Source organism: Perognathus longimembris, chromosome 16 (assembly GCF_023159225.1).
Source record: "Perognathus longimembris pacificus isolate PPM17 chromosome 16, ASM2315922v1, whole genome shotgun sequence".
NCBI classification, from domain to species: Eukaryota; Metazoa; Chordata; class Mammalia; order Rodentia; family Heteromyidae; genus Perognathus; species Perognathus longimembris.
Window position 1 is genome coordinate 3,651,759 of NC_063176.1, and position 72,089 is coordinate 3,723,847.

General features: G+C 37.7%; 2 protein-coding genes and 1 non-coding gene across 3 annotated transcripts in view; 1 reads left to right on the plus strand and 2 right to left on the minus strand.

Moving 5' to 3' along the window:
• Nucleotides 1-2,934: 2,934 nt before the first annotated feature.
• On the minus strand, nt 2,935-23,089 carry Amtn (amelotin). Its single transcript, XM_048364860.1, is given in 9 exon segments — nt 2,935-3,082; nt 5,146-5,191; nt 10,413-10,686; nt 13,060-13,086; nt 14,403-14,438; nt 17,525-17,614; nt 18,512-18,577; nt 19,530-19,613; nt 23,036-23,089. Coding segments are annotated over 9 exon segments (825 nt in total).
• A 6,469-nt stretch (nt 23,090-29,558) lies between these two features.
• Nucleotides 29,559-29,661, plus strand: LOC125365067. The gene has a single exon (XR_007213624.1). It is a non-coding gene; the product is annotated as a U6 spliceosomal RNA (small nuclear RNA).
• Nucleotides 29,662-65,475: 35,814 nt separating this feature from the next.
• LOC125365006 (extensin-like) overlaps nt 65,476-72,089 on the minus strand; it is a 6,757-nt gene continuing 143 nt past the window's right edge. The window contains exon 2 of the mRNA XM_048364861.1: nt 65,476-66,069. Coding sequence (XP_048220818.1) covers nt 65,476-66,069 — 594 coding nt within the window. The remainder of the gene's footprint in view (nt 66,070-72,089) is intronic.

Sequence of the window (72,089 nt, forward strand, 5' to 3'; positions counted from 1 at the left end):
AATCTGGTATCTGGCAGCTTCTTGGAGAAAAATATGAGGATTTTTATGAGAATTTCATTTCTTTTGCCTTTTCAGCACTTTTAAAATGGTCTAGTGTATAATAATCATTTGGTAACTATGCTTTGGATAAATAAAGGGACAAATAAATGTGTAGATAGGATGGATAGCTGCTGTGCTTTGTTTAGCCTGGCTTTCCCCCTCCTCTGCTTGTGCTTTGGCCAGCAGAGGGCGTCCAAGATCCACCTTAAAAACCAAAGCCTGGCTAGGGATAAAGGGCACATTTCTAACTACAGAACTGGAAGAGGAAACAGATAATCTTGAACTGGGAAGAGCGATTAATTTAGGTCTTTCATTAACTTTAGAGTAATAAGGAACCTCGATACCATGTGATATCTTAAAGAAGATTGTTTTTATTTGTGAAACAGAACTACTGACTAGTTTAAAGGAGAAACTGACTTTGGTTTGTACGTGTGTGTGTGTGTGTGTGTGTGTGTGTGTGTGTATGCTGGTCTTGGGGTTTGAACTCAATGCCTAAGCACTCTCTCTGAGCTTTTGTGTTCAAGGCTAGTGATCTACCACATAGCTCCATTTCTGGCTTTTGAGGGTTAACTGGAGATAAGATTCTCATAGAATTTCCTTGTCTGGCTGGCTTCAAACCATGTCTTCAGACTTCAGCTTTCCGAGATACTAGTATTACACATGTCAGCCATTGCTACCTGGCCTTACTTAACATTTGTATCTAGATATACAACAGGTAGAGCGTAAGCTCTTCAAGGAGTAGAATTTTTGTATTACTTACTGAATTATTTCAGGTGCCTATTAGAATAACGTCTAGCACATGTTAGCACGAAATAATTATACTGTTGAATTAAGATTATACTGAATAATTTGAATGGTTATTTTGAAATTAGCATTGTATTGTATTTTTCTGTTATGGTTTTAAAGTCTAGATATTTCATTAATTTTATAGTCCACTTGATTCAATAAAATATTCATTATTTTTTATTGAAAATACTTTTTAGTCTGGAATGGAATTGGGAATAAATGTTTTATAAAATTATCTAGGAAATTTTATTTTATTTTTGTTGGTTGTGTGGCTTGAAGTCTGGTTCTGGGCGCTGTCCTTGAGCTCTTCAGTTTAAGGCAAGTGCTCTACCACTTGAGCCACAGTGCCACTTGTGGCTCTCTGGTGGTTAGTTGGAGATAAAAGTCTCATGGGCTTTCCTGCCATGGCTGGCTTTGAACCAGGGTCCTCAGATTCAGCCTCCCGAGTAGCTAGGATTAAAGGGGTGAGCCACTGGCACCTGGCCTAGGAAATCTTAGAGATAGGGTCTTAGACTGATTTCAAATTATAGTCTTCTGAGTCTTTGTCTCCTGAGAAGGTAGGACTACAGGCCTAAGCTGCTGGCTAAGGCCTTTTATTATGTAGAAGCACTGCTCTGAACTGCATAGACAAACTACTTTTCCAAAAGGTTGTACTCACTTACAGCAGAATAACACACACACACAACACATAGCTATTTTCACCAGTACTCTTCATCATGGTTGCAAGTGGCCTGAGGTGAGGATTCAAAATGTGATTTCTAAGTTTAGTAGCAATGGCATAACTTGGTACTCATGAAAAGTGAGAATCTCTGCTTCTTTTGCTGCTTCACTGAATTTGGATTTAAGTTTTAGCAAGATCCTCTGGTGATTTGCACATATGTTGAAGTTTGGGAAACAGTGGTGCATTTTGTTTTCCTTTGAATTTGTGTAAGTTCAACTTTTTTTTTTTTTTTGCCAGTCCTGGGGCTTGAGCCCAAGGCCTGAGCACTGTCCCTGGCTTCTTTTCAGTGAAGACTAGCACTCTACCACTTGGACCACAGCGCCACTTCCAGCCTTTTCTGTATATGTGGGGCTGAGGCTCGACCCAGGGCTGCATGCATGCTAGGCAAGCACTCTACCACTAGGCCACATTTGCCAGCCCCAAAAGTTCAACTTTTAAGGCAAAATGTTATCTCCATATATTTATTATTTCCTAGTTCTTTTAAATTGTCCATTCCCATCTTTTGGCATATTTTCAAATAAGGATCATTTTTCCCAGATGTTCAAAGACATGAAAAAAATGGAATGAATTTTAAAATGGTAATCTAATGACATAAAATTTAAATCTACCTAGAAATAAATACAAAAATAACACAAAAAGCAGGTAAGGGAAAAGTTCCAAAGAAAGAGCATTTAGGATGATCTTTCGTTATTTAGAATTGTTAGAATTTATATTTTTCTTCTAAGATTTAATGAGATATCCAGTTATTCATTCACTCACTGCATTTTTTTGGTTTGTTTCTATATATTGGACTGTCTTACTTCTTTTTTTTGGCCAGTCCTGGGGTTTGGACTCAGGGCCTGAGCACTGTCCCTGGCTTCTTTTTGCTCAAGGCTAGCACTCTGCCACTTGAGCCACAGCGCCACTTCCAGCTTTTTCTGTTTGTGTGGTGCTGGAGAATCGAACCCAGGGTTTCATGAACGCTAGGCAAGCACTCCACCGCTAAGCCACCTTCCCAGCCCTCTACTGTCCTACTTCTATGAGACTACATGGCCTTTAAGAAGATAATTTTCCTTACAAGACAATATGTTGTAAGCCAACTGTATAACTTGGGAAGGGGGATTGGGGAGGCGAGAGGGTGGGAGAAACAATGAGGGAGGAGGTAACAAGTTTGACAAGACATGTACTTCCTACCTTACGTATATAACTGTAACCTCTCTGTACATCGCCTTGAAAATAAAGTTTAAAAAAAAAGAAAGGGGGAAAGGAAGGAGAGAATGAAGAAAGGAAGGAGAGAGGCAGGGAGAAAGGGAAGCGGTGTGTCGTTTGGCGACACCAGGGAGTACAGAGAGCTCAGTATGAGAGTGGGGCAGCCTGATTCCATGACTGACTGTGCAGGTGCGGGGGGCTCATTCTGCTTCCCAGCTCACGATAAACAGAGCTTGTGCTTCACGACTCTCTGCAGCTTTATACAGCTGTATTTTCAAACAGCAGTGGAAAGGAAGTACCACGTAAGTCACAGATGCGATCTTCAAATGCACTTTCGTGTTCTCGCAGCTACATCAAAAAATGGTAAAAACGTAACTGAATTCATTTCATTTCAACATACTACGTTTGACCTGAATGGTACTCACGCCTATTTCAATATGAAATTTTTATTAAACAGTGTAATGAGAAAAAAGAAGGTAATTTTCTCATCTTAAGAGTTTATTTGAATAATTAGGCTTTTTTGTATTCTAACAGTATTCTAGAGTGCTAATATTACTAGAGTCCCAAATATTGTCTAAAGCAGACATGGAGAAGATTTGAATCCGACTGTATTTGATGGGAGGAAGAGGGCAGCAAAAAGGATGGTTCTGAGCTTAGTTGACATAAAATGTGTTGGAATCCTTAACAAACAGAGAAATTATAGAAAGAATATGAAGGAAGATGATTTCGTTTTGAATGTGTCCTGTGCGTACTATGAACTGCACAGGTATGGGCGTGCTGACTTCTTTAAAACACTTAAAATAATTTGTCACTACTTAGAAAGTTAAATGTGCTTACTGTTGTCCTCAAGACAGACTTGATCAGGTGCCAGACTACAAGATTATACATTTCCGCGGACTCATCTAGTAGTGACTTGCTTGGAAGGGCTAGGTGCTTCCTAAGCATGTTCCTGAAGTTGCATTGGCATAGGTAGCTTCAGTTAGCTTGACGAGACATTCTTTTACAAGACAAATGAGACCATAATTCCAGGTTGCAGGCCAGACTGGGTATGGAGAGAATACATGATTGGTATTTAACCAAGTGAAGTTTGCTGACATGAAGTCTGACTTGAGTTGTGTGATAAAGAAACGTGTACTTTTACACATATTTACTTATATAGTATATAGATTTTTCTTATCTGGAACTATAATTTTGGAGTAGAAGAGGGTAAAAAAGAACGACACATTATTAAGCAATTTTATATCAGCTGATCAAGCACACACAGTTTTTGTGCAATGTTCAAAAAAGTTCCTCAAGACAGATCCCGTTTTGCAACCTGAAGATAGCTCCCCCTAAGTAGTAGTCAAGTGCTCATCTTTGTTGGTTATTAAAAATAAGAATTCTTCCAAAAAAGAGTTCTTGCATTGTTTTGGAAAATTTATGTTTATCGTCAAGGTGGTGATGAGATTACAGTTAATGAGGACATTTCTTCTTGAACAGTGTCACCTCTTCTCTCCTCTCCTCCCAGTTTTTCCCTCCCAGTCGTACAGTTCATCTTCAACATCGTGTCTGGTGAGTACCACAGCCGCCTCTGTCCACCATGTCTGTGCTTTCTTCCCTTTCCCCAGCTAGGTCAACTTACATACAAGACAAAAGGTACAGAAGTCAAAAACTGTGAAAAGGAGAAAACACACACCCCAAAACATCAAGCAAAATACCTTGTTTCCATTTCTTGGAGTTCATTTCAATAAACATCACTTTATATATCTTTAATGGAAATGATGTTTTGCGCTTCACAGTAGGAAAACAGTGTCTTTGGGTTTAAATCTTTCTCACGGCTGCTAGATTGGATTAGAGCCTCATATTCTTTTTGTCACAGAATTCTAAAGAAACTTGTCATTGCTGTGGTTGATTGAAGAGCTCTTGTCCTGTGCATGGAGAGTCTGTGAGACGCTTTGCCAGGTTTTCATACTGCTGAGGTGGACTGCTTCTTACCTCCTTTCCAAGCTCCGCTTTGTTACATTTATTTATTTATTCAATTCATTCATTCATTCATTTATTTTTGCCAGTCCTAGGGTTTGGACTCAGGGCCTGAGCACTGTCCCTGGCTTCTTTTGCTCAAGGCTAGCACTCTACTACTTGAGCCAAGTGGCTTTTGCTGTGTATGTGGTGCTGAGGAATGGAACCCAGGGCTTCACGCATGCTAGACAAGCACTCTCCTGCTAAGCCACATTCCCAGCCCTGTTGCATTTTTTGGTATCGATTTTTTTTTTACTGTGATTATAAAGGTGATGTCCAAAGGGTTCAGTTACATTAAGTCAGGTACACAGTACATTTCCCTGACGCTCTCTGTTCTTTCCTCTCATTCCCACCCACAAGTTATACAGTTCATTTTCAACAGAGTGTCTAAGTACAGCTCTGCATTTGCTCACCCTTTGTCCGTCCATGTCTGTGATGCTCCTACCCTCTCAAAGACAGCTGAATGAACAAACAAGACAAAAAGAAAACAATAATAGCAATAAAAAACCTCTTGTTTTTATTTTCTGAAGTTCATTTCCAGAAGTATTATTTTATATCATCATATGCACTTCGTTACTTTTTTATTTTTAATTTAATTTTATTATCAAGGTGATGTACAGAGGGGTTACAGTCACATACATAAGGGAGTATATTTCTTGTCAAATTGTTACCCCCTTACTCATTTTTCCCATGTCCCCTCCCCGCTTCATTATTTTTGGTATCTACTAATCTCCAGGATGAGGAGGGAAAAAGAAAATTACCAAATCGGGCTGGGAATGTGGCTTAGTGGTAGAGTATTTGCCTAGCATGCATGAAACCTGGGTTCGATTCCTCAGTACCACATAAACAAGAAAAGCTGGAAGTGGCGCTGTGGCTGAAGTGGTAGAGTGCTAGCCCTGAGCAAAAAAAGCCAAGGGACAGGGGCTGTTGGTTCTTTGATGATCTGTTTTGGAGGAATTTAATTTTTTGAGTACTACATATATTTAAGATATGAGGCCTTGTCTGTTGTATGACTGGTAAAGGTCTTCTCCCAGACTGTGAGCTTTCTGTTTTTCTTGCAAGCTATGTCCTTTGCCATGCAGAAGCTCTGAAGTTTGATGCAATCCAATTTGTCCAACCTTTCTTTGATTTGTTGCATTTCTGGGCCTTTATTGAGGAAGTTTCGTCCTGTGCCAAGGAGCCCAAGTATTTCTCCTATTCTTTCTTGTAGTGTTTTCAGGGTATCTGATTTGCTTCAAGGTCTTTGATCCATTTGGAATTGATTTTGCTATTTGGATATAAGGATCTAGTTTTAGTTTGTTACAGGTGTTGAACCAATTTTGCCAGCACCATTTGTTGAAGATGGTGTCTTTCTTCCATCTTAATTTTGTAGATCCTTTATCAAAGATTGAGTAGCCAAGATCCAGAATATAATAAGGAACTATTTTGCAAATCTATATGCAAACAAATTTGAGAATCTGGAAGAAATGGACAAATTCCTAGCAAAAATTGATATGCCCAAACTTAACCAGGAAGATTTAAACTTACTAAATAGACCCATATCCAGCAACGAAATAGAAACTGCAATAACTGATCTCCCATCCAAGAAAAGCCCAGGTCCAGGTGGATTCTCAGCGGAATTCTTTTTTTTTCAAATTTTTATTATCAAACTGATGTACAGAGAGGTTACAGTTTCATACGTTAGGCATTGGATACATTTCTTGTACTGTTTGTTACCTCGTTCCTCATTCCCCCCTCCCTCCTCCCCCTTTCCCTTTCCCCCCATGAGGTGTTCAGTTCACTTAGACAAAACAGTTTTGCAAGTATTGCTTTTGTAGTTCTTTTTCTTTTTTTACCCTGAGTCTCTCAATTTTGGTATTCCCTTTCAATTTCCTAGTTCTAATACCAGTATACATGGTTTCCAATATACTCAGATAAGATTACAGAGATAGGGTAGGTACAACCATAGGAAGGTGATACAAGAACATTATCAATAATAGGAGCTACAGATACAGATGGGACGTTGAAAGTAGTTACAACTGTGATATAACAATCGTTTCCATAACATGGAGTTCATTTCACTTAGCATCATCTTATGTGTTCATAGGGTATAGTTATTGGGCTCTTGTGATCCACTGCTTCACAGCGGAATTCTATGAAGCCTTTAAAACAGAACTCACACCAACACTCCTCAAAGTCTTCAACAAAATTGAGAGTAAAAGTTCACTACAAAACAAATTCTTTGGTGCTAGTATAATCCTATCCCCAAACCAGACAGGGACTCATCAGGGAAAGAGAACTATAGACCCATTTGCTTGATAAACATCCATGCAAATCTCAACAAAATTCTGGCCAATTGACTTCAACAAGTCATCAAAAATATTATACACTATGATCAAACTGGATTCATTCCAGGGATGCAAAGCTCGTTCAATATATGCAAGTCAATTAACATAATCCACCGCATCAACAGGAGCAAGGTCAGGAATCACATGCTTATTTCTCTATAGTATAAAAGCTTCATATGGGCCCAGAAACAGGCCTGAGGACCAATGGAACAGAACGGAAGACTGAGAATGCATTTTTAATGGCCTTTCATGCTGACTCTTTTTTTTTTTTTTTTTGTCCAATCCTGGCGCTTGAACTCAGGGCCTGAGCCCTGTCCCTGGGCACTTCTTTTGCTCAAGGCTAGCACTCTGCCACTTGAGCCATGGCGCCACTTCTGGAATTTTCTGTTTATGTGGTGCTATTCCTCTCAGCCTCTCAAGTAGCTAGGATTATAGGTGGGAGCTGTAGGCACCTAGCTCTTATGTAGTTTTAATTTTATCATCAAAATTATTTGTAGTGATTAGTCACCTGACACTATCACCATGTTTTTATTCAATTTTATTGAAAACTAAGAACTACAAGCCACCCCAGCTGCAAAAGATCATTCTCATTATAAGGAAGGCATCAGTATTTCCAATTCCTCATTTGTCGCATGTTCTGAAGTTTTCTATCACAGAGCAATACCTACAAGAAGATCAACGACAAATGACACACAGGTCTTTCATGAGATGGGAAAAGAGTGTCTGTGAGGGAAGAGGATGCAAAGGAGAACATACTTTAAGGCAGGCATGTTTTAGCTAAGTAGGAATGTAGGAGTTGAATGTAGAAACTGAGCTCTTAAAACCATTCACCTATCTATAGCCCATGGAAAGTTTCCAGGTTATTCCAGCAGTAGCATATCACCTATGGAGCACAATTGATTTAAGTTGGTTAAGTGGTAATTACACACCAAAACAAATAAAGTGCAGCACGTTACTACTGTTGTGAAGATATGTATATTGGAATTTAGGGAGGAGAGAGTGAGTCTGGGCCAGCTGGTTTGAAGGGGATTAAGAAGAAAATTAATGTTTGTAGTGATTTGGCGTTGACTAGTCATTATGTATTTACGTTGACTTTGATAGGGATTACCTTTTAATAGGTAAGAGGATTAACCCTACGATAGGCTATTCCTCCATTTTACAGATAAGAAAAACGAGGACCTGAAGAAAAAATGTAATAGAATGCTACTTAGAAAATTTGTTCATGACTCTTTAGTCATTAGTGGAAATTTCTGGAAGATTGAATCTAATTTACTGGAAAACTTGCCTATCTGTCTGTCTATTTCATTTTGATTCTGCAAATCTGAAACAAGAGATGATAATCTTTAACCATCAGTAAATCTTTAATCATGTGAAAAAGTTGATGTGCAATATACTTCATTGTGTATTTAAATGTGCTCCATACTGATGGGGACAAATTCATATGATGAGAAATATTTTTCCTTTTTGAGAAATCTACAGTAATTTATATTTATGTTTTTCATTCTGGGTATACTGCAGTGGTCTGAGTTATATATTTTGATCAGAAAAAAGTTTTTTCCTTTTAAGTAGATGCAGCAAGAATATTTGTTTTGGTGATTACTTTTTTTTTTAAATCAATGCCTATGACTGTCAAATATACAAAAACTAAACAGTAAATGCCATAATCACTAAGGATTTTAAAGCAACTTAAGAACAAGCAACTTAAGAATATTGTGTTATAGATGGTCAAAATAATTTGGTAATGGAAAATAAAAATTGTGGGGGCTGGGGATATGACCTAGTGGCAAGAGCGCTTGCCTCGTATACTTGAAGCCCTGGGTTCGATTCCCCAGCACCACATATACAGAAAATGGCCAGAAGTGGTGCTGTGGCTCAAGTGGCAGAGTGCTAGCCTTGAGCAAAAAGAAGCCAGGGACAGTGCTCAGGCCCTGAGTTCAAGGCTCAGGACTGGCAAAAAAATATTAATAAATAAAATAAAAATTGTGACTCTTATGGAAGAGTGGGTCTTGAAGTAGTTGTAAGGAGACTGACATTTGTCATTTTGTGGACTGTCCTCTCCTGGATCTAGTGTGGCATGGAACTTTCTCAAGGAAACACATTTTCCAAGTCATCCATTTTTCGTCTATTTCCAAGAAAGAAAAGAATCAGTTTTCAAAATATGTTTTAATGCACGTGGTTTCCATACTGTAAGCATATCATAGCGTTTCAAAGACAAATACATTGAATTACTATTCTTCAGAAGTTAGTATTTTCTACATTTAATTTTTTTCTCCTGAAATTGCAATCAAGTTTTCAGATAATTTAAGAATTTATTCGGAGACTGTTCTGTGTGTCTCAATCTATCCCATCGTAGGAGTTCTTAAAAAGATGCTCGTATATCAGCAAATCGAAAGTTGTCTAGGTGAAGACATTTCAGATACTTTGCTTAGTTCCTGGAAGAAAACAAAAATATCTCTTAAATGTAGATGAAGGCATGTTGAGTTTAAACGTTTGAAAACTTCTTGAAAAAATCTTGGGATCAAGTTTTATTTTCAGAAATATGAATATATCGAACCATCTTGTTTTTAATCTAAACCTATGTGGCTCACGTACCTCCTGTAAGGTCTTCCTCCAGTAGGGCTCTATGCAGATGCCCCTGCCGGTTTAAATGCTGTTACCTAGGTAGCTGGCACCCTGGGGGCAGTTACCTCCCCCTTCTTTGAGGTTACATCCTATCCCACCTGGACACACCTCTCCAGATAAGGCAGCCACCGAGTGGCTTGCTCTCTGGCCTGTGGCATGGACCTGGGTTTAGCAGCAAGCAGGCCAGCAGTTCCACGGAATGAAGTTCTCTCTTCTACCTGAATACTCTTACACTTGTTTGTTAAAAACACTTGTTTTGCTACTTGGTATTTGAGAAGCTTATTTTTGCTATATTTCTTTGTCTCTCTGTGGGGAATGCAGATGCGTCTTTCTGACGCTTCTAATTGTAGCCCATGATGACCTTTGCTAGTAGCTGCGTCTACGATTATTTTAGGAAGTTCTATGGCTCATTCCAACCTAAGTAGTTAATAAATGTTGACCTTATACTACATGACACTATTGTTTAATTTCCTGTCACTCGTAGGAGTAAACACTTTGCATTGCAAGTTGCGGTGCAAGAAATTGCATTCCAAGAATGCAATTTCATGTTGCTCTTTATTCTTAGTAGGTTAGAATAAAATTGTCTATAAAGACTTTCCTTCACAACTGTGAAGAGAGTCAACTGTGAGTGAGTAAACACTGCTCCATGATGTCACTAGGCTTTGTTTTTGTCAAGGCAAGGCAGCTCTCTTTCATGGCAGAGGGGCCGTTTCCAGGATGGGAGGACTTACTATTTGATCAGTCTGCAGTGGTTTCTTCCACAGTGGTGTGCGTGCCCCTCCGGACGCCTGCGGGGGTTGTTCCTCCCAAGTCATCATCTGTGACACTGGGAGTTGAGACGTGGCCCTCTGTGGTTCCTTGCATGGCAGGTTTCGCTCCTGCTTGGCCTGCAGGAAAGACTCCATCCTGGGCACCTGGAGTAGCCCCAGTTTGGCTGGTGGGCAAGATGTTTCCAGGGAGCAAGGGATGGACGAGGAGCCCCGTGAAGATTTGTGAGGCCAGCGGCTAGAAAGAGGGAAGGAAATGGAAAGTAAAATAAAAATGAACACATTTCAAGGCCAGTTGACCAGTCTAGCAAGGTGGAGTAGGAATGTCAGGATGGAGGAGATACTTCCCGAGAGGACTGACCTCCCTTGCTAGAGCAAAGCCTGGTGCTGGTTTCTTTATCGGGATTGTCTGATGGGCTCCATTTTCTTCAGAAAGAGAAAACAAGTCTTGGAAAAAGAAATGATGTCTAATTTGTTATTATCTGAAGGCGATACCTAGGCAGAAAATCCACACAGTGATGATAAAACTCTATCTCCGATGTTGATCAAAAATGTAACTTTTTTTTTGCCCATAAAAGTTTAAAAAAAGAATTTAAGGGACTAACAGTTGTTGAAACTTACTTTTTGAAACTCAAGTCAATTAACCAATCATGATTCACATGATGCAGGTTCTTTAGAGTTTATTTCCATGTATTTTTCAAAGGCATTGGAATATCAAGGCAGAAATATTTCTCTTGGCCCTTCAGCCATTTTTGTGCTCTGGAGCTTGCCGAAGGAACTCTCTTTTGGAGTTTTGCATTGTTAGAGAGATACTGATTGTGTAGGTCTGAATTTTAGTTCTTAAAGTCATCCCGAGTTGGTGGGCCAAGACTGGAGTTTGGGGAACATTGTTTTAGACTGAAGAAATGCTGAAACCAGCACGAGACTTAGGCTGGATGAGACAGAAGTCGAGTGTAGTATAGGAACTTTGAAACTGAGAATTATGACACTCATATTTTGCCAGAAAAGTGAGTGAGACGTGTATTGGAACTAGGGAAGGGAAGGAGAACATCAAAATCGAGAGACAAAGGATAAAAAACAAAGCAATGCAACAGCAATACTTATGAAACTATATGCTGTAAACCAACTGTATCACTCATGAGGGGGAGAGAAGTGGAGAGGGGGAAAAGCGAGGGGGGGCGAGGGAGGAGGGGGAAAATGAGGGAGGAGGTAACAAGTTGGATAAGAAATGTACGCACTGCCTTACACTATGAAACTGTAAGCCCTCTCTACATCACTTTGACAATAAAGAAATAAATAAATTAAAAAAAGTAAACAGAGGAAACTATAATAGAGTGCAGTCCATAAAGTAAGAGTAAGTATTGTTTCATAAGGTTGTGTGTGTGTGTACACATGTATATTTTCAAGCTGCATCCAAAATGTAATTGTTGCTGTGTGCTAAACAACAACAAATCAGTTTGAAAATCATTGATGTAGTTTATACCTGTTTGGATAATAATCTAGTCTTTCTATTCCTACTCTATTACTGTTGACAAAAGAGATACTACACCTATAACTTGATTATTTTGTACGGGCAACATAGCAAATATATACCTTTTCATAATAAAAATATCTCTATATTTTGCATGAGTTTCTTGTTTGTATTGTCATGTTTAAATATCATGTTAATTCAAGCAATTTGCTCTATCTAAACATGCTTATGAATTATGGTGCAGAAGTGCCTACTAATGGTAATAGGAAATTTATTTAAATTCTTCTTTCAAGCTACTCAAGTCTACTAAGGAGTTCATTCATAACTCTCAGATGCTAGACACATATTTTCTTTATAACAATAAGCATCGATATTATACTAGCCTGTGTATGCACATACTTCAGAAGTATATGATTCTAAGTTTTAATAAGTATAAAGTTAGAAAATGTTAAATCTGGGGGCTGGGGATGTGGCCTAGTGGCAAGAGTGCTTGCCTCATATACATGAAGCCCTGGGTTCGATTCCCCAACACCACATATACAGAAAACAGCCAGAAGTGGCGCTGTGGCTCAAGTGGCAAAGTGCTAGCCTTGAGCGGGAAGAAGCCAGGGACAGTGCTGAGTCCAAGGCACAGGACTGGCCAAAAAAAAAAAAAAAAAAAAAAGTTAAATCTGGCTGGGAATGTGCCTTGGTGGTAGAGTGCTTGCCTAGCATGCATGAAGCCCTAGGCCCAATTCCTCGGTACCACATATACAGAAAAAGCTGGAAGTGGCGCTGTAGCTCAAGTAGTAGAGTGCTAACTTTAAGCACAGAGAGGCTCAAGGGCAGAGCCCAGGCCCTGAGTTCAAGTCCCAGGACATGCAAAAAGAAAAGAAAAAAAGAAGTTAAATCTCTGAACATTTGAATCTAATGGTAAGACATTAAAAAAAATCAATGCTAGGTCAAGTTAATGAAAGAGTGGCTGGAGAAAGATAAAGAACTTAGAGAAAGAATAATCTAATTCAAGGATGTATAAAAATATTTAGCTTATTGACATGTATATCAGAGTCAGGAATTGTTGTCAAGAGAGACTATGAGAGGACAGAACTCATTGTGGTGAAAATGAACAGAATTTAATGATAATGATAAAATTGTTTTTACCAGTTCTTCTGAGCTCAGGATAGCACCCTAAAAATAAAATGATAAACACAAGGTATTGCACAAATTTAATGTCATAAAGGCAAGATCTATATAACACAAATCAAAAACTTCAATATTAAAAAGAGATTTTTTTTTTGCATTTTTGTTATTAAGAGACAGAAGAACATTGGTGCAAACCTGGAGAATGCAGAGCAATAGAGAAAAAAGACAAAAATCCAACCATTTACGGCTTATGAACTTTTTCCATTTGTTTTTGGTATATTTCATATTTTATGTAATAGAAATTATTACTCATATGAGTTCTCGTCTTTTCTTTTAGTATTCGATAGTAATCACTTAACTGTATTATTGACAATTTAATGAACATAATTTTGTATAGTCATATAGTTTTTGCTCTTATTTTGTTGTTTATTGAACTATTTTCTTGTTCTTAAATTTAAGGTATATCGGAGTAGGGCGTATGTAGCTCAAAGCTGTAATCCTAACTACTTTGAGACAGGAAGATTAAAGTTCAAGGTTACGCTGATGGAAAACATTACTTAGATGCTATCTCAAGGAACCAGGAGGTAGTGGCTCAAGCCTGTAATCCCAGCCATTGAAGATCTTGAACCATCATCAGCTCAAGCAAAAAGCTGGAGAATCTATACAAAAGATAACTAAAGCTAAAGGGCTGGGGACTTGGTTCAAGTGGTTGAGCCAATGCAAGGTCTGGAGTTCAAGCCCAAGTACTGCAGAAGACAATTATATCCTGCATTTTTCTCTACTATAAATATTATTTTGATGAACACACTGCTCATGAACCTTTGCTGTAGTTCAGATTGCTTCCTTGGGATATGGTCCAAAATGTGGAACTAGGAGTTTAAGGGAATTTTATATTTGATTGTGGTTCTAGGAGTGAAAGCTGTCACCCAATGTGAATATTGACCTTGATTGACCCTACGAATTACTTTCACAAAAGTAAGAAGGACATGAAGTATTTGAGCATTTTTAGAAAAGAGATGCATTGTTAAAAAATATTTGAGATTAAAAAGAAATCTCCTAAACCATTTACAAAAGCTGTGTCTAGAACTGAGTGGCTATAAATCTCTACTTACTTATCTTTATATTTGATATAAAATGATGTCTGCAAGAGATTTTTCAATGTTAAATGAAACAATATATGTAAAGTACTTAGAACTGCAATTGGCACATAGACAGTACTCAGGTATTATTAGCTTTTGTTATCATCAGGGGCCATAGAGTGCAAAACAAGTTAGAAACTTGTGACTAGGTGGTGACTTTGGCAAGGTTAATGTTCTATAACAAGGTAATTTACAATTAAAATATTATTGAAATAATCTTACCTGGGCTCCAAGTGATGCCACAATAATTGGCAACATCTGAATAGAAAGAGAGGAAAATTAACTACGAATATATTTAAAGAGGATTGTGGCGTGACATCGATGAACGCTGCATTGCACTCACAAACTGATGCTAAGTTGAAATCGCTCATACAGCCATGTAAAGATAATTAAAATGTATTATATAAACGAGTTCTAGAATGTGCTATAACGATGGCGCTCTTCCTCAAAGGAGGCAGCATTTGTTTAAGCCACAATTGTTACTAATGGATCATGAGGAATCATAGAGGTAGGTCCACAGAGCTCGGTGTGATTTGGGACTCATCCAGTGTGTAGAAAGACTACAGCTAAAGAGATTTCAGAACTCATCTGAAGCAGTACGTTTAGAAGGAAGCCATACATTTGGAAGCCACGTTAGATGATGCTGTGGTTTGGATGACTATCCTTGAAGAGTCTACATGTTAAATACTTGGTCCTCAGACTGTAGCACTATTAGGAGGTGGTAGAACCTTTAAGAGATGGGGCCTAGTGGGAGGTTGTTTAGTCCCTGGGGTGAACCCTTGGGAGGGTTACTGAAACTCAGAATTCTTATTTTGAAGAAAAAAAAATGAAAAAGTAAATATGCTCTCCATACTGAAAATTTGTTGAAGAAAGATAATAAAAAGCGAAAGATTCATTTTATATGGTGTCTCAGGAGACACATTAACATGTATGACATGTTTTGCCAGAGAAGAGGGTTCAAGAAACTGGGGAAGATGGATGGAGAGAGAAGGGTGGGAAAATACAGACGTGACATTCATTGTACACGTGTGAAAATGGAATCCCATAGCAAGGGGATGGGTGGAATTGGGACAGATTGGGGAGACTGGTGGGCGGGGTGACGTAGATCAAGATGCATGGTAGTCACAAACAGACATGTGGGCTTAAAACCGTCTTGTACAACTACTCAAAGGTAATAAAATGAATTTATTAAAATAATTTTTATTCATATTTTAAAATCTCATTCTCTTGATATCTCATTTTTGTGCACAATTAAGAGTTTAGGTTATTAATATAGCAAGACAAATATTATCATACACACATATATACGACTGTGCAAAAATCTCACTGTTAAAACAACATGAATCCTAAGGAAATATAAAATATTTATCATTTACAAAACTCAAGATGACCCCTTTTCTTATTTTGTATATCCTTCAAACTTTTTCTATGTAACTTCATACATTTATTTAAGAAACATTGGAACATGTTGTTAAAAACATGCAATTGATATTTGAAGCCATGTCTGTTTTTTTTTTTTTAGAGCATTTTGCACTTATTCTCCTAATAGTTGTCTAAATATTTTGCTTAAAGATAGAGCACTGGTAGAAAGCTATAGGAGATATTTCTCAGTAATTATTGGCATCACCAGAGCTTTTAGAACTAGGTGAGAAATAATTCTGTGGTCACTGATAACTAGGCAAATGTTAGGGATTTGTACATGAGAATGGGTGAAATATGAGCATGCTATGGTATTTCCTATTACTCTTAAAACAAACCTAGAAATCATTAAAAAAAACTAGGACCTTTAAGATTTATTTTCATTTTTTATTGAAAAGTCACCATGTCAGAAAAGTTATGAAGACGGGACTTTTAATTTAATACTTATTAACATAGAGGATATGAAAATCTTATGAAATAGACTCTTAACCTTCTTATTTCCCCAAACACTTGGTACAGAAGCAATCATTAGACCAACATACAAAAAACTCCATATACCTTTGTTAAAAGCTCATCTTCCAAGCAGGTTGAAAACAACAATCACGACATCTGACTAACTTTCAAGGTGGTGATGGGACACTGTCAGGGAAAGGATTCTTAGGAATGGAGAGAAAATAAAATTCAAATTTCTTCTTTAAGAGAAACTCAGTAGATGAATGGATCAAGAAAATGTGGTACATATTCACAATGGTATTCTATGCTTCCATCAGAAAGAATGGCATCGCCCCATTTGTAAGGAAACAGAGAAACTTGGAAATAATCATATGAAGTGAAGTGAGCCAGACCCAAAAAAACGTAGATTCCATGGTTTCTCTTGTCGGTAATAATTAGTGTGTGTCTAGGATAGTCCTAGCAGAGGATCTCAATAGCTCGATAGCTATGTGCATATGATCACATAAGATGATACAAAGCAAAATGAACTCCAAGATATGGAAACAAGAGGTTTTTCATTGTTGTTACTTTTAATGTACGTTGTGAAATTATTTCCTTTTTCTTTCCTATAGTTTATCCCCTGTTATCATTGTATTTGATTTTGCTACCCTGGGTATTGTATATACGTTTTAACTAAATTAGGGAGGGGAAGGGTAGTTAAGATTTTATTAACATTAATATTAAAGTGCAAATACTTCCAAAGAAGGGATATTATCTTAAATATGTTGTTTTTATCTCAGTATAAAAGGACTTTCCAAAAAGTAAGTAGAGGGGCTGGGAATATGGCCTAGTGGCAAGAGTGCCTGCCTCGTATACATGAGGCCCTGGGTTCGATTCCTCAGCACCACATATACAGAAAACGGCCAGAAGTGTCGCTGTGGCTCAGGTGGCAGAGTGCTAGCCTTGAGCAAAAAGAAGCCAGGGACAGTGCTCAGGCCCTGAGTTCAAGGCCTAGGACTGGCCAAAAAAAACAAAACAAAAAAGTAAGTAGAAATCTCTTGGAGTTCCTGTGTTGTGTTTTTTTTTGAAGAGGTATGTGAAAGAATACATTTGCTGAAGATGAACTTTAGTGTTAAATTATTTTGTAGGTATGACCTTGCTTGTGTTGTAGGTAGCATCAAAGAAGGTATGATGGGAGAAGTCGTCAGAAGCTTAGAAAAGAGGTGAGAGGGATTGAAGAAGTCAGTGCTTAAGAAATTCGTCAATTAGTTCACTAAGAAAACCTTTTAAGAATGTGTAGAATAGCATCTAACTCTCTCCTGAAAGTCTTGAATAGAAAGCAGACTATACTAGAATGCAATAAATCTTATTTCCTCTCATTCTGTGTGTGTGTGTGTGTGTGTGTGTGTGTGTGTGTGTGTTTTCAACCTTAAAAGCTTCACCTGTGAGCAGTGTTATCTAATGATAGCATGAAGTCCAGCAGTTCAACTTACTTGTGATTGTAGCTGCTGTTGCCCCTGCAAGGCGCCCAGGGTCAATGGGAGCGTGTGTGTTCCCGGTGCTATTCCGGCGGCATGATTGAGCTGCAAGGCAATGAAAAGATTTTCATTATGGTTTTTTGTGTGTGTATTTGAACATCCACAATACTACGATCCACGATACATGTTTAGTAAATTAAAAATATATTTAAAGAGAGGATTTTAAACGTAAATACACAAGATTCCAGTGTATACGTAATTAGACGCAGAGAAAAATCCACACATTTGTTTTATCTGGAAAAATGAACAGGTTTCATTACTACTTTACTTTCCATATCAAATTATTATATGGCAACTAGCTCAAGCTCTTTGAAAATTACATAGTTTTGTTCCCCTCTGTTTTGCCTTTCTGTCTAAAACATCAATGGCTCTGGGAATTTTCCTGGTACTTTTTTTTTTTTTGGTAGAAGTACATTTTTTCATAGGTATTTCCATGAAAATTGCAGGGTGAAGAATAAAGTATCTAATCTGGAACATGAGTAATAATGTATCTAAATCTGAGCACTGGAAAAATATACTTTAATCAGTAATGTATTCTCCATCCTTAAATAGATTAAACTCAATAGACACTTGATGCAAAGACCAAAGACATCTATCCTATCTTATAGTTTGTTTTTTGGGGGTGATATAGTGATTATAGTTTTTATGTGGATGTGGGGACTTAGGGGTATCAAATAAGGAAAGAGGGCAGGAACTTTGAGAGGGGGGAGGAGAACTTTGAGAACATGACAAGAAGATGACTGAAGAGGAAGACTTGAGAAATTAGATCAATTAATTTACTAAAATCTTTTTGAGGATGGATTGGCTCTTGCTTCCCTCTTTACCTTGAATAAGTGTATGTTTGCACATGTACATGGAAATTTCCAATTTCTTGCCTTCCTTCATCCTCAACATCAGATATTATGTTTCACAGGCATTAAAGTGATATAAAAGAGTACTTACCAGTTGCAGATCTGACCCCAGGGTGAACAAGTGTGTTAATGGTATTAGACTTAAAGAAGGGAAGACCTGCAGGACATTGAAATTGGTGTGTTATTAGGTAGGTGTACATTACTACTACTCTGTCAATAGTAGACATCCTCAAGTAATGTCTACTCTTGTCAGAGATGTGTTTACTGTTAGAGTAATGAAGATGAAGCTTCCACCTGTCATAACACTTGAATTGTTCTAGTAGGCTTTATTGTTGTTTTTTGTGGTTCTGGCAAGTGTTCTAGGAGTGGGTCAAGTTATGGTATTTATCAACAGAATTACTCTTTTAATTTTATTATAAAATATTCACATACAAATTTTGTCTTCTTTTTCCTAAAGAATCTCTCCAGATTGTCTAAGTTGCAGGTACCTGAAGGAAAGATATTGGCTCCTGACTTGAGTGACCATTAAACAAAAAGAGACTATTAGGCTATAGTATTATTTGGCTACAATATTTCATCAAGTGTTGATGTATATAAAGATTCTTTGTAGCAGAGAAAGGTTAGAAGGGAGGAGCATAGGAACTAAGAGATAATTTGATTCTCAAAACTAAGTATGTTTGAAGGAACAGATTTTGAAGCAGCATATACCTTATTAGAAACAATGGAATTTAAAACCAGTAGGAAACCTGCAGTTATTTTGATAGATTACCTCAGACTCTCTTCTATTCCTTGAAATATTACATAAAATATGTCATAGTATCTCATGAATATAGGTATTGAAAGTTTGTCAATAGATGTTGTTACTGCTTTTCAAAGTTTACTAGATTTAGTTGCTAAAATAAATTATTATTCATACAAAAGGAAAGAGAATAATGCTTTGCTTATTTTAGTAAAAAAAGGGGGAAATAGAAACGTATTTACATCTTTCATTCTTCCCAAAAGGAAGTCTCGCTCTCTTACTCAGTTATGACACTGTGTAAAACTTGATTTAAAAAAATCCATTCATCTTAAAAGCTGGATTAAAGTCTTGTTTACTCTTGGATGCTTACCTGATGTGATTGCTGTTGGTTCAGTAGCGTCACCTGCTCTGGAGTTGGTTTTGTTGGAGGATATCCCAAAGTGGGGTTAGGTTGCTTCTGTGAATACAAATATTTGATCAAAGAAAAATATGCTTGAAGTTTTATCCTTATTTATGTCTAGAAGGTAAAAGATTGCCTCAAATGTAAAAATGTCTTTAAGCTCCAGTTCGAATTCTTGAAATATGTTGTTCATTGTAGGAAGTGAAATTGTAAAATGGAAAAATGCTAGATCAAAAGGGGCTTTGTACAGGAAAGGTTGTATCAGGGCTCAAGGGATTTCTAGTGGTGATCTTTGGCTCCCATTTATTTCCTGTGACATCTTTGCTGGGGCATTTAGGATAAACTCTACATCCTGATTTCTTCTCACATTTGTTCTTTCTCAATGTTTGAGTTAAACTGACAAATTCATTTTTATGAAGGTTCCCACATTTGCCTTATGCTTGACATGTTAATTCAGTGTTAAAAATTCACTCACTTTTCTGTCCCGAGTATTTTCTTAGTACATTAAGAATCATTGACTTTAGGGGTAAAAATGTCTTTGCTTGCCATGTGATTTTTGACTAAATTTGTCTTATCGATGAGAGAGGCCAACTAATCTGCCCAAGGTGACATGGTAAGAACGCTAGGCTTCCTGTAGTGGGTATCGTCCCTGAAGAGGCTGATCTGCTTTTGTTCTTGCTTGCATCCAAGAAATAGGGAGGAGTGGCCCTGTCTGGTACTAGTCTAATCCTGGTGTGATCTTGACTGTCCTCTGGATTAGCTCTAACGCTTGATTCTCTTTGTATTTCCCCCCTCTTAACTGCAAGAGGAGTGTTTGCCTTGCCGATCCTTGGAAGTCTCTAGTTTCAGATTTAAGAAGAGGAGGGCACATAGCCCGTGAATAAATCTTTTTATTCACTACAATCTATTGTAAACACAGCAGCTAGTGTGAACCTTAGAAAACAGTCTTTTTTTTAGCCGAGGGCCACAAATGACCAGTTTCACCAAGGGTAAAAGCCAGAGTCACCCAATAGCGACAGCTGGAGCTCTGCGCCTCTAACACGCTCTGACTTCCTTTCCACTGCGTCCTCTCTCACTGTGGTCCGGCTCATCAGACTCTTGGCTGTTTCTGGGGGTAAATACAGCCCACGCTTGCCCAGGGTCTGTCTCACCCCCACTTGTCTCTGACTGGTACGTTTTTCTACGGGTCAGTTTACTCCCTTATCTGCTTTATGTTTGTCTTGAATTCACCTTCTTGGATCCATCTCCACTACTTGCCCCAATATGTAACCTGCCCCCTGTCCAGTATGTACTCTACAGGTCCACTCCCTCATCTAACACTATCGTGTGCCCCTTTTCTGTAGTGTCCATCACCTTTTAACATGTTTGTAATCTGCAGATTCAGAATTGTTATCACTTACCATTTCCTTCTTTCTAAATATAAACTTCACAAGGATAGAAATGCTGTTCTATTTACTGATACATCCCAAGTAGATCAGTGTCTAGAAAACAGTAGGCACTAAACAAATTGGTTGACAGAATTAATGCTAACCTAGCCAAGCAAATGACCCTGATTTCAAATGCTCAAGACCACCAGGAAAAAAAAGATATCCTAGCTTTTTAGGTCATCTATTTCCTGTGACTTTTGATTTATCGTATCTCCTTTCTTTGCACTTACAGAATTTGCCTTCTGTCGCTCATCCTCAAGCTTTTGATCTATTGACAATAATCACTAGGTTGTTGTGAGTTCTTCCCCCTCCTTATAATCCAAAAATTCATTTGCATAAAACACCTTGTTCATATCCCTTGATCTTTTATTTGATATACTTTTTTTTTTTTTTTACCGAACAGATAGTTCACTGTCTAACCCGCTGGCTAACCGTTGCTGCTAGCAATCCTCATTAGCCCATATCCTACTCATTAGTCTCCTTTTCATGAGAGCTAGGCTGCTGCAAAATTTTATTTACTTTGAGTTTAAAATGTGCTAGAGCTTTTTGGTAAATTTATTCAGTGAAATAAAATATCTGTTTTACAAAAAAAAAAATTTCTTATGGTGCTTTTAATTTTTTTCCCTGTGGCGATTTTGGGGGCTTGAACTCAGGGCCTGGGTGCTGCCCCTGAGCTTTTTCACTTAAGGCTAGCACTCTACCACTTGGAGCTATAACAACACTTCTGTTTATTGATAAGTGTCTCATGGAAGCCCAGCGCCGGTGGCTCACACCTGTAATCCTAGCTACTCAGGAGGCTGAGATCTGAGGATCGAGGTTCAAAGCCAGCCAGGGCAGGAAAGGCTGTGGGACTCTTATTTCCAATTAACCAACAGAAAAACCAGAAGTGGCACCATGGCTCAAGTGGTAGAGTGCTAGCCTTGAGCTAAAGAGCTCAAGGACAGCTCCAGGCCCAGAGTTCAAGCCTCATGGTTGGGGGGAAAAAAAAGTCTTATGGACTTTCCTGCTCCAGCTGGCTTCGAACCACGATCCTCATATCTCAGATTCTTGAGTAGCTACGATTATAGGTATGAGCCATCGGTGCCCTGCTCTGTGTTTTGTTTTAAAAACTAAGTTCTTATAAATAGTGTCTTTCCGTGAGGACATGCGTGTGTATAACGGAAGAAGGAGATTGGTCATTCATATTTAGTTCCGTCCTTCCATCAGCTCACCCTTTCTTTCCAGAGTTAATCACTGATACTCCTTTTACTTGATTAATACTTGAGATTTTTGTGAACATTATGAGGGATTATCTCTCACTTTCATGATTGGTTCCTCAGTCTCTAGTAAAATATTTGGCACAGAGCTTTCAGTAAATATTTGTTGATGGTAGTGATGGCTACAGAAGCTATCAAGTGAGTTGGAGGTTCAATAGTTTTTTTTTTTTTTTTTGCTATATCATAGCAAATCTCTTGTAATTTTCTAAGTCTGTACTCAAGCATTTTGAGCAAAGGGAAGTCCTCTCAGATTTCCAAACCACCTATTTCTGCTTGCAAAATAATGGAGGACAACAGAGATAATGGTGGAACATGAAACCTTTCAAAAGCCTATCGTGCATGAAGCATTGGCTCCTTTGTAATGTAGTTTTGGCCTCACAGAATTTGGTCGTCTCCTTAGAGTTCATGTAATCTACATGTTTGGTCTTTTCCATTAGAAAAATTAGTTTACCTCTTTAGCCATGAGACATATCTAGTGGCAATGAAAAACCTTAACTTCTTTTTAGACAAAAACCCCAATATATATATAGTTTTAAGTAAATATGATATGAGGTTCTTTTGTCTTTAATTCCTATACTTCTGCTTGGCCAAGATAAGAATGAATGCATTTTAAGAAATGCAAAATATTCAGATAAGAACACTTGATTAGTTTATCTTTGCCTTGAAAACTTGAATCAGAAACCTAAAAAACTAGAATACAGAGTAGAGTAAGTTCTGATGGGAATTTGAAAGAGAGAAAGTCTGAGAAATTGCTGAGGATATTTAGAACATAAAATAAACATATTATACTTACTGGCAGTGACTGAGTTGATCCTAGAAGACAAAGCAGCAGAATAGTAGTCTTCATATTTCAAGTTGCTACCTAGAAGAACAAAACAGTGTTATTCTTTTACTCTTTTGTTTTACATGAACATTCTACTTAAAAGACGGTCAATTATGTTACCTTTGTTTCACGAGGCAAAACGTACAAATGAAATGATATTCAAAATCCAGATGACTTCTCTAGTTTACTCTGGTTAAAAGAATTTGTCTTTTGATGATTTGAAAGGAATTTAAACTCAGCTCTGGGAGATCGGCCACATGAGAAACCAATCAGGACTTAGCTGTCGGTGAAATCATTTGGTTTCTTCCATTTCCCAACACTTCATTAGGTGGGTTATTAGCTGCAGACATAATATTACCCAATGTCTACCTGTTGCCTGGAAGGTATTTCAGTGTAGTTTAAAAAAGTGCAGACAATAAAAAATTAAAATACTTCTTTACCGCCATCTGTTTCCCCAAACTACTTGCTTTATCATATGAGAATAAACATGAAACTCAAAACACAAGCATACAGGCCAGTCTCTATATAAGAAATGTAAACCTCTTACATATATTCCTCTATAATTTGCCTTATTATTTTTTAACAAGAATGAACTTTATATGTAAATAAACAAAGATAAATTTCATTTATTCAACAGCCATTAAATTACCTTTTCCTTGTTATGGACACTTAATCCATTACTATTTTATTTTATAATTATGAAAGTATTACAGTGAACATCTTCATAAAATGTTTTTGCACATGTGAGAATGTTTCTGTAGGTGTTATTACTAGCAATCCTATATTAAAAGGTATGTATGTTTTAAATTTCAGTTAATGGTGCCAAAGTGCCTTTTGGACATGTTGAATAGCTTGCTCCCATTTCAAATAGCCAGAAGTGATGCTATAAAACATAAGCAAAATCATGGAATCCGCTGTTTCTTTCACACACAATAAAAACCCCAAACAACAACAATAAAGAACACCTGCCAAGGGCTATCTGTAGGGCTCCAGAGACCCAACGTTCAGGTGTGTGTGGAGTCTGTTTAACAACTGCTGCAACCAAATCCAGGATGAACTGTGTCAGGATTTGGCATGGAAGGTTATCTGTGATTTGATCTTCGGCTCTTCTTCATAGGATATTTTTTAAACATTATAGAGTGCCTGTCAATGAAAAATGGACTGAAATGTTGAAGCATTCATTAGCGCCTGCCTGATACTCTGATGGGAATGGGGAACAAATCGTCTAGGAAGGGAGACAAAGGCTAAGTGTAATACCGTGTGTGGTAAGTGGAATGATCGGATTCTTGCACCAGTTTGAAGGCTCCCATATGTTGGGGCAGAAGTCAGGGAAATGTAAAGGAAGAGTTAATCCCTGAACTGGCTTTTGAAGAGTACACACTAATTAAGAAGCAAGGAGAGTACCCAGACAGATCAAGGACTTGAATTTGGAGGGTATTACTACATCCTGTAACTGGAACAAAATGAAGTGAGGAAGACAGAGTTGGAAAGGAACCGACTTAGAACTCTGCTGTTTATGTTACATATTTTGGCACTTGATGAGATACTGTTCTGTATGCCTCCATTATTTTCTTGCTGTTCCTCTTGGATTAGATGGAGAAACTTGCTGTTTCTCTTGAAATGAGAACTTGTCTTAGATTTTTTATGCTTATACCTTTACAAAGCACAAGATGGTGACCGCATGTTGATGAATAAATGCGAGGGCTGTTTACTATGGGGTATTGAAGCAAAATTGAGTTGAGTTCAAAGAGATTGAGCTGAGATGGATTTGGGAGAGTAAATGTGGTGAATGAAATGGAGATTAGCCTGATTTCAGAAGCAATGGAACATAAATGTTAAAGGATGTGGAGGAAAGCAACTTTAGTTATGTTCTTGAGTTTTCTTTTTTATTGAAGCATTAATATCAAATGAAATAACTAACATTTTGGTAATTATAGCTCATGGGTTTTCATAAGCAAGTTCTTATTCAGTTAATCTGTTATTCGAACTCATTATTAAACATAGCCACTTTCTGTTTCAGTCCTTGGGAATAAAAATCTCTGCTTTAATGGCACTTACATTTTTTGTTATCATAAATTGTATTGATTTACTTACTTTTTATTTAAGATGTTTTCAAACAGTTGTATGGCAGGAGGAGTTTCAGTGTGATATTTCCATAAATGCATACAATGTATCTCATCGAACTGTCCCACTCTGTCGCTTGCTATTAATCCTCTTCCTCCTTTCTTAAAGTAATTTTTAACAGCTTTTTGTTCTGTTTATATATATGCTTAAAAAGGGCTTCAACCATATTCATCTTTATTCACTCTTCCTCACTCCTTCGGTCCCTGTGGTTCCATTTCCGGTATAGCCTTACATTTTTGTGGGGGAACATTAAATATTCAAGCAGATTTATTGGTGTGAGAGAGAGCGTGTCCATTATCCCGTGGATTCTACTTTCCCTTGGACTTATTTTAAGTGAAGGCCTTCCTTAATTTTTTTGTCTTTATTATTTGATGGTGAATTTTGTTTTTTAGTAGTGAATTTTATGCCATTATTGTGTCTGGGCTTAGATAGGACACCTGTGTTCTATTGCTAGTTTAGAGTACGGTCCTAGCAAACAGCATACGCAAATTGAATCATTGTTTGTGACTGTCTGGACATGAGGTGACTCAGGGACCTCACACTGGGTGTATTACTTATTACAGTCATGCATCCAACCTCAGAGTGAAATCGGACACGCCCTAGCCCAGAAACTAAGCCTTCAGTGGGATTAGCTCAAAATAAACAGCCACATTTAAGAAGACTGAGTAATTGCTTAAGTCTGAAAGCAGTAACTTGCCATAATGTAATTATGGAGTTGGATGTCAAGAGTATGTAGTATAAACAAGGGAAAATTCCCAGATCATTTCAAAACAAGGCAAATCAGCAGAAAACCATGAGATAATGTTGTTTTTAAAATGCCTTAGGATGTCAGAATTTATTAAATAGCATTATAAACCACGAGTTCCATCTCTTAACCACATCTGTTTAGGCATTTCAGGATCGTTGGTATTAGTTTGAAGTCTCTTTGGGTTATGGACCCTTTTACAACCTAATTGCATCTATGAAATATTTCCTTAGAAAATTGAACATATGTCTATGAACATAATCTTGTCAAACAACTGTAGATTTCATAGCTTTCTTGAGAGCACAAACACAAAGACCTGGGTTAAGAATCTCTGCTTTGGGGGGATAATCAGTTTTAAGGTCAGCCCAGGTTCATAGCAGGACCCTGTCTCCAAAAAAAAGATTGAAGTTAGTTAATTCCTACTACTCCTAAAAGGAAATCTTATACGAATTAAATGAAGCTGTAAAATGTCCAGCATTGCCAAGCTGAAATCTGGTTGACTTTGGTCAAGCTCTTAAGGTCTGGCGCTTAAATGGTACTATTAATTTGAATATGTTTTTGTTTCTAATATATAAATCTGGTTTAACACTGAAAAGAAAAGAATCTCTTCTTTGGAGTGATGAGGTATTTTGTATGCATGTGTGCAAATGTCACAGTGAACTGCTCATTTATAATGTATATATATACATATATACTAATGAAATATTAATGAAAAGTCTCTTGTTTAGAAAAATCTTGGTGAAATTTTCTAGTGATTTGTAATAATCTGCACATTTTCTAGAATTTCTCAATCTAGAATTGTCTTCATATCTGGTCATCAATCTTTTACTCATTACAAAATATCCTCCATTATTCGATCACCAATCATGAAGTATTTCTTGGAGTCTTCCTCTAAGAGGTATTGGAATTCTATAATTTTCTTAATTTTATTCAAGTTTGTGGATGCTATTTTTTTTGTGTTCTTGCTTTTAGATAATAGAACATTTTATGTTCTTGATCAATTTTTATAGTCACTGTAGTGCCCAATTCTTGCGTGAACTAGATAAATTAATATGAATTGACATGAATTTATGCTTATTGCCTTTTAAGTTTTATAAAGATATTTAAAATATCTTACTAGTTTGTAATACCTCAGAAGAAAGTATATACTTGGAAGTCTGAGGTAGGGATGCTATTCTATGAAGTACTTTGATTTAAATGTATCTGAAATTCTACCATTAATCAGTTTAAAATGGGACTTTCAAATTCCTAGTTTGGTATTTTATTTATTTAATTGATTAATTAATTATTTTTTTGCCAGTCCTAGGCCTTGGACTCGGGGCCTGAGCACTATCCTCCCTGGCTTTTTTTTGCTCAAGGCTAGCACTCTGCCACTTGAGCCACAGCGCCACTTCTGGCTTTTTCTATATATGTGGTGCTGGGGAATCGAACCCAGGGCTTCATGTATACTAGGCAAGCGCTCTTGCCACTAGGCCATATTCCCAGCCCTTAGTTTGGTATTTTAATCATTTCAATACCTTTGTATTTGGCTACTGAAGTCAGAAGAACCTGTACCTCGTATTTCTTGCTTCTACATTGTGATTTGCACATCAGAATTCAGGTGCTATCACCATTGTGGTGTTTACCATTTGCTTCTCTTTGTAGTGTATCTTTTATTTCCCACCCAAGTAGATGTGTCTTAGTTCTCTCCCATAGGTTCTCCTCAAATAGTTTCTCCCCATATTGCTTCCCCAGATGAGTGATAACTTACTCAGTGGAATAGGGAAGATTCTGACATTTGGAGTTATGGAAACAATTGTGATCTTGGAAAAAATTGTATTAAGTGAAGCAAGCTAGACCCAAAGAAGCATAGGCAATATGGTTTCCCTCATTCGTAATAATTTGGATATGTCTAGAAATGTCTTAACAGAGGATCACTATAGCTCAATAGCGATGTGCATTTGACCATATAAAATGAGGCTTATCGAAATGAACTCCAAGAAATGGAAGTGAGAGGGATTTTTTAGAGTACTGCTTGCAGTTACTTCTTTTTTTTCTTTCTTTCTCCCTTTGGTTTGTTCCCTGTTTTTGATTTCCGTGCCCTTTGGCTTGTATATGAGTTTATCTGATTTGGGGAAGGGAAGAGGAATCACAGAAATGGTGGGTCAAGGGTGAACCAGTGCAACAGTGATATTCACTAGACACTACCTTGGAAATAAACTTTACAGCTTGGAGGAGGGAGGAGAGTTGTGTGTGGGGGGAGGGGGATGGGAGAAAAATGAGGGAGAGGGTAATACTGTTCAAAAAGAAATGTAGCTTGGCGCCGGTGGCTCACGCCTAAAAGGCTAGCAACTCTACCACTTGAGCCACAGTACCACTTCTGGCTTTTTCTGTGTATGTGGTGCTGAGGAATCGAACCCAGGGCTTCATGCATGCTAGGCAAGCACTCTACCACTAAGCCACATTCCCAGCCCTGAATCTCTTTTTAAACGCCAGGTTTTTGGAGCTTTAAAGACCTATCTTTTAAAAAGACCCAGTCAGTTCTTAAACCATATAACCCGGCAAATGAACCCAAAGCAACCAAACGAAACCAACCCTTCAGCAGGCGTGCCAGCAGAGGGCGTCTCTGTTAAAGTCAAGCTGTTCAGACAAGTCACAACGTGACGGTGACTTGATTTTTCTATCACAATCATCTGTTTCCTTCTCATTGCTGACTAAATCCAACAATTCTGTACTTATTGAGCTCTGTGTGTCAGGCACGGGATATGCTTTGGTGAAGCAGAGAGAGTTTGGTTTGGCTATGTTCTTTCTAAACATGATACTCTCTTATCCTTCATCTTTAATCTTAGCAATGAGTATACTTTACCTTAAAAAATTGGAACCGTAGAATTTGCAACAAATGTTTACTAATGGGTTATTCAGTCCTATGTTAGCATTTCTGATCTGTTTAGAGGCTTTCAACTATACATTGCACTTTGCCTTGAAGAATTCCATGCTGCTAGAGCAGCCTGATTAATTTTACTCTGCACAGACTCAGGCTTGTGGGTAAATAGCTCCTGTGGCTATTATTGTATCAGTATATGGAAAGATATTAATGAATTTGCCAGTCCTAGGGCTTGGACTCAGTGCCTAAGCACTGTCCCTGGCTTCTTTTGGTTCAAGGCTAGCACTCTACCTCTTGAGCCACAGCGCCATTTCTGGCTTTTTCTGTGTATGTGGTGCTGAGGAGTCAAACCCAGGGCTTTGTGCATGCTAGGCAAGTACTCTACTGTTAAGTTACATTCCCAGCCCTATATATTTTTACTAATATTTTCCCAACCCCTCCCTTTCTCCAAACCCTAGTAATCACTTTATACATTCAGCTTCTATTAAACTTTCTGAAGATTCCATGAAGAGGTGGGATAAAATAGTATTTGTGCCTGTCTTATTTCACTTAACCTAATTTCTTCAAGTTCATTCATGTTGTCACCATTAACAATATTTCCTCTTTAGAAAAGACCAACTAGTATACTATTATGTGTGCATCCGTACCATATTTTTATCAAAGTATTAATTGATAGATTGAATCCATATTTTGGCTGTGGCAGATAATACTGTAATAAGCGCGAGATTGCAGTTACCGCTTCAAGATTTCATTTCTTATGCTTGCTTTGGCAGCACAGGTACTAAAATTGGAATGATACAGGGAAGGGAAGCATGGCCCCTACGCAAGGATGACATGCAAATTCATGAAGCATTCCATATTTTTACTGTATAACTGGGGGGGGGGGCGGAGGAAGGAAAGTGGGAGAAAAGTAAGGGAGGAGGTAACAAGTTTGAGGAGAAATGTAGTCACTACCTTATGTATGTAACTATAACCCATTTGTACATCACCTTGACAATCAAATAAATTAAAAAAAAATTCATAAATGTGCATACAATACCCAATGTACATTTATCGGAACTAGGGGAGGGAGACACCAAAATGGAGAGATGAAGGGTAAAAGCGGAACCGGATGCAACAGCAACTCAGGGGAAGGGGGAGGGAGCGGGGGAGGGGAACTTCTTGGGGAAAGGGGGTCGGGAGGGAAAATCTCGGAGAACATGAGGGAGGGTAGCATTATTCAGGGCCAGGTGCTATGGCTTCCTGCTCAAGGCTAGTGCTCCACCGCTTGAGCCACAGAGCCACTTCCAGCTTTTTCCTGTGTGGTTTATTGGAGGTAAGGGTCTCGTAGACTTCTGCCCAGGTTGGCTTTGAACCATCATCCTCAGATCTCAGACCCCTAAGTAGCTAAGATGATAGGCACGAGGCACTCAGGCCCGCCTTTTCCTGTTCTTCCATCGTGGGGCTTGGGCACTGTCCCTCAGGTCTTTTTTTGCTCAAGGCCAGTGCCCGGCCATTTTGAGCCAAAGCACACTTTTTCTTTTCTTTCTTTGTTTTACATGAATTTTATTTTTTTTTTGTTTGCGAACCCAGGGCCTTTTCCATGCTAGGCAAGCATCCTACCACTAAGCCACAGGGCTCCTCCTCCCCCACTTCTTTTTAAATATATATATATATAACTATAATACTATATAATATATATTACTATAAAGATGATGTACAGAGGGGTTACAGTTACGTAAGTTAGGCAATGAGTATATTTTCTTTTGAACAGTGTCACATCCTCATTCATTCTCTCCCAGTCCCCCCCTCCCACCCCCCACCCTCCCAAGTTGTAGGGTTCATTTCCAGCCTAGGGTCTAGTGAGTGTCTCTGCCGAGTTGGCTGGTGTCTGGCTCAGCACTGTGTGCTTCCATTCCCCTCTCCAAATCTGGGAACTTTAGAATCCTATGCTTTCCTGGAGTAGTTGGCCATTTATTTTCTTATCACATGTTAGTGTAAAGATAAACTTCTGGTTTAATAGGAGTGTATATTTTACTAGGTGGAGACAAACAAAATAAGAAAGAATATTTTATACCATTCTATGATTGCGGGGAAAAAAGGATTGAGGATTAATGGGGGTAAGATTTGTTTTTATTTAAAAATCTCACCAAAGCTCTTATAAATACAATTAATTTCAATTTATATGACTAGACTATAAAATGTAATCATTTAAATTATGAAAATGTGGGAGAAAAATGAGGGAGTGATACTGTTAAAAAATAAATGTACTCATTACCTGACTTATGTAACTGTAACCTCTCTATACATCACCTACCTATACAATAAGATTTAAATGAAAAAATAAGAAACTCATGATTGAAGAAGTTACATACTTTTTGACCTAGCTGTTATACGCATTACTTGTCTGGCAAAAGAGGGGCAAAGAGCCCCCTAAGATTTAATGTATGGTATGGGAGTATCCCTATAAGAGCTTCTTGTCAATGAGTATTGAACTATGTTCTAGACTAAATTTGCAAACAGCTTACATTACTTCACAAAAAGATAAGTGATTGAAACACTTTGTCACATATGAAATGCATAGGTAGCATGTGTTAGATCTTAATGAAAGACTCCAAACCAGCTACCTTAAGTTGTTACATTGCAATCACCTACAAAAATTTGTTACATAGTCTTTTAACACTGTTCTCTCTTTATTGGAGCACTGAGTATCATTATTCTTCCTTAAGTTATTTTTCCTAAGAGTTAGAACTTTTAAAATTTAGTTTGGACAAATAGATTCTTTAATGACAGCAAAGGGAGTTTTGATAGAGTTTAATATTTCTTTATTTAAAGGATTAGGAAGTGAAGGTTGGCTCAAGTGTTAGAGCACCAACCTTGAGCAAAATGTTAAGCAAGAGTATATGGCCCTGAGTTCAGGCTCCAATATCAACACACACATACATACACACATGAAGAAACCATTATTATACATTTCACTTATTTTGAATATACACATTTAAGTACACACATATGTACACACAGAATGAGATGTTCTTTTAAAGCATTTATTTGTTAGAGAAAGAAAACTAATATTTCCATAATTGTCAAAAGTGTTTAAAGAATGACACATATTCTTCAAAATATTTCTTCCCGATATCCAAAGAAAATTTCATTTATTCTGTGATGACATAAAATTTAAAATTAGCATTTGGATGATCAAGGATAGGTTGAAGTTAGGTGTGAATTTCCTGAATTGATGAAGATCTCATAGAAAACGTGAGTAAAGACAACTTTAATGATTAAAGCTATGTGTTTCTGAGAAGAAAATAAATGTCTATCATCGAACATTTTATCTTTAATGGATGAATTTAATAATTCACAAATGACTTTATGGCATTTACAAATATTCTCTGAAAATTTGCATATAATATTTTCAACGAGACCAGTATTAATAGATTTTTTTTTTGTTCAAAGTTGGTGCTGTGCCACTTGAACCACACCTCTAACTTTGGCCTTTTTTTGTTTTGCTGGTTAATTGGAATCAAGAGTCTCATGGATTTGTCTGCCCACGCTGGCTTTGAATCAAAATCCTCAGATCCCAGGCTCCTGAATAGCTAGAATTACAAGCGTTTTCCACTAGCACTTAGCTTCAATATCAATAGTTTTAGGAAATAAGATGATTAAATTTTTATTTGTGATTAGTTCAGTTTGGCCTATGAAGAGCATATACACTTGTTTTCACTAATTTCATCTATAATTGGGCTGTCAACACAATTCTAGATTTCTATGAAATTCTCTAAATTTTAGACTATTTTTTTATAATCTCAAAATTAACACTAACATTAACAGATCACTGTGTTTGGATCATTTATAACTAAATTTACATAAAAGTCAAAAGAAAACAATTCTTAAGAGAGAAGACAGACCTTTCTGAATATCCCAATTCTCCAATCCTGCTGAATTGGAAGGATTTTACCTACAGTTCTATGTGCTAACTCATAAGTGATTTTTAAAATTTTTGAATAAAATAGCCTTTCATCAAGGCCTTATCATATCTGGCTTTCTGAATGCTATCATTAACTTTTGATTCTAAGTGATATGGTTTGGAGTACAATATCAATAGCAGGTAAATATGGGCATGATCTATCTGAAGTGGTGGGTAAGTTTTCTTTTAGTAATTACGATAGAAATTTATTTGACGCGTATGATTGGACGTGCTAGTTAGTAGTCATAGAAATTATAGTTTTTTGTCGTAATAGGTCATTTCTATTAAAGGCTCCTGCGACACAGCATATTTAAGCTAGGAATTTGAGTAGCAACGCTTTAATTTGTGCAAGAAGGCAACGCTTTATATCATGGGCAGCTGTTTTGGAATCATGGGAGGAGCTTTTCTTTTTACAGTCAGCTTCTGAAAAAGTGATAACGGCGGGGCGAGTAGTCACAACTTCTGCAGTGTGGGTGATTATGTTTTGGAAGAGTGCATTGAAAGCTGGAGAAAATGTAATGGCGCTGTAGGTCTGTGGAGTTGGAGTTTCCAGTGAGGTCTGGGGGTTTGCGGAGGATGCTGAGGTCCCGGCGTCAGTGACTTTCGATCCTGCTGTGATCTCTACAGTGGACATCACTGGAGTTGTTTCAGGTTCAGCATCGGTGACCGGGCTGGTTTCTGTTTCTGAGGTGGATTTGCCACCAGAGGTAACTGTTGGGGGTTCACTGCTGATTGAAGGTGTTTGGGGTTCACTGGTGATGGAGACTGTTTGGAGTTCACTGGTGACAGATGTCTGGGGTTCACTTCTGGTTGTGGCCGTTTGAGGTTCACTGGTGATTGATGGTGTTTGGTGTTCACTGGTGGTTGAGGCTATTAGGTCTTCACTGAAGATTGAGGATGTTTGGGTTTCACTGGTGGTTGAAGGTGTTTGTGGTTCACTGAAGATTGAGGATGTTTGGGTTTCACTGGTGATTGATGGTGTTTGGGGTTCAGTGGTGATTGAGGATGTTTGGGATTCACTGGTGATTGAGGATGTTTGAGGTTCACTGGTGATTGATGGTGTTTGGTGTTCACTGGTGGTTGAGGCTATTAGGTCTTCACTGAAGATTGAGGATGTTTGGGATTCACTGGTGATTGAGGATGTTTGGGGTTCACTGGTGATTGATGGTGTTTGGTGTTCACTGGTGGTTGAGGCTATTAGGTCTTCACTGAAGATTGGGGATGTTTGGGTTTCACTGGTGATTGATGGTGTTTGGGGTTCAGTGGTGATTGAGGATGTTTGGGATTCACTGGTGATTGAGGATGTTTGAGGTTCACTGGTGATTGATGGTGTTTGGTGTTCACTGGTGGTTGAGGCTATTAGGTCTTCACTGAAGATTGAGGATGTTTGGGATTCACTGGTGATTGAGGATGTTTGGGTTTCACTGGTGGTTGAAGGTGTTTGGGGTTCACTGAAGATTGAGGATGTTTGGGTTTCACTGGTGATTGATGGTGTTTGGGGTTCAGTGGTGATTGAGGATGTTTGGGATTCACTGGTGATTGAGGATGTTTGAGGTTCACTGGTGATTGATGGTGTTTGGGGTTCACTGGTGGTTGAAGATGTTTTGGGTTCATTAGAGATTGAAGGTGTTTGAGGTTCACTGGTGATGGAGGATGCTTGAGGTTCACTGGTGATGGAGGATGCTTGGGGTTCACTAGTGATTGATGGTGTCTGGGGTTCACTGGTGATGGAGGATGCTTGAGGTTCACTGGTGATGGAGGATGCTTGGGGTTCACTAGTGATTGATGGTGTCTGGGGTTCACTGGAGATTGAAGGTGTTTGGGGTTCATTGGTGATTGAAGAAGCTTCTGCAGTAGTAGTGATTATAAATGGAGTGCTGATGGTTTGAGGTAGAAAGCTCGTTGTAGCTGTAGTGGGAAGGAAAGACTCCATATCTGGTTCTGAGATGACTTTTGAGGGGATTTTTGAGGGGATTTTTGAGGGGATTTTTGAAGGGATTCTTGAGGGGATTTTTGAGGGGATTCTTGAAGGGACTCTTGAGGGGATTCTTGAAGGGATTCTTAAAGGGATTCTTAAGGGTATTCTTAAGGGGATTCTTGAGGGGATTCTTAAGGGGATTCTTAAGGGTATTCTTAAGGGTATTCTTAAGGGGATTCTTGAGGGGATTCTTGAAGGGATTCTTGAGGGGATTCTTGAAGGGATTCTTGAGGGGATTCTCGAGGGGATTCTCAAGGGGATCCTCAAGGGGATTCTCAAGGGGATTCTTGAGGGGATTCTTGAAGGGATTCTTGAAGGGATTCTTAAGGGGATTCTTGAGGGGATTCTTGAGGGGATTCTTGAGGGGATTCTTGAGGGGATTCTTGAAGGGATTCTTAAGGGGATTCTTAAGGGGATTCTTGAGGGGATTCTTGAGGGGATTCTTGAGGGGATTCTTGAGGGGATTTCTGAGGGAATTTTTTGAGGGTATTTATGCATTATTTTAAATCCATTTAGAAAGGGATATCGAAGAGAACAAAACACACGTTTTGCAAGTGGAATCAAAGATGGGGTTTTACAAAAACTAGGCACATTATCTGTTTTCAGTCTATGAAATGAATGGTGTAGCTCATGAGAACCAGGGAATCTCACATGAATCCGATGTATTTTCTGTGGAAACGCGTGAAGGTGAGGACGATGGATTGTCTTATGAAAATGATGAGTTTTTGGGAAAGGGAAATAATTCGGTAGTTCAATTTTTTGTTGATGTATAACCATGTTTTCACTAGGCTGGTTTAAAAAAAAAGAAAGGATTATCATTCATGAATAATTACTGACATTTTGATAAATTCAATACCTAAATTTAGAAGCATCTTTATTTTATTACTTTACGTTTTGGCAAGTTACATAAAACATACATAAAACATAATATATGTTCAATGACTTAAGAAGGCAAATACCCATTAAGCTACCATACAGATATAAAACATTACTATCATACCAGAAGGCCAGTTTGGCTTATTCCTAACTTTTTTCTCTCCTACCTCCTCAGGGTAATCACCATACTAAGTTTTAGCACTTATATCAACTTAGTTTTAAATTTTATATAAATAACAATCACGTAGTATGTATTAGTTTGTGTTTAACTTCTTTTGCTTACTATGTGTTTGTGAGATCATCGCTATTGTTGAATTTCACTGTGATCTATTGTTTTTAAGCCATGTCGAGTAACTGGTCCCTTCTGTAAAGCCAGTACAAATTCACCAGTTCTCTATCTTGCGGACCATTAGGATGTTTAAAAAAAAATCTGTTATTAGAAATGATAATGTTAAATTGAGCATGATGATTTAAGCTGTAGTCTTAGCTACTTGGAAGGTAGAGATTGCAGATTAAGTCTAGCCTGTGTTTGGGCTGCATAAGGGCAGTACAATCATTGGACACAGCAGGACATACATACAGCAGGACATACATACATACAGCAGGACACTTGTAATCTCCAATGACATGGGAAACACAAGTAGGAGGATGGCAGCCAAGATATAAAGTGAGACCCTACCTCAAAAATTATCAATGAAAAAGGGGACTGGAGGCATGCCGGTCTGGCAAGATCCAGGCCTGAGTTAAGTCCCTAGTACCATTAAAGGAAAAAGAAAAATCAAGATGCTATTATGAACAGTGTATTTGTTGCTTATGTGTGTTTTATTGGGGAAACATCCTAATGTTGAATATATTCATATCAGATGTTTCAGTGTATTTATATCAAAATCTACATGTTAAATTGTGACATAGAAAGCCACATAGTTTAGCAAAGTGATTTCACTAGTTTGTGCTCTGTAATGAGGCATGAAAATACCAGTTTCTTCAGATCTTTACCAACACTTGCTGTTGTAACTCTCTTTTTTTTTTTTTTTTTGCCGGTACTCAGGTTTGAACTCAGAAAGGGTTCTGAGTTGCTTGGTTGATGCTTTACTACTTGAGCCATGCCTCCGGCATTATTATAACTCTTTAATTTTAGTCACTGTAATGAGAATATAGTGTCTTAGTTTCTTTCTATTTACATTTTCCAGATTATAAATAAGGTACATATGACTAAAGCCTTGAAGATATCCGTGTATATATAAATATATATTCTTTATACTTTCATAAATTATCTTATTTTGCGATTTATAATGTAGCTTTGTTGTGTTTGTTGTTTGGGAGGAAAGGAAGAGAAATGAGATGAATTTGAATTTCAATTTTTTTTCCAATTTGGATATCTTATTAACTGAATACTTATATTGTCCTTCAGTGGTATCTATCCTTTGCCAAACATATGCTTTGTAATTATTACAGCTTTATAACAAATCTAAACAATCAGAAGAGCATGTCTCCCAACCTTTTTTCTAACTTCCAAGTATACATGAGCTGTTTCTCTACTTAGGCTTTCAGTTATTCTCAAAGTATTTTACAGTTTTTAATTTAGAGATTAAAATATGTATTTCTCCTCCTTTTAGTTACTTATTTGTACTTCCATATCTTCTGGAAAAATGAGTAGAAAATATGTTACCTCAATGAAGGTTTGGATAACCTACCACATAAGTAATTGTCATCAAATGAAGTTCTGTTGAGTAGAAAAGGGATGTGGAATGGAATTCATATATTTTGTCTTTCAGTAGTTTGGCTTTTTCGACTTATCTTTTGTTTAATAAAGTAATTTGATTTCTTTTCTATGTATTCTTTACATGGTCAGGTCTAGACTTTTGTTTTTTTTTTAATAAGAAAGCACATTGTATTTTTCTCATTAATTAGATGCTATTTCTGGGCTAAGATGTCAGTACATTTTAATACCCATTTTTATCGTTTAATTACTGTAAAAACTTCTAAAATCCCTTCTTCTAACTTTTTGAAATGTAGTACATCTTTTATTTATAGTCACCCTACTGTGCCATAGTACAAGAGAACTTATCACACCTACCTAATTATAACCTCGTACCCACTGATCAAATTTTCCCCATACTGCCTACCTTCTACTTCCTACTCCTTTCCCCAGACCCTGGTCATCATCATTTCACTCTCAGGTGTTATGAGGTAAGCTCTCCCTCCCTCCCTCCCTCCCTCCCTCCCTCCCTCCCTCCCTCCCTCCCTCCCTCCCTCCCTCCCTCCCTCCCTCCCTCCCTCCCTTTCTTTTTTGCCACTTGTGGGGCTTGGACTCAGGACTTGGGTGCTGTCCCTGAGTGCTTTTGCTCATAGCCAGTGCTCTGCTGCTTTGAACCACAGCTCCAGTTCCAGTTTTTACAATTTGTTTTGTTTTTGTTGCTAGTCCTGGGGCTTGGACTCAGGGCCTGAGCACTGTCCCTGGCTTCTTTTTGCTCAAGGCTAGCACTCTGCCACTTGAGCCACAGAGCCACTTCCGGCTTTTTTCTATATATGTGGTGCTGAGGAATCGAACCCACAGCTTCATGTATACGAGGCAAGCACTCTTGCCACTAGGCCACATTCCCAGCTCCCACTTCCAGTTTTGAATGGTTAATTGGAGATAAGAGTCTCACAGGGATGTTTCTGCCTAGGCTGGCTTTGAACCCAATTCTCAGATCTCAGCTTCCTGAACGGCTAGCATTACAGATAATGAGCCACTGGTGCCTGACTGGTAAACTCTTTTTTCCATGATTAATTCTTTAAATGGAATATATTTTTTATATTATGAATGAGAGTCTAAAACATAATAACTTTCCTGCCATTATGGTATTAGTTTATCTACTTTAATTATTATTAATATAATAATATAGTGTTAATAAATTATAATCTTAAAATTTTCAATCTTCTTTCTTATTCTTCTTCCTATTTTCATGCAACTGTTCTCTTTCTATTGCTCCTATTTGTACTTTTTTATTCAATTTAGGTAGTTGTTTAAATAAATTCAATGTAGGGATTATTTTATCTTGAAGGAATCTTTGATTAATAACTTCATGGAATTCATAGAACCTGGGTTGTTCCATATTGTTAGATATTTTTCTGATATTCTCCTCATTGGCAGGCAAATTGGAGACTTTATCTGGTTAAGGTAATGAAGCCCACTTTTAGGTTCAATTTCTTCCTTTAGTTCTAAAAATGTTATTTTAAAAATAAAGATTAGTGTAATTTTATTGATATGAATTGGCTCATAGACATATCAGGCAAAATATGAGCTTGTTTCCCACTAAACTGGAAAAATAGTAATGTTTCACACAAATGCTTAACTGTTTCAAGGTAACTTGGTTGATTTATATCAACAGTAAGTGTATTGTTACTAGTGGATTGGATGTAAAAATGACCAGTGCAAACAGCATACATTTACAACCTATTCAGTATCATAAATAGTAGAAACCTTCTCAAGATTTAGAATATATCAACATCAATTATTTATGACTCTTCACAGAAAAGATTTATTTAGCTGGGAATATGGCCTAGTGCCCTAGTAAAGCCCTGGGTCCGATTCCTCAGCACCACATATATAGAAAACCTGAAAGTGGCGCTGTGGCTCAAGTGGCAGAGTGCTAGCCTTGAGCAAAAAGAAGCCAGGGACAGTGCCCAGGCCCTGAGTTCAAGCCCCAGGACTAGCAAAAAATAAAACAAAACAAATGATTTATTTAGAGGTGAAAGCCAAGCAAAAAAGCTTCTGTCCACATATTAATAATGTTTAATGTATATATAATATATAATGTATATATAATATATAATAATTAATAATGTAATAGTGTTTGGTTTAATATGAATCCTTGAGAACACTGTCCCTGTCTGAATAATGTGTCATTATTGTTGCTCAATATCATGTAGAACTGCATATGGTTTGATGTTAGTAAGAGAGAAGCGATGACAAAGTGTCCAACTGGCTCTCAAGGTAAGTGATTTGTTTTACTTGAAGGTCAATTTTTCTTTCTTTTTTCCTTCTTTCCTCCCTTCCTTCCTCCCTCCCTTTCTTCCTTCCTTCCTTCCTTCCTTCCTTCCTTCCTTCCTTCCTTCCTTCCTTCCTTCCTTCCTTCCTTCCTTCCTTCCCTCTCTCTCTCTCTCTCTCTCTCTCTCTCTCTCTCTCTCTCTCTCTCTTTCTCTCTTTTTTTTTTTTTTTTGCCAGTCCTGGGCCTTGAACTCAGGGCCTGAGCACTGTCCCTGGCTTCTTTTTGCTCAAGGTTAGCACTCTACCTCTTCAGCCACAGCACCACTTCAGGCTTTTCTGTTTATGTGGTGCTGAGGAATCAAACCCAAGGCTTCAAGCATGCTAGGCAAGCACTCTACCGCTAAGCCACACTCCCAGCCCACTATTTTTGTTTCCTGAAGAAAAAGAGTGCGTAGGGATATAAAAACCTTATTCAAACAGCAACACTGAACTACAGAATTAAACAAACACAACAGCTCAAACTATAGATACAATTCAATTCTGTTTCCACTTAGCAAGTTTGGAGATCAAAAAGAAGTTTAAAAATTATGATGATCTGAATAGAATAAGAAGAATAAAAGATTATGACCAACAGGACTTACCAAAAAGCCAGAAGTCAGAAACCAAAGTCCAAGAAACATAGAAGCTTTCATCTTTTGTTGTTTTACCCTGAGAATGGTCAGATGGTTATTCCTTTTGGCCAGGTTGATATACACATTGATTCGTTCAAGTTATTTAACCAAGAAAGTACAATATATATTATTATGTATAATATTCAAACATTCTACAAAATGATGGTGAGAAAGTAGTCATGAATTTTTTTTTTCCAGGCCTGGGGCTTAATCTTAGGGCCTGAGCACTGTCCCTGGCTTCTCTTTGCTCAAGGCTAGCACTCTACCACCTGAGCCACAGCGCCACTTCCGGCTTTTTTCTATATATGTGGTGCTGGGGAATCGAACCCAGGGCTTCATGTATACGAGGCGAGCACTCTTGCCACTGGGCCATATCCCCAGCCCCATGAATTTATATAGTAATGAAACGTCCCCCACCCCCATCCCATCCTGTAATCCTAGCTGCTTAAGAGGCAGAGATTTGAGGATTGCTGCAGTTCAGAGATAGTTTTGGAGACAAAATCTTGAATTTTTTCTCCAATGAAACAGCAAAAAGCTCAAACTGAAGGTCTGATAAAAGTGATAGAGCCTTCACCATGAGGGGAAAAAAAAAAAAGCCCAGTGTGACTACCAGGCCCCAAGTTCAAGCCCCAGTACCAGCACAACAAGTAAAGAAAAGCAATGAAGCTACCATATAACCATACCCTCAGACCTCCTTAGATGTGACTTTCTTATCTAGACCATGAGCCTCAGCTTGCTGACTCAGCATGGCTTCTAGAAAAGTTTGGTGCTGCCATTTTGTTCACACTCCAGTTACTCTTTTTCTTGAAGGACCAATAAATCCACTGTATATGTTAAAATCAACCATATTCCTATATCCCAAATTAAATATAATTTAAATAAACACGTACATCATAAACTTTAAATTAGTGATTTTGGTTTTTATGGCAAGTGTATTTTAAATTCTTTCAGACTTCCTACCTGTAGTAGTATTTTCTAGACATTTATCTATACATGAATACATGAAAGAAAATCATTTCCTTGTTTTCAGAGTGATGTTAGAACTTTCTAAAAATTGTTGTTTTCAATTTCTTGGCAAAGCTTTACTTATTATTATTTTTTTTTAATTTTTATTGTCAACGTGATGTGCAGAGAGGTTACAGTTTCATACGTTAGGCATTGGGTACATTTCTTGTAATGTTTGTTACTTCCTCCCTCATTCCCCCTCCCCCTTCCTTCCCCCCCCCCCATGAGTTGTAGAGTTGATTTACAGTAAACAGATTTGCAAGTATTGCTTTTGTAGTCGTTTGTCTTTTTACCCTGTGTCTCTCGATTTTGGTATTCCCTTTCAGTTTCCTAGTTCTAATACCAGTATACACGGTTGTTGTTTTCAATTTCTTGGGAAAGCTTTACTTATTGAACATGGGTTTTTACTAATTATGAATCTAAAAAACCATGTGTTGGTGGCTCACGCCTATAATCTTAGCTACTCAGAAGGCTGAGATCTGAGGATTGTGGTTTGAAGCCAGCCCAGTCAAGAAAGTCCATGACTCCTATCTTTAAATAACTACCCAAATCTACCCAAACTACAAGTGGAACTCTGGCTCAAGTGGTGGAGCACCGCCTTGAGCATAAAAGCAGAGAAGGGCAGTACCGAGGCTCTGATTTCGAGCCCCAGGATCTACATTTTTTTTTTTTTAATATCCCAACACAATTTACATTTTTTTTTTTAAAGAAGGACCTAAAAAATTTCATCTCAGTGTAGAAATGTTTTCATGTTCTCTGCCCTTTTCATTACTCAGGAGAGTAAACTCTTCATACCCTATTCCGTTTGTTTTCTTGGTTCTAGATAGTTTCTGTAAAATAATCATTTGTATAAGGAAGCAGAAAATGTATATTAGGACACAATCTTTTGAAAATTTGTAATTGTGATTTTGAGTTTTTTAGTTACATGTGATATTCAGAAGGAGTGTCTACTAAGTGTGATCACTAGCAACTGTATTTATGCAGTAAGACAGAAAGTATCACCAAAAAATTAGTACTCTGTACAAGACAGGTCATTCTAGGATCTTTGTTCAGGGTTTCAGAGAAAAAAGTGTATCCTAAGACAACATTTTAGGATAGAGATCTTGAGTTAATAGAGCAGATTCACCTGACAGCAAGGAAGAGCAATCTGTTTCTACATTCTACTCCTGAGTATGGGAGCAGGTAAGGGCCAAAAACGTTTACTTGGTTGTGGAAAAAATTGATACCATTCTTGTGGAGTTGGTGCAGAAAACAAGTGACCTAATGATGTGAAAACACTTTGAAAGTAGGACAGTGATTTCTATTTGTATGGATTGTATATGATGATGGTCATTTCAAGTATCAAATTGTCAAACCACCATTGTTTTAGATCATTTAATTTGAATGACTTTGTCATGCTATACGCAAGTTTGTGAGTCGAGCAGCTTTCTGTAATAAGAAAGCCACTGTCTAAGTGAGCGGTGCATGGAAGCATGTTTGTTTCGGTACAGTCTCAGAGCAGCTTCAAATGGGTTTTGTTCACTGAGATTTTTTTCCCCTTTCTTGCAGCTTTCTCAAATAACTAGCAACTGTTAGACAAATTTTGGATTTCTAAATATATTTTTCACTTCTGTTTTCTTTACGTAATTTGAAAATTAGGCTACTTTTCCAGATCTTTTCCCTCAGGATGCAATGCTCATATTTTCAACATAAAAAAGGAAAGAAATATGTCATACTTTCTATGAAAAATGATCTGGGTTTAAAATAATTCAAACGTCAAAGATTCAAAATCCCCAGTACCTACCTGTGAACAGGTTAAAATGTTGGTGAAGTTCAGTGGTGGCTGTCACTGTCCTATAGTTTTCTCAGGGTGGCAGTGGAATCAAATGAGAGCTTTTAAAGAGGCTTACTGCTTCTTATAGTCCTCAGCGTTTGTTGATGATAGGAGAAAATTGATTGGAAGGAAAGGTTATTTCTGGATTGATAATCTTTACTCATATACACAAATGGAAGTTACAGTGCTTGGCAGCGAATCTTTTCATATCTATTGTTCACTGAGGAGTACTCTTATTCTTTGAGCCACATTCTCCCAGTGAATTTCATTTCATGGATTAAACTATGTAAATTCTTTTTGGATCACTGGATTCTCACTGCCATCAATACTAAGATCCTCATTTATACCCATAAAACTTAATTTACTTTGCAGGGAGTCCTGTAAATATTTATTAAATCTTTCAAAAGGACACCAAATAGCTTTATGGCTGTGGAAAGTAAAGACAAGAGAGACCTTGGCTAAATGATCAACAAACCCATTTCTAGTTTCCGAGAACAGAGCTAAGCCGACTAATCCACCATCTTTGTATGCAAGGTCTTTGTGTCTACTTCTGGTCCAAGAAACATGAGCAAAAAAAATTATGCCACGTATTAAAGGTTGGTCATTATGAGATGCTTTATCCATCTCTTATAGTTTCACTATCTTGGAGCAAAATATAAAAGAAGTGGAGGGGTCAGCCAGGCAAGTATCTAAAGGGAGTTCTGTGCAGAAAAAGCTATCACGGATAAGCCTTGAGCACAGAGAGTGGCTAGTGTAAGAGAAAAAAGGACAGGGAAATGACAGGTGAAGTTTCCTTCATCACTGCTTAAATGATACCTTCTCAACGAGACTTATCCTTACACTCTAACATTGCAGCATATGCCTTTCAGCATGTACTACTTTCTTCTTGTAACTTTTTATTTTTAATTGCTTATTGTACAAAATATAACATGTCCATACTTGCCATAACGTACTTTATCTTATTCTCCTCATAGTCACATTCTCTCCTGTCGCCCCCTGTCCTTTCCCTGGCACTTTCTCTCAAATAGTCCTACATGTAGATTCATATTTTTGTTTTGTTTGTGCTGGTTTACTTGTAATTAAACAGGCAATATTTGACTTTTTGAATATGGCTTATTTAGCTAGATATCATTATCTTCAATTCCAGTTCCATCCATTTTTCTGAAAGTGACATCATTTCTTTTTACTTTCTTGTGCTACTCCTGGTCTTGAACTTGAGATCTGGGCATGATCCCTTACCTTTATCGCTCAGGGATCTACTTCTTGACCACAGCTCCACTTCTGGGTCTTTGGTGGTTAATTGGAGAGAAGAGTCTCACTGATTTCCTTCCTGGGCTGGCTTTGAACTTCAGTTGTCACATCTCAGCCTTCTGAATAGCCAGGATTACAGGCGCTGGCCTTGTTTTTAGTTTTTTGAGGCCCATTCATATTAACATCTCCAGGTTGCACTAATTTCTGTTTCCATTAACAGTATAAAAAGGTTGCTTTCCTCCCGGCCTTGCAGTCTTGCCAGAATTTATTTTCTACGTGATGATATTTATTCTGACTGGGGTGAGTAGGACTGTCATTATTGTCTTGATTTGCATCTTTTTTGTGTTAAAGGATGTGAAACATTTCTTAATGTGTTTGTGCTTCTTTTGAAAAATACTTAATTTGTCTGCCCACTCAGTAATTGAGTTATTTACTCTCTTGATGTTTAAATTTGTGAGATATCTATATATGGTATCTAGTTATCTTTTATTTTTAAAATTATATGTTTATTATCTTTACGAAGTTACACATTAGCTATCATGCAGCAAATCCGTTTATGAATATAATACTTCTTGATCAGTGTTACCTCTTTTTACCTTTCTCCACATCCTTCCAAGCCCATCTCCTCCCTTCAGTTTTCCTAGTTTCATGGGATGTGCAGCAAATATTATGACCTCATTCTCCCCCAGTTCTTTTATTCATTTTTCTACCCTCTTCTCATTGGTTTCCCCTCCCCCACCTTTCAAGTACCAGTACTAGTTCAACAAAAGTTGGATTATGAGTTAGTTTTTCTAAGGAATTGCATCATTTGAGTTCTCCCCTGCAAATACCATATTTTGGCTAATGCATTGGTGTATACTTGCATACCATGCTCCTGTGTGTTTATTTACACACTTATAAATTAGTTGTAGAGTCCATGTATAAGAGAGAACATACATCCTTTGTCTCTCTGAGCTTGAATTACTTCATTTAACACAACGTTTTCCAGACTTATCCATTTCTTTGCTGATGATGTATTATTATTATTATTCCGAGTGGATGAGTAAAATTCCATTCTGCGCTGCGTGTGCGCGTGCGCGCACGTGTGTGTGTGTGTGTGTGTGTGTGTGTGTGTGGCATATTTTCTTGATCCATTTGTCCACTGAGGGGCATCTGGACTGTTTTTAGACCTTAGTGAATAGTACAGTAATGGACATGGTTGTATAGATAGCTTTACTGTATTATGATTTGTAATTACTTGGATGAATGCCCAAGGGTGGTAGTATTGGATCACAGGGTAAGTCTATGTTTTGCTTTTTGAGAAATCTCGAAAGTGTTTTCCAGAGTGGTTGAATAAAGTTACATTCTCCCCAACAATGTATTGGAGCTCCTTTTCCACCAAATCCACGCCAGCATCTCTTGTGTGTAGTCTTGATGATGTTGAAATGAAGTCTCACTGAGCTTTGCTGCTGAAGCGGGCCACAGAGCTTATTACTTCTGTCAATGTCTCTGGAGGAGCCAGTACTATGGACATTCCCTGTCACCCCCATTCTCTTGTTTTCACATGTTTGTAAGGAACTTTGATTTATACTCCCTACTCCCTGCATTCAACACTTCTTCCCTTCCAACTGGTCCCTTTCCTACTTCCCAATGTTCTTCTTCGACATACTGATTCACTCGCTTATTTCTTTGTTTTTACTTGTTTACTTAGTTTTTGTCAGAGCTGGGGTTTGAACCTGGGGCTTTGCACTTGCACAACTCTAGCCCTTTCTTTGCTTTAGCTTATTTTTTTTTAGTAGGATTTTGTATATTTGACAAGGCCCACTGTTTATGACAACCTATGTAGCTTGAATTGAACTCAGCTTATTTGTTGATGAAGTCTTACTAATTGTTGTCCATAGTGGCCTTGAACTGCCCTCCTCCAGAACTCCACTTTCTGAGTAGCTAGAGTTATAGACATATCACACTGTGTTTAGTCTACTTATTTTTAGATTCCACACTTGGAAGAAAACATGTCATAATTTTGTTCCTGAGTCTGGCATATTTTACTTAAAACAATCATCTATTTTCACGCAACTAACACATTTCTGTTCTGAATGGCTGAATAAAATTCAGTCTGTCACATTTTCTTCATACATTTGTCCTTTGATGTCCAACCGGATTTCATGATTTGACTATCACAACATTGCTAAAATAAATACGACTGTGAAGGCATCATTATTATTATTTTTTTAGTTTTTTATTATAAAACTGATGTACAGAGAGGTTACAGTTTCATACATTAGGCATTGGATACATTTCTTGTACTGTTTGTTACCTTGTCCCTCATACCCCCTCCCCCCTCCCCCTTTCCCCCCTGAGGTGTTCAGTTCGCTTATACCATACAGTTTTGCAAGTATTGCTTTTGTTGTTGTTTCTCTTAATGTACCCTTTGTCTCTCAATTTTGGTATTCCTTCTCAATTTCCTAATTCTAATACCAGTATACACAGTTTCCAATATACTCAGATAAGATTATAGAGATAGTGTAGGTACAATCCAAGAAGGTGATACATGAACATCATCAACAGTATAAACTACAGATACACATGGGATGTTGAAAGTAGTTACAACTGTGATATAACAATCATTTCCATAAAATGGAGTTCATTTCACTTAGCATCATCTTATGTGATCATAAGGGTATAGCTATTGGGCTCTTGTGATCCTCTGCTGGGGCTTGCCTAATCCTGTGCTAATTATTCCCAATAAGGGAGACCATAGAGTCCATGTTTCTTTGGGTCTGGCTCACTTAACTTAGTATAATTTTTTCCAAGTCCTTCCATTTCCTCACAAATGGGGCAATGCCATTCTTTCTGATAGAGTCATAAAATTCTATTGTGTATATGTACCACATTTTCCTGATCCATTCGTCTACTGAGGGGCATCTGGGTTGGTTCCAGATTTTCGCTATGACAAATTGCGCTGCAATGAACATTGTTGTGCTGGTGGCTTTACTGTGATTTTGTTTGTGGTTTTTTGGATAAATACCCAAAAGTGGGGTTGCTGGGTCATAGGGGAGTTCTATATTTAGCCTTCTGAGGAATCTCCATACTGCTTGCCAGAGTGGCTGAACCAGTTTACATACCCACCAACAATGAAGTAGGGTTCCCTTTTGGCCACATCCCCTCCAACAACTGTTATTAATAGTTTTCTTGATGTATGACATTCTTACTGGGGTGAGATGGAATCTCAGTGTTGTTTTGATTTGCATTTCCTTTATGTCCAGTGATGTAGAGCACTTTTTCATATGTCTCTTGGCCATTCTCATTTCCTCATCAGAGAAGTTTCTTTGTAGGTCTTTAGCCCACTTGATGAGCGGGCTATTAGTTCTTTGCAGTTTTGTTTTGGAGGAAGGTAATTTTTTTAGTTCTGCATATATTTTATTTTTTTATTTTATTTATTTATTTATTTTTTTGGCCAGTCCTGGGCCTTGGACTCAGGGCCTGAGCACTGTCCCTGGCTTCTTCCCGCTCAAGGCTAGCACTCTGCCACTTGAGCCACAGCGCCGCTTCTGGCCGTTTTCTGTATATGTGGTGCTGGGGAATCGAACCTAGGGCCTCGGGTATACCGAGGCAGGCACTCTTGCCACTAGGCTATATCCCCAGCCCTAGTTCTGCATATATTTTAGATATGAGGCCTTTGTCCGTTGAATGGCCGGTAAAGATCTTCTCCCAGTCTGTGGGATTTCTGTGAAGGCATCATTATTATATGCTGCCTTTGACTCTCTTTGTATGTCCGCAGGAGTGGTATCATGTGGTAGTTCTTTCGAGAAATCCCACATACTGCCTTCTGTAGTGGCTACACTAAATTATATTCTCATCAACCACATAGGAGGGTTCCTTCTCCTCAGCACCATATCCCTGTCAACATTAAGACAATGTGGTTTTGGTTTGCACGTTACTGACGGCTAAACATGCTGAACATTTTTTTTCATGCATTTTTTTCCATTTGTATTGCTTTATCTGAAATGTTTGGTAAAATGCCCATTTGCTAATTGGAACATTTGGCCTTTGGGGGGGTTATATTTTCTAGTTGTTTTTATATGACTGGTCTGTTTATTAGTCAGCCATTGGATTATTAGATGGGAAAGCCTTTTCTGCCATGCTCTAGGCTGTCTCTTCACTCTGCTTATTCATTTTGTGCAATGTAGAAGCTTTTTAATTTGATGTAATCCCATTTGTTAGTTATTGCTCTGATTTATTGAGATATTCGTGTCTTATTCAGACAGTCATTGACTATAGATAGCTATGCCATGAAAGGTTTTCTGTTTCTTCTAGTTGTTTTACTTTCAAATCTTATATTATGGTCTTATGTCACTTTGAAGTGTTTTTTTTTTTTTGAGTGAGCAGTGCTATTATTCTTTTCTTAAATTGTAAAGGTGGTATTCAGAGGGGTTATAATTACATAAGTAAGGTAATGAGTACATTTCTTTTCAAACATAGTTACCCCTCCCTCTTTTTCTCCCACTTCCCCTCCTCCTTGACTCTCCTCTCCTTCCCCAAGTTGTAAAGTTCACTTCCAACATTGTGTCTTGTGAGTATCACTTTTGCTTTGGTTCACCATTGTCCTTTGTCTCACCATTTCTGTGATTCCCCTTCCCCTTCCCATATCAGATAAACATATATACAATAGAAAGAAATGCAAATCAAAACAATATTGAGATTCCAGCTCACCCTAATGAGAATATCCATTATTAAGAAAACTAATGATAATAGATGCTGGCAGGGATGTGGACAAAAGAGAACCCTACTACACTGTTGGTAGCAATGTAAACTTGTCCAACCTCTCTGGAAAGCAGTATGGAGGTTCCTCCAAAGGCTAAACATGGAGATCCCCTATGACCCAGTAATCCTACTCCTGGGCATTTACCCAAATGATCACAAACAAAGCCACACGAAAGCTACCAGCACAACTATGTTCACTACAGCATTATTTGCCATAGCCAAGACACGGAATCAACTCAAATTCCCCTTGGTGGATGAATGGATCAAGAAAATGTGAAATACATATACAATGGAATTCTATGCTTCATCAGAAAGAATGACATTGCCCCATTCGTAAGGAAGTGGAAAAACTTGGGAAAAAATCATATTAAGTGCCGTGAGCCAGACCCAAAGAGACTTAGGCTCCATGGTTTCCCTCATTTGTATTAACTAGTATATGTCTAGGTTAGTTTTAGTAGAGGATCAAAATAGCACAATAGCTGTGTACATGTGACCTTATAAAATGATGCTGCTATTCTTAAAAAAATAATTCTTAAAGATACAGGACTAGTCCCACACAAGTCTAAATACAACAGGTCTAAACAACAGGTATAGGACCATCATATTAGGAATTATAGGAGAAATATAACTTCTGTTGAAAACATACATTAAGAAGGAAAGTGGTTGATCTGTGTAAATTAACCAGTGTTTGAAAATTTCTCTGTCATTCAGGACTATGGAGTGCTTTACTCAGGTAATTTAGCTGTTGGGTGGCAACTGTACATCTTTAATTTTGCTTCTAAGAAAGCTAAGAAACTTCCAAATTGACACAAAGGAAATTGCTTGCCTTTTGAAGTCTTTATTAATTAGCAAAAATCTAAATATAATCACAAGATTTTCAGTAGCAGTGATGAAAAATAGTTTCAAGCTAGCATCTTTCCTATATACCAAGTAGATTTTTTCCAACTAATTTGTTTAGTTTATTTTTAGGGATACTTTCACAATGTCAGCATTAAGACATTAGGACAGTAATTTGATATGATTTTCTCTTAAACATGTTCAAATGTCTGACTAAACTCTTTAGAAAATATTCCACTTTGAATACATTTTATATTAACTTAATGTGAACTAGTTGAATTAGTGGTAAAATAGTATGTGCTTCTGTGTAGTTGGAACAAAATGTTCTTGTGTTTTCCAGAGGCCAGAGTCAAATACATTATGCCTAAAATAATTTAAATAAATACAGCCAATTTCTAACCTAAAGTTTCATTAATTGCATATTTTCAAAAATATTTTTTCCACAGTATTGGTTTGTACTTGGATGCTAGAAAGCGTTTCACTCATTTCAGAATTTTTCATTTTCTTGGCTTAAGATTTGGTAGGAGAGATATAATTAAATGTTAAGATTAATTGTGCATTCTGTTCTTTTTTTTTTTGGCCAGTCCTGGGGCTTGGACTCAGGGCCTGAGCACTGTCCCTGGCTTCTTTTTGCTCAAGGCTAGCACTCTGCCACTTGAGCTACAGCGCCGCTTCTGGCCGTTTTCTGTATATGTGGTGCTGGGGAATCGAACCTAGGGCCTCGTGTATCTGAGGCAGGCACTCTTGCCACTAGGCTATATCCCCAGCCCCGTGCATTCTGTTCTTAATCACCAGGGCAATGACAGGCATAATTATAGTTATATGAATATAGAGATAGATACAGGTATTAATCAGTGGATTTTTAACAATGTTTTTGTTTATGTGGATTCAGTTTAAGTGCTTTGTGTTGATAGTAATAGATGGCTCAAGTGGAATTTTTTTCCCCCCTGTCCTGGGGCTTGAACTCTGGGCCTGGGCACTGTTCTATTACTTTGAGCCACAGCACCACTTAGGGTTTCCTGGTGGTTAATTGGTGATAAAGAGTCTCATGGACTTTCCTGCCCGGCCTGGCTTTGAACCGCGATTCTCAGATCTCAGCGGCCTGAGTGAGGCACTAGCGCCCCTCTTCAAGTGGATTTTTAATTAGGGGTACAATGTATTTTTCCACAAGTAAATGGTTGATAATCAATACAATTCTCTCTTTTTTATCTAATGAGTTCCTCTGTACTCAGGAGGCTATCACTGTAGGTTCCAAAGTAATCTTGAATCGTAGAGATGGATTTGGCTTATGGTGTGCAGATGCTTTGTCACAATGATAAGCGATGCAAGGTGAACTGTTTGATTCAAAGATTAGTAATGATACTTCAAATGTGAGTAATGTTTTCATTTTTCCTTTAGATTCATGATAAACTAAAGATTAGACTTCAGCAGTCATGAATAATATCAATGACAGACCATTCCACAATGTTATGAGCCACGATATCTTGCTAGAAGTTGGCTGATACTTTGTAGGAGAGCTACCGTAAGGTTTTCTAATTGAGTACGTAAACTGTTTTGATTAGTAGTAGAAGTTTGACTGGTGGTTGGATTAGTAGTTTGAATTGTGGGCTTAAGTGTAGATTCAGGAATTTCAGGTGAATGGGTGCTTGGGGAAGGACTGTGTGTAGTGATTTGGGTACTTGAGTTCTCTGGCAGATTTGGGGAAGTTTGTGTTGGTGTATTTGGGGAAGATGTAGATGGGATAGCTGTACTTTCTGGTGGAGTTGTGGAAGGTTGTGATGTTGGTGCAGGTTGGGAGGATGTGGTAGAGGCAAGTGTGGTCCGTGGTGTAGTTGTGGAAGGTTGTGATGTTGGTGTAGTTTGAGGGGATGTGGTAGAGGCAAGTGTGGTCTGTGGTGTAGTTGTGGAAGGTTGTGATGTTGGTGTAGTTTGAGGGGATGTGGTAGTCCGTGGTGTAGTTGTGGAAGGTTGTGATGTTGGTGTAGTTTGAGGGGATGTAGTAGAGGCAAGTGTGGTCTGTGGTGTAGTTGTGGAAGGTTGTGATGTTGGTGTAGTTTGAGGGGATGTGGTAGAGGCAAGTGTGGTCTGTGGTGTAGTTTTGGAAGGTTGTGATGTTGGTGTAGTTTGAGGGGATGTGGTAGAGGCAAGTGTGGTCTGTGGTGCAGTTGGGGAAGGTTGTGATGTTGGTGTAGTTTGAGGGGATGTAGTAGAGGCAAGTGTGGTCTGTGGTGTAGTTGTGGAAGGTTGTGATGTTGGTGTAGTTTGAGGGGATGTGGTAGAGGCAAGTGTGGTCTGTGGTGTAGTTGTGGAAGGTTGTGATGTTGGTGTAGTTTGAGGGGATGTGGTAGAGGCAAGTGTGGTCTGTGGTGCAGTTGGGGAAAGGTGTGATGTCGTTGTATCTGTGGCAGGTGTAGTGGGGGCAGCTGCGGTTCCGGTGGGAGGTGGGGACGTTGTTGCAGGTTGGGAGGATGTGGTAGGGTTGGCTGGGGTGTCTGGTGGAGCTGAAGAAGGCAGTGGTGTTGTCTTGGCTACAGTAGACCCCGGGGTGGGAGTCTCCGCTGGAGGTGTGGTAGTAGAATCCCGAGCAGGAGGACTCGTGCTTTTGGGAGAAGCAGAGGTAGAACTCCACCGTGGAGCTGGTGTGCTCACCTTTGGAGTAGTATAGGTGAGCGCAGTGTTATCTGGAACTCGACCAGGAGTTGTCTGGTGATCACTTGGAGCTGGAGTGGTCGGAGTCTTAGCTGTCTTCTGAGAAGGATTCTTCTGAGAAGGATTCTTGCGAGGAGGCTTCTTATCCAGGTGATAGGGGACTTGAGGTTTTTTATGGCGTTGTTTTAGAGTATGTATTTGTCTAGCCAATGAAGGCCTTCTGGCACCTTCACTGAACTACAGAAAAGGAAGTACAGGAATTGAAAAAGTGCATTCCTTTATGAACCATAAGATCATTGCTGACTATAAACCAGCACTGTCTGAGTAGTTTTGTGAATTTACACTGAATCACCATGGATTGTTATCTTCCTAATATCGTTCAATGTCACTTTCCACTAGTACACTCTCCTCATTTCTGAGCATATTACGAAGAATATTATGGAGAATGCCTAGGTCTTGGAGGGTCAGACCACCAATAGAAGTTTGGGTCTGTCCAGTGTCTACTGGAAAGTAACAGAGAGAATTTAGGCAATTAACTTAAACTTATAAAAATACAAGTCAATAAATATTTCTGTGTGTAAAGTATCTTAAAGATAGGACCGATTTTGTATTTTTGTTATTTTAGAAACCATTCTTTCCCATCTGTTTTGGGGGTACCTCCATTTTCTCCATTCATATCAAAACTCTCTACATTGTATTTCAATGTAATCTTGCAAGTTTTCACGATTTGAAATGTATCTTAAATCCTTACGACTCTGACTTCTTTCTGAACTCCAGACAGTGTATATTCTATGGCCTTCTCAGCATCTACATGTGGAAGTCAAATAGTTGTTTCAAATTGACTATATCTAAAACAGAACTTCTTCGTTCGTGTCATTCTTTTACCATTCACCTGAGCATGCAGCAAATATAGCAGATTGAACCACCAAAGAGTGGTATCTAGCTCCAAGCTAAGAGATCATCTTATTTTACTTTATTTTCTGATTTTACTTTTTAAAGATTTAAAAATTTTTTTTACTTATTTATTTATTTACCATTACGTAAAACATAAATTGTAATATGCTATTCCTTCCATGTATACGTTGTGGAATGGTAGGAAATTTAAAAGTCTTCTAGATTTTTTTTTTTTTTTTTTTGGCCAGTCCTGGGCCTTAGACTCAGGGCCTGAGCACTGTCCCTGGCTTCTTTTTGCTCAAGGCTAGCACTCTGCCACTTGAGCCACAGCGCCACTTCTGGCCGTTTTCTGTATATGTGGTGCTGGGGAATCGAACCCAGGGCCTCATGTATGCGAGGCAAGCACTCTTGCCACTAGGCCATATCCCCAGCCCTAGATTTTTTTTTTTTTTTTTTTGGCCAGTCCTGGGCCTTGGACTCAGGGCCTGAGCACTGTCCCTGGCTTCTTCCCGCTCAAGGCTAGCACTCTGCCACGTGAGCCACAGCACCGCTTCTGGCCGTTTTCTGTATATGTGGTGCTGGGGAAATGAACCTAGGGCCTCGTGTATCCGAGGCAGGCACTCTTGCCACTAGGCCATATCCCCAGCCCCAGTCTTCTAGATTTTTGAAAGACATAATACTTACTTGTTATATATAGTCATCCTTCTGCACAATAGAACTAGACTTCGTAGTCCTATCTAACTCTAACTTTGTACGCACTAATTAGCCCTTTCCTTTACCTTACTGTTGCCAGCCTCCTGAATACTTTTGAAGTTTCAATTATGTGTACACACTAAATATTTGTTTTTTTATTTTTTATATATACATATATTTTATTATCAAACTGAATTAAATATTTGTTCTTGGCCTAAAAGATAGATACTTACTGGGAAACAAGCCATCAGTACAGCTAGGCACACAAACAGTGGCAAGGTTCTCATCTTTTCCTTGTGGGCTCTGGGAAAAGCAGGAAACAGCTTATTGATTACACAGCAAGGATGCAGTTTGATAGGTGACTTAGTTTGTTAGGAAAGTGCAGCTAAAGACACCAGTGGTTTCTGCATTGACATACAGATTATCCCACTGTGGTGACGAGGCAGAATTACTTCAAGCCTTAAACACCTTCCTTCAGAGAGGAATCAATGATGGGAGAATTGCTAGGCTTTGTTCTACTCTACTTCCTGTCTGCTTTACTTTTAGGTTCTTATGTTTTCTGCCTGGGATGGGCCTCGACTTATGATTTTCCTGCATTCCATCTACAAGACTATCCTCAAACTATGATTCTCCTGTTTTCCATCTAGCGGAGCACCTTGAATTGCAAGTTTGAGCCACTCCACTTAGCCTTCCTCTACCTTGATGTTATTTTTCTCTTTCCTTGGGTTTGACCTCAGGGCCTGGACATTGTCCTTGTAGCTTTCTTGCTCAAGGCTAGCACTCTGCCACTTGAGCCACAGTTCTACTTCTGGCTTTTTGGTGGTTAATTGGAGATGAGTGTCTTATGAAATAAAATAAAATAGAATAAAAGCTAAAACAACCCAGAGTTTCATGGACTTTTCTAGCCTGGCTAGCTGCTGGCTTTGATCCCTCAGTCTCTCAGGTCCTAAGAACACCCTTATTTCTGGGAAAACATGATAGTTGACTCTGTTACTCTCACATTAAATGTCAAATAAATCACCAAGGGAACTTGTAAAAAGATCTAAAAATAAAAGAAATCCCTTACATATTCTTTACTTCATCGTTAATAAACAGTCGATGCGAAATGCTCTAAACTCTTTAAAATCGTTAATTTACCTTATTGTTATTATAGAGGTGATGTACAGAGGGATTACAGTAGCATGAGCCAGATAATAGGTCCATTTCCTTCTGTCCAGAGTCTTCTGCTCCTTCATTCTCTCCCACTCCCTCCCTTCCAGTTCCACCCAAGAATCGTATCGTTCCCTGTCGTGTCCACAGAGCTCCTCTGCTGCACTTTTCCACCCTTTCCTCTAGAGTTCTGTGCCTTCTCCCCAATCCTTCCAAAGATCTACCTCTGAACACACCATCCATAAGGTCAGACAGAGTCATCCAAAACTAAAAACTCAAATAAAAAAAAAAGAAAGGAAGGAACAAAAGAGAGGTCTCTTGTTTCTGTATCTTGGAGTCCACTAAGTCAAGTGGTAACGCACAAGCCTTAGCAAGTGTGAGGCCCCGAGTTCAAGTTCAGGTACAGCCAAAAACAAAAACAAAAAAAAAGGAAATTGCAAATTTCAAAAACCAAGATATGGAAACAGCCCCACAATAGAGGAGTGGATTCAAAATAATGTGGTACCTATACACAATGGAATTTTACCCAGCCATTAGAAAGAATAAAACAATGTCATTTGCAGGGAAACGAATGGGACTAGAATAAATCATGTTGTGAGGTAAGGTAAGCTGAGAGAGACAAAAGGGACATGTTCTTTCTGATATGTAGAAATTAGATCTAGAGTTCACTGGGATATGATAAATTATACAGGATTCTAGATACACACAATGAGTCCAAAAGAGGACACTCTTAGGAGAGAATCACAAAGGGACAATGCCTAAGTGCCTCTTAGTATTTATTTAAAATTACACACACACACACACACAGTGAAATGAACACTAAACTCTTATAAAATCACAACGTCAGTCACATATATTATCAAGAAAATTTTTATTACTATCACCAAGGTTTATGAAGACAGCCAGCTATCAAGCATAAGTACTTGGGACTATTTATTTTTATGTTATTCTATGCACAATATGTACACGTTAGCCTTTTAGCTTTGGGAGACACAATAAATGTTAAAGCATTATTCAGTTAGATTATGTATTGAGGCCAGTAAATTAATTTACATGTTACGAGCTAGCTTATTAGATAATATTAGATTTGAAATAAAGGCTCAGTAGTATTTGTTATTATGGTACCAATGTATTAGGAAGAAAATGTGGACTGGCTGGAGAAAGGAAGAGTTACTTATATCAAGTCCCTTAATGCATTTTCAGATTTTATTTACTTTTTAACATAAGAAACTTGAGTCTGTTATTATATATCTTATATATTGTAGCTTAACAATTCACAAGAAGTGAGGAAAATAACTGTTAGAAGTATTATTACTGTTAGTAACACATATTTTGAAAACTTTTGTATTCATTTGAATATTCTCTAATATTCACATACCTGGTATTCTGTGCACTTGTCTTCTTAGAATGTTCGATCCAGTTGCTTGCTTGCAGATATCTTTTAGGATGGTAATGGGAAGCAAAGGAAGAGAAAGCCCAAGAGAATTTTCAGGTTTTATAATTCTCTTGTTGAACTTTCTGGAATTAGGACATTTATGGCATTTAGGATAAGGTCATTTCTGCCAAAGAATAGCTTCTAAAAACAACAAGATAATAGTTGTAGTTTTCTGAGATTGACAGTAGTTTTTCGTGCATCAATTTCTTCCTGAAGAACATGGCGGCGATGGGAGGTTTTCCGTGGCTGGTTTACTTGATTGTCATTAGGGTGGACATCCCTGGCCCAAGTCCTCCAAACAGGACTGAATCTTCTTTCCTTCCGTTTGCTTTCTCAAAGGAAGCGCACTGATTGCCCTCACGTAGTTAATGTGACGGAGTAGCATTTTACCTTTGTCCATCAGTTCAGTTTAGCAAAGGGCAAGGAGACCGAATGAAAATCTACAGTGATGAAGGACAAAATGACAAAGTGCTTTAGGACCAAAAGTGAACGTTCATATTTCTATTGGAAGCCATTCTTTCACTTTTTATTTTTTAAAAAAACCACACCTACAGAACAAGTGAGATTTGTAAACTATAAAACTATATAATATTTCTTAGATTTCATAATTGTTTGGCATGTATGACTAATGGATTGTTTTGCGGACCTATTTAATGTATATTACAGAAACCACAATAGCTAATTTCTAAATACTCAGCATTTGTCTTTAAACACTTTTATAACATAGCACCACTATCATATAATGGTGTGAATAATTAATCAATGTAGTAATCTGGTATATCTAAAAGAGTCCATAGTAGGAGTTCCAACTTTTCCAGAGAGTTTTCTTTTTTTTCCACTGGTGAGGCTTGAGCTGAGAGCCTGCGGGCTGTCCCTGAACCTTTGTGTGCTCAAGGCTAGTGCCCCACCACTTGGGTCACAGAGCAATTGATGTTTTTTAAAGGGGTTAATCAAAGATAAGAGTCTCACAGGGGACTTTTCTGCTTGGGCTTTCTTTGAACCTCGATCCTCAGATCTCAGCCTCCTGAGTAGCTAGGATTACAGATGTGAACCATTGGTGCCCAGCTGTTTTCCAGAGATTTAAAAATAAATTTTTTTTTTTACTTAAGTCCCAACTAAGGCCCATTTGTTATGTATTGTTCATTATGTCTCCCGTTTCTTTTTAGAATGTTTCATATATTTTTCCTTTATGATATTGATGCTTTGAACATTTAAAGAAAGAAATGCAAGAATACTTTAATACAAGTTTTAAAGTTTAGTTTTTCAACTATTCAAAATTTGTAACATAGAGTACAGTTTTGCAGTGCATTTCTACTTTGATCCAGTTTTTTTTTTTTTTTTTTTTTTTTTGGCAAATATGGCCTCTGAAAGCAGGTTCAGAAGTTACATTCTTTGGGTGTGATTTCTTGCTTTTCCACTTCATAGGTTGTAATACTTAGCAGATGATCTCACTTCTCTTGTCCTTGGTTTTCTATTTGCAAGTAGAGATGGAATATGTCTTAAAAACCTAGTTTAGAGGCTCTATGTGGTATCTTTAAGTTAAATAAGAAGCATTCATATTACACGGGTCACAGTGGGAAGTTAGTGGTAGTATTTGAGATAGGAAAATTAGTGGAAATGAGTTGTAATATCAGTTCTGCTTCCTCATATTTTGCTCATAAGTCGTAACATTCATTTCAATATTCTTTCTTTGCCAGTCCTGGGCCTTGGACTCAGGGCCTGAGCACTGTCTCTGGCTTCTTTTTGCTCAAAGTTGGCACTCTACCACTTGAGCCACAGCGCCACTTCCGGCTTTTTCTGTTTATGTGAAATCGATTCTGAACCCAGGGCTTCATGCAAGCTAAGCCACATTCCCAGCCCCGTCAATATTCTTGTTATAATAAAATTAACTGTGACATAGAACTTTTGTTGATGTAAAACAAATACATCTGAATATATATATATATATATATATATATATATATATATATATATATATATATACCCATTAGAACAAATTTGAAAAAAACCTGAAAATGTATCACTCCCGGTGAAGATTTACAAAGACTTGAATAGACTTACTCAAGACTTCAAGAAATGTAGACATTTCAAGTCCTGATTTACATTTGGAGATAAAAAATTTCATTTTCTGTAAATACTATAAAAACGTATGGTATTTGAACATATTAGTGCCCAATCCAATGCCTTTCAGGTTTATGTGCCAATTAATATTGGTTAGTAATATTTTTCTTAGTTATTTTTATAAGGTTGGCACCACTTGGAGTTTTAGGAATTCATGATTGTATGTCAAAAATATAAAATTTGGAAATATCTGGAAATGACTGAGCCCGTGTACTACCAACCATGACATAGCAGCACAATGTTGTGGTGCGAAATGACACAATGTACTAATAATACTGCCTATTGAATTCTGCTTTCTGGTACCAGAAAAGGTGCACAGTTGTTTTTCTTCTTCCTTCTTATTGCACTCCTATCTTTGTATCAAATGTTCATAACTGAAAAAAAATCTAAACAAATAGAAATTTCTTTGCTGATTTAGGCATAACCAGAGATTGGTTAGTTAACAAGATGTCCTTTACAAGTCCAATTTGGAGTAGAAAGCTTTTGCCAACTTGTTTTCCACTTGATTCCAAAACCATATATCTTTTCCGATTATTTCATGTTTTCTTCTCATTTGCTTTAAGTAGCTATACGAAATAGTTGCCATTCAACAAAGCAGTGTCTGAATTCCATATATCTCTATCAATATTCTCACCCATTCCTCCCACCCCGCCCCTTCTATTTTCTTAATTTTGTATGATATACACTAAGTTTTATGACTGCATTTTGATCCCCTTCCTCTCTTGATCTCATCCTCCTTAGCATATATAGGACAACACTTACTTTAGATAGTTGATCAAGATAGCTTTTTGGGGGCTGGGAATGTGGCTTAGCAGTAGAGTGCTTGCCTAGCATACATGAAGCCCTGGGTTCGATTCCTCAGCGCCACGTAAACAGAAAAAAATCAGAAGTGATGCTGTGGCTCAAGAGGTAGAGTGCTAGCCTTGAGCAAAAAGAAGCCTGGGACATTGCTCGGGCCCTGAGTCCAAGCCCTAGGACTGGCAAAAAAAAACAAAACACAAACTTAGATTTTCTGCATCAATATTGTTTTTAGCTTTTTGGTGTTTGAAATAAATTTTCTGCTATTCCTAAAGTTGTTATTGATGTTTATTGGGATTTCAGGAATGCTTTTGCAAAAAGCGTCTGTGGAATTTACTTCATGGTTTAGATATATAACCTGGATTTAAGACTATGAATAAGAGAAAGGGAATTTGGCAATGCATCAGCAAATATTGGTCCAAAGAAAGGGGTAGAGAATATTGTTTAAACTTTGACTAGTCTTAGCAGGGACCATATAATTAATTTACGTCCATATATGTGACAAAAGAAGGGAAGAGATAAATCTTTAGTTTTAAATGTTCAGTTACAGCATATTTTATTGCCATTATGGGGCCCCAAATAGTAAATGTGTCTATATACGTTTTTTAAAGTCCCTTTCTATACCTCATAATTTTTAGTGTTCTCAAAAATATATTAAAAACAGGGAGAACATTCTGGAAATTTGAGGAGGGACCCATTTTCTTAACATAACAGAGTCACTGGATTAACAACAGATAATGTTGGCATGGGCTCCTCTTAATGTTTTCTCTGCGTAGGGAAGCAAGGAAGTCAGGAAGGTAAACAGCTAGAACTTTCCAGCAAAATGACTCATTTGGCAGTTGCCGTTTTCACCACTTACGTCAACTTGTCAAGCTGTTATGACTACATCTTTTGTGTCAGCTATGAATCTCTGGCTTCAGTTTCCTAAAATTAACTTTATTTTTTTCTTCCCTTTCATCTCGGAAGTTTTCCTTTTTAATGTCACTTTCATTATTTCCTCCTGGCTTTGGTTCAGAAAAATTTTAAATTAATCTACAAATCTTGATGCGTAAGTAGAGCATTCTATATTTTTCCATGGGTTAAGACTTTTCTCCATTTCCAGGTACAGTTATTTTCATAATTTTTATGTCTGTCACTGAAGGTTTAGGTATACTGTAAAAATGGCATTTTATATTGGACTAAACACCAATATGCTGGATAAAAAGGAATGGTATCCAAGTACAGTGAAAAAAACCCCAAACCCCAAACCCATGTTATTCTGGAGTGGAGAAGAGGATCTGCGGGGAGCCAGGTGCTAGTGTTGCACACCTGTAATCCTAGTCAGCAAGCTGAGATCCAGGATAAAGGTCCAAAGCCAGACTGAGCAGAAAAGAGCGTGAGACTCTCATCTCCAATTAACCAGCAAAACGCTGGAAGTAGCTGTTTGGGTGGCCTTTTCTGCCTGGCCTTGTGTTCAAGCTGTAGTACTGGCACACAAATACACTCAGAAAATCAAACAGACAAGAGGATCAGTGGATACTTCGTAGAAAGTGTGTGGAAGTGATTCTTCATGCCTCTTGCTGGTGGGTGACGTTTTAAAGCAGGTTATCAGAATGCATAATCATGAATTTATTATTCTCATGTAGATTATGTTATAAATTAGAACACAGTTGAGAAAATTACTATACTATACTGGCATATTCTTAACTCCCGTTAAATTTTGTAAAGGGGGAAGAGACACCTTTTGAACTATAGGGGAAGCTCAATTGATGTTTCTGATGAAAAATTTGGTCAAATCGTTCATCTCTTTATCAATTATTATTATTTTTCACTAAGGTCAAGTAACTGAAAAGAAATGTGGTGGAAATTACTAAAGTACTTGTTATTCCAGCCATTTTAAATATAATAAATCCTTAAAATGGCCAAGACTTTTGTTTAAAATGTTTCAATCTCACCTGCTCAGATTCTGAATCATCACAAAGGCAAGCCCCTCTTGAACTGGTTTCCACCCCCACAATCTTCCCTTACTTAACACTCATATCACTTTGGGAGACTTGATTCTGAAGAAGAGAGAGAAAATATATTTGTCTTTCCGAATCTGGCTTATTTTGCTAATTATGATAATTCCAGATCCACCCAATTTTTCTGTAAATGACATAATTTTTTATGGATGAATATTTCTTCACATCTTCTAGTGTCTTCTTGAATTATTTTTCAGTGTTTCATTGCTTTTACTATAGGTATCTTTCATCTCATTGATAAGGTTTGTTTTTATGTCTTCACAATTTTTTTTTAGGGAGGAAGGTATTGTGAGTGGGTTTGTATTCCCGATATATTTCTTCTGGTTGTTATTGACTTGTAGAAAAGCTACTATTTTTTTTTGTATGTTGATTTAGTGTCTTTCTCTTTTGTCAAAAGTGTTGATTGGTTCTAAGATTTTTTTTTTTTTTGCCAGTCCTGGGCTTGGACTCAGGGCCTGAGCACTGTTCCTGGCTTCTTTTTGCTCAAGGCTAGCACTCTGTCACTTGAGCCACAGTGCCACGTCTGGCTTTTTCTGTATACGTGGTGCTGGGGAATTGAATCCAGGGCTTCATGTATGCAAGGCAAGCACTTTACCACTAGGCCATATTCCCAGCCCAGTTCTATGGATTTTTTAAAAATGAAGTCTTTTGGGTAATTCTCTCTCTCTCTCTCTCTCTCTCTCTCTCTCTCTCTCCCTTTTCTTTCTCTTCTTTTTGCCCTAAGAATTTAAGTTTCTAAGAGTAGAGAGAATAGGCAACTCTGTCATATTCTTGACTTTTGAGAAAATTATTTCAGTTTTTTCCCCATTTTGAACAATTTTATTGGCTATTAGTTCATCTGATATAGCCTTTACTGGGTTAACATATGTTCCTTCTAGTTTCTTTATGGCTTTCATTATGAAATATAATTGAAAGTTGTCACAGGTCAATTTTGTCTGATTCTAGTACTATTGTAATTATATACATATGTAGGTTTGTTTTTTTGCATCTCTGGAATAAAACAAACTTAATCAAGGTTTATGGTCTTTTAAATGTGTTTACTGAGTTCAGATAGCAACTATTTTACTGAGAATTTTTTTGTGGCTCTGTTCCTCAAGGAAATTGTAATTTCATTTTTCTGTCATGTTATCTGGTTTGGTATCAGGATAATAATTGGCTTTGTAGAATGAGCTTATTATTATTTCTTTCTTTTCTATCTTATGGGATACTTTTAGAAGCTTAACATTAAGCCTTCTTTAGAAATCTCGTAGATTTTCTTATTTTTTAAATTAACTTTCAATGTACTTATTTTGGATTTGGCTTGTTTTTGCTCCCCACTCCACTGTTTGTAATAAGAAGATGTATGATACCCGAAGTCTTTTGCGACCTGATTTGTAATTCCAGTATCTTAGTCTACTGGTACAGAGATATAGGGTAGGGGTTATGGGACTTTGTCTGGTAGTAAATTTCATATATAAACTTCGTGTTGGTTTGAAGTCTAAAGCATGGACCTAATACTCTTTCTTCCATGACTTGAAGGCATCTTCTTATCCTCTATCACCTGGGATTTTGGAAGAAGGGATGTGAACATCTTTCCACCTTGGAAAAAAAGTATATTTTATTTTTACTGTACTAAAGCCAAGCACCATATCTTTTACTTGGACTGGTTATGGCTCATACCCGGTGTATCTATGGAGAGATCATCAGTGGAATATATTATCTTCCATTTTGCTTCATCTCATCACTAATTTTTCTTGATCCTGTGCCGTCCTTTGGTATCTACACACTTGAAGAAGTGGGCATTCATGTCAGCTTTTTAAAGACTAGTTGTATTTGAGAATATATTTTGATATTCATCCCTTTCAGAGATTCTAAGAATAGTACAGTGTGGTCCCTGAGTCTGTGTCCTTGGGATAGGTGGCCTCGTGCCTGAGACAGCAGGTAGCTCAGCCTAGAGAATCTCCTTATACCTGTCGATTCAGTCTGCTTGGGTGCACCTGGAGCCTGTACCTCCAGAGGCTAGCTGAGAATGTGCTTCTTCTAGGACAGACATGCTACTGAGCACTTTCAGGAACCATGGGCTCTGAAGTCAGTCTGGCCATCATGTAGGTCAGAGACCTAGTCTTCCATGAAAGTCTAAAATATTAGACTGGAGAAGCCTAAGGGGCCAGGTAAGTCTAGAAGCTGTACCTTAACAACAAGGTGAATTCTGGGGTTATAGGTTTTGCGTATTAATGTAGCAGGCTTGATACTGTCATCCAAGGCAGTCCTCTGGTCACTACCCGGCTCTGTCCCAAATGTGTAGCATCTCTCCCTTCACACTATGCTTCTGTGGTTATGAGGTGAGTGAGAGGTGGGAGAGATAGTGTAAAACTGTATTTCTGTTCTTTTCAGCACATTTTTCTCATTTCTGCGCTAAAGAAATATGAGAGATAATGTGACCTTTGGGTTTGTAGGCATATTTTATTTTTGGCCACGGGTATTTGTTAAAATTGATGAATGATAATCGCTGGAGAGTCATATTATGTCGTTTTTTTTAAATTTAGTTCTCTTTTTTTATATTTACAGGCTGTGCTATATCCAAGAGAATGCCTTTAAAGTTCAAAAATATATTTTATTTCATATTTATGGGCATCTTTTACATTTTATGTATGTATGATTTCTGTTATTTTTATATATTAAATATTTTCCTTTCTTTTAATTTGTATTATTGACTCGCTTTGTTATTACTTAGTCACTCAAAGAATATGTTAATCTTCTTAGAGAAAGCAATAAAATTATTTAATTATTTTTTTCCCTATCTTTGACACTTCTGTGTAGGAAGTTGGGAGTATTCATATTTTTCCTTGCTCATTTACTTCTCATAGATATTGAGTGGGGATAGTTGTGGTGTTGGGTATGATAATAATTTCTCATTGGTCATCTGTCTTTCTATGATATTCTGTATACTGGGAGAATTTCCATGCAAATTCTCACAAATTGGTTCCCTTTCCTGTGAGCTTTTGGTAAGGTTTTGCTGATAAAGTAGATGAGAAGCGAGGTAGGGGAGTGATCCCATTCTTTCTTCTGGATGCTTTTGTATCACTGCACAGTAACAGATCATATTTCCCAATTCTTACTCAGGCTGTGGTATGACTGCATTTTCTGTTTGACCTACCAAGTGTAACCACTCTAGAGCTCTGCTGTGGCCAGCTTGAGAACTTAATTCCAGTATCCATTGTTAAAGCCTTTAGTCCTGCAATGTATAATTAAAAAGCTTCTATTTCCTTCTAAGAACTCAATTTATCAGTTCTTTTTATTTATTTATTTATTTTTTTTGGCCAGTCCTGGGCCTTGGACTCAGGGCCTGAGCACTGTCCCTGGCTTCTTCCTGCTCAAGGCTAGCACTCTGCCACTTGAGCCACAGCGCCGCTTCTGGCCGTTTTCTGTATATGTGGTGCTGGGGAATCGAACCTAGGGCCTCGTGTATCCGAGGCAGGCACTCTTGCCACTAGGCTATATCCCCAGCCCAATTTATCAGTTCTTGATAGGTGACATTTATCAGTTCTTGACAGGCGATAAAATATAGTGTAGTGTGGAAATCATAGTAGCAACAACAGATTAATCTTATTGCTCAAGTTGATTTTATTTGGTTTGCTAGCTAGGTATAAGTTGATTCCATCATTTCACCCAAGAGCTAAAGGCAGTTTAGAGAATGACATTTCTTTTAAATCTTCAAACGAAGAGAAGATTAATTAGTTTCTCCCATGAAGTATTGACTAAATTGTGATTTGGCATGGTTGTATTCTCTTGAACAGGGGTGGAGTGAGGGTTGATTATCATTTGGGTTGTGTCCAGTAGGTGCTGGAGTGGTAGAGGGAGTGAGCTCTATGGGGAACCACCAAATAGAAGATCAAATACTGTCTTCACCCACTGTCTAAGGTCGGCAGAGGCAGGGCTGGTTGTCACTGGGGTTGTGCCCTCTGGAGGGGTTGGGGCCTTAGTGGGAGTGGTGGGCTCTACTGTTGGAGAAGTAGGTGCTACTGTTGAAGAAGAAGTAGGTGCTACTGTGGGGAATTCTGTGGTGGTTTCTTTGGCAGTTGGGGCCACAGCTGTGGTGGTTGGGGTGGTTGTGGGTATTTCAGGTGTGGGACTAGGGGAAGGGGGTACAGCAACAGGAGGGGATGGGGGTCTTGGTAAAGGATGTCTTGGAACGCAAGGCATTTTCTTAGGTCGCTTGGGATAATGAGGAATGTGTCCCCACCATCGATTCCAAGGGTTTTTAATATATTGAGAAGACATAGAGCCTGGATAATGGGGAGGTGGATGAAATTGTTCAACCTGCCCTGGCATGAAAGGGTAATTGGGAGGAGGAGGAGCGGGACGGCCTTCCGGGTGCCATGGTTTCTCGGAGTGGTGATCAAGTTCTTCCTGCGAGTTGGAGTCATAGAATCTCCGGTAGCCTCTATGACTCGCAATTGGCTGTGGAGATAGAAAGAAAACAGAAAATAAAGCTTCTGAAGGTTAGCATCCAAAGTCCAAACGCTGGTAGATGTACTTTTTGTGAAGGTATTTTAAATTGATTTTAATTATATAAATTTGTAAAGTGTGATAATTCCATGTATGGATGCAGTATCTAATGATCACCGTAGGGAGGTCATGTCTTCATCTTAAGCTTTGTTATTTTGTGTTTGGTTTCGGTAGTACTAAGGATTGAAGACTATCACTTGAGCCACGTCCCTGGACATTTCTATTTTAGTTTGTTTCTGACAGTCTCAAACCTTTGGCTTAGGTCAGCTTCACACTGAAGTCCTCCTTCCTCTTTCTCTCCGGTTGCATGAACTACCATGCTTGGCTTGTTTTTATAGATGTGGCCTTGCTAAATATCTGGCTATATCTTGAGTAGTTATAGTTAAAGACCCAAATTGTCATGTTCTACCCTACATAGACCCTATTTTTCATTAACATGTTGAGAAGGTGTCGTATGATATCTTTATGCACCAGTATAATGTGCACTGATCAAACCAGGGTGCACAACTTTGCATTTGGAAAATAAAAAGCTCTGCTTTCTTTTAGTTATTCATAAAAAATGAGCTATAGTCATCCATTAGCCATTAGTATGCTAGAACTCATTGCTTTTTTTTCTAGATACTATGGGGATTCAAACTCAGGGCCTTAGTCTTACTAGAGAAGTGCTCTTAATATAGTGCTTTTGATATGTGCTCTCAGCCCAGGAGTACTTATTTCTTCTTTACAGTTATATTTTGGTACCTATTGCATACCTTTATATACCAATATACTGTCTCCATGATCTTTCCAACATTTACATTCACAATATATATTCTGACTTAAGAACCATATATGTGAAAGAAAACATGTGGCATTTGTCTCTCTGCATGTGATTTATTTTAATGAAGTAATAATTGAAAACTGTCCAAATGTTGAACAAGAAATGTACCTATAAGAGGCCTATAGGACCCTAAATAGACATGGCCATAAAAACTGATCCTGATTGAGGGATATTAAAGTCAAACTTTCAAGTGTATAAGACAAAATGAAGCTAAGACAAAAAAGGCCAAGTCTTATTTAAGAGAACTCTCACTAGATAAACAGTAGTTTTCCACAGAAATTTTATGGAATGGGAGGGAATTGACTTATTTAAAATTATGAAAGGAAATTATTGTCAACCAAGATTATTTCCAGAAAAAATATCCTTCAGAAGTGAAGGAGAAATAATGAGCTTTAGGAAAAGCAAAAACTAAAGGACTTCATTACCACTACATTGGTTTTACAAATGAAGTTTAAGGGAATCCTACGTCTTCAATGAAAATATAGCTAGCATCACTATAAAATATATGAGCATGAAAAAAGAAAAACTGTGAAAAAAAAATATATGAGCATGTATCCCACTGAATTGCAGAGGTACAAAAGAGAAGTAGAAAATAATAAAAAAATCATTAAAAATGAACTACTGAAGCATAAAGATGAAGAAGAATAGAACAAAACATAAGGAAGAGAAATAGAAGAAATTTAACAATTAGCAAGAATAAATCCTTACTCATAATAAATTGACATTAAATGGAGTAAATTCCTAAATTGAAAGATACAAATCGACTGAGTGGATATACCTACAAGAAAAGACAGTAAAGACACCTAGGATGAAATTAAAAGGATCCATAACTATTATATGCAAATGTACATAGTTACAAACATAAGCTGAATAAAAATAAAGAACTATGTAGAAAGATATGAGTTCATTTTATAATGATCAAGAAATAATTCTATAGGAAGATATACTTGTAAAAATATACATAATCCCAGCATAACCAATTTTATGAAAAGTGCCTAGATGTAAAAGGAGATAGTATCTAATAAAAGTATAGTATAATTCTTCAATGCTCAGCTTTCATCACTGGGCAGGTCATCCAGAGAGAAAATAAACAATGCAACATCAGCGAAACTATACTGTAGATCACATTCTGCCTAATGAAAAGCATTTCATCTAACGATTGTTGAATCTGCAGTTTCTTCATCAATACATGAAATATTGCCCAGAACATACCACAAAACAAGGTCCATTATATGCATATCAAAATGAAACCTCCTGGTACAATTAATTGATGCTAATAAAATATGAGAAAAATACTTAAATATATATTTTTAGTAAGAAAGTTAATTATAGAAAAGAAGGGATAGAAAACTTTTCCTTCTAGGCATTTGGGAACTTGGAATAATACTAAGTATGTGATAAAGGTGACAGTACTGCTCTGTGATCTACAGGCTTTAGATAGGGGTAATCACTCCTATTATAATAAAGGGACCACGCTCCAAGCTTTTATTCTTCTGAAATAATTACCTCGTGACATTGTGAGGAAAAACTGACAATAACAAACAAAACAGACAATGAGGTGTTTTGGACATTGACTGTGATTTAGTGATGAGAATTGTTTTGTGTGTGTGTGTGTGTGTGTGTGTGTGTGTGTGTGTGTGTGTGTTTGCCAGTCATGGGCCTTGGTCTCAGGGCCTGAGCACTGTCCCTGGCTTCTTTCTTGCTCAAAGCTAGCACTCTACCACTTGAGCCGCAGTGCTCATTTATGGCTTTTTCTATATATGTGGTGCTGAGGAATTTTTTTTTCTTATTTATTGCCAAAGTCATGTACAGAGTGGTTACAGTTTCATACGTTAGGCCTTGGGTACATTTCTTGTACTGTTTGTTACCTCCTCCCTCATCCCCCTCTCCCCCCTCTTCCTTTCCTTCTCCCCCCATAAGTTGTTCAGTTGGTTTGGTGCTGAGGAATGGAACCCAGGGTTTCATGCATGTTAGGTGAGCACTCTAGCACTAGGCCATATTCCCAGCCTGAGAGTTGCATTTTTTAAATTAGGAAAATTAGGTTTAATATTGGAGACAGGGGCAAAAAAACCATATCACACAATAACATACATTACAAAAACAATTTAGTTTCAACTACACAGTTATGTTCTTAATGAGGACAGAAGAATCAGAAAAATTCTTGATTTAAACAGCAAAAGAGCAATCCCCTAGTGTTTAAGCAATACATTTACCCACTTAAATAAGTACTTCACTGAGTACTTCTAAACCTATTACTTTATTGTGTACCTGCATAATACAGAATAAAAAGTGAAACTTACCAGATAGCTGTTCTTAGCAAATCTAACTCTGAAAGTGCAGTGAAAGTAATTAAATATGTAGCTATTTATTAGAAAACTGTTACAGGCAACAGAATTTTCTAGGGGCTAAAGAAACACACTGAAGACATGAGACTTTCCTTTCATGAGTCTAGAATCTAGTGGGAGACATAACCTCCCAATATATCTTTATCTTGTGTCTCAGCTCTATTAAATCCTTTCTCATTCTTCGCTAATTTTTCATGAGGCTGTCTTCTCCACAGCTATACCTTTCTACAATTTCCATTTCTTCTCCAGTAGTGAGGTGACTTTGTTGATCTCACATTACTTTGACAACTTTTCACATACACACACACACACACACACACACACACACACATCAAATTCACAGACATGCACTTGTCTCCCTCTTCCTAAGAGCAGCTTCTTTGCTTATACTGTCTATACTTCTCTTTTTGCTTATATTCTGTCTACACCTCTCCTCCTAATTATCATTTTTCACTTGTACCTCAGATCTCTTTCTAAATCTCTGGATCTTTTTAGACTGTAATTAATTAACGTATCCTCTATTAAAAGATCCCTTTCTCAAGTGTATGCCTGTAATCATCACTAGATGATCTCTTTCAGTTCCTAGACACACTAGACTCTCTAGTTTACCACTTCCTTATTCCTACCAATGCTGTTTTTTTTTTTTGTTTGTTTTCATTTATGGTGTTGTCATGGGGCTTGAACTAAAGGCCTGGGCGCTGTCCCTGAGCTCTTCTGCTCTACCACATTGAGCCATAGTGGCCCCACTTCTGGTTTACTGGTGATTAATTGGAGATAGAAGTCTAGGGCTTTCCTGCTGGGGTTGGCTTTAAGCTGTGATCCTCAGCTCTCAGCCTCCAGATTAGCTGGGATTACAGGCTTGAACTACCGGTGCCCAACTAACAATCTTTTGAATCCAGCACACAAATAACTGACATTTTTCACAGGCCAAATTGTAGTGAACTCTATAACTTTATGAAAATGATGTGACTATGGACTGAGTTGGCTGGGTTATTTGATGGCTCCAAGTAGGGGGGTCCTCCTTGGGAGACAGAGAACGGGGGATAGCAGTTGAAAGCCATGTCTACAGTCAAACCTGCAGCAGCTTGTGGGCTGACTGGCGCCCTGGTTAAAAAGCATGGGACCATTTGAAAGGTGGCTAAAGCAAAAACTGCTGGAGGTATGACTCGCGTGGCAAGTACAAACGCCGTGTTCACATTCTACTACTGCCATAAAGAACAAGAGGAAAAAAAATGCAAATATCTTCCTTTTTTAGGTTTGAATTTGGGGCTAATTCTTTTAGAGAGGATTGGCTTATCAAAAACAAAATAATGAACTGGATATTTTGAGTTTTAAAAAATTTTGTTAACAATTTATTAATTCCGATTATTTGTTAAGTACCACATTGGATTGTTGAAAGGTTTATGTAATGTATTTTTGTAATATACTTACCTTAAGTGGTAGCTTTTACTATCACTATTATCACTATGTGAGCTTATTACTTATAGGGGCCAAAACCTATTTAATAGATAAATTTAATGAGTAGTTAAGGAAATAATTCTGAGAGGAATTATTTAGAAATGCTAAATTACTTTGCTGTTTGAATACTTTTTTAGGCATTCATTAAGCCTATGTGTAATGGTTAGAATCTTTAAACAAATGAAAGGATTTTTTTTTCTCAAATCTGAAGAGTCACAGTGTCAAAACTAGCTTTAAGGTCAGGTGATGTTTAATGCTTTTGAGTATTCTATCCGCCTTGAACTTCCTGAAAGAAGATGGATGATTCAAAATTCTATCTATTAATATGCTTTCTCAGAGCAGTCTTTTAAAGTGTGATTTGTTTTTTCTTTTCTTCTTTGATACCTACTAATTTCAGTTTTAGTACACATTATATCTAAAATGCATTTATCATGATCCTTTTGTTACCAATCTAGCTTATGAAAAAGTATAATTGTGCAAAGGTTGATTTAATCAGTAATCAGTTAATAATGAGCTTATCAGTCGGGAAAATGTCAAACTTTTCTGAAGTGCATCAGTGAATTTTGGTTTTAATTAGTTTAGAAATAAGTCTTCAGGAAGAGAACATATTTCACTTGCCGTCCATTATTAGCTCAAAGAATTAGTTTAGAACTAGATAAAAAGTACTGGTGTGACTAGTTCAAGTGATAGGCAATAAGCAATCTTCATTCTATACATGCCCCAGAGTTATAAATGCCCACTTCCCATTTCCAGTTAAGTTGCTTATAAATTCCTGAGCAGAATTATTTTTTACAGATTTGTGAACAATTTGCTTAGGATGCTATTGATTTTGAATATTAAAATGCAAATGGAGCGAAATCCTACATCTCTCTTGCCAATTCTTTATTTGATGATGTCACATACATTTGCATAAAATACTACCTTTATAATTTAGTTTTTCATCATCTTGATTCATTTTTCATGTGCTGTGTTTCAGGCTAGTATAGTTTCAGTGTGGGATTAGTAGGTCGACATGGAGTGTCTAGCATTGTTAATAGCAATCAGATCTAGAATGGCTATTCTTTTGTGATTAGTATCTTTGATCATACAAGGTAGTTGTCAACGTTCCACAGTTTGAGAGTATTTTTTTTAATAGTGGATATGAGTGTAAGTGCAGGAATTGGAGAAACCTGAATTCCTCTTCCCCCCGCCCCCCAGATAAGAGAGAACGTCTCCAAATGTTACCTGTCCTCCTGTCTTCCTCAATACTCCCTATTGTTCCTTCATAACACTAATCACCGCTCAGATGAGTAGTCACAGACAAATGAGAGAAGGAAAATGAAAAGAAGACCACCATGATCAGCAGCTTG